The sequence below is a fragment of the Nicotiana tabacum genome, chromosome 11 (genome assembly GCF_000715075.1).
Source record: "Nicotiana tabacum cultivar K326 chromosome 11, ASM71507v2, whole genome shotgun sequence".
Taxonomy (NCBI): domain Eukaryota; kingdom Viridiplantae; phylum Streptophyta; class Magnoliopsida; order Solanales; family Solanaceae; genus Nicotiana; species Nicotiana tabacum.
In genome coordinates, this window is record NC_134090.1 from 24,443,603 (window position 1) to 24,515,691 (window position 72,089).

The following is a 72,089-nucleotide window of genomic DNA, read 5'->3' on the forward strand; positions in this document are numbered from 1 at the left end:
TGGTTGTATAGTTCCACTCCCATAAACATTCCTTCTGTTAATATTTGTGCTATATCTACTGGATTATGGATCACTACTATCACATCCTGATTGTCTATTTCCATTGTGAACGTCAGTGCATGGTCTTGAAGGCTCATCTTTATCCATGATTGAGGGTACGTTTATGTCAGCAGATACTGGGTTATTTAGATATGGTTGGTTGTTGAGGGTGTTCTTGTGGTGGTTGCATGGTTATTGTGTTGAAAAATAGAGGGTGTTGAAGGAGATTGGTATTGATGAATGATATTGTCCTTCGGTGATGGAAATTGTGGTTTGAGCGATTCATTTGTTGATAACTGGGCATGGTATTAGAAGGTTTATTAATTGTAGAGGTATTGGTATTTAATGATTGTGTTTCATGAGGGAGTGGTGTTTGAGAGGTTGTAACGATCCTGCTGGTGGTTTTGCGGGTTATATCCCCGAACCCCTATTTACTGCTTCCCTCGTATTTTTCTACTTATGTGACTTGCCGGGAGATTTCGTTTTGGTTTTGGAGTGTTTTGGGACACTTAGTCCCTACACGGAGGCTTAAGTCTTAGGATTTGGACCGTAGTCGGAACTGTATGAAGATGATTCAGGAATGGAGTTTCGTCGGTTCCGTTAGCTTCTTTGGGTGATTTTATACTTAGGAGTGTGTTTGGATTGTGTTTTGGAGGTCTGCAGCCGATTTAGATTTGAAATGGAGAAAGTCAAATTTTTGAAGATTTTGATCGGTAGTGAACTTTTTGACATCGGGGTCGGATTTCGATTCCAGAAGATGGAATAGGTCCAAAAAATTGAATATGATTTGTGTGTAAAATTTAGAGTCAATCGGATGTTGATAGGTTTAGGCATCGGTTGTGGAAAATTGAAGTTTCAAGTTTATTAAGTTTTGATTGGAGGGTGATTCATGATTTTAGCGTTGTTTGACATGATTTGAGGGCTCAACTAAGTTCATATGTTGTTTTAAGACTTGTTGGTATATTTGGTTGAGGTCCCAGGGGCCTCGGGTGTATTTTGGATGCTTAACAGATTGAAATTAGACTTATGCAAATGGCTGAAGTTTCTGGTTTCTAGTATTTTTGCTTCTGCGGTGGGGAGACCGCAGGTGCGGGATCATACGTGTGAGAGATAAAGCGCAGAAGTGGATTTGGGAGGAGTGCTCAGGGGTCGTAGGTGCAAGGAAAAGGCCAAATGCCCGCAGATGCGCTCAAGGACCCGTAGGAGCAGAGAATGATCGTAGGAGCGGACAGTGTTCCGTAGTTGCGTATGCGTAGGTGCGGCCACCTTACCGCAGAAGCGGTACCAGGCCTCTTAATTCATTTCCGCACCTGCGATGGAAATTCCATAGGTGCAGCATCGCAGGTGTGACTGAAAGTCCGTAGGTGCGTAATCGCTGTGCAGAAAAAGAGGATTTCAAGGGTTTATCCCATTTTCAATTTTGGAACTTTGAGAGATCGGATTAAGGCAATAATTCAAGGAATTTTCAGAGAGAACTTTGGGGTAATGATTCCTAACTTGTTTTTTGTTGTATTTCATTAATCTATAGTTGATTTCATCATTAAATTAAGGAATTTGGAAAGAAAGGTGGAAGTTCTTCAACTAGGTTTTTGAGATTTGATTGGGAATTTGATATCGGATTTGGATAATTTTTGTACGAGTGTACTCGTGAGTGAATGGGTGTTCATATTTTGTGACTTTTACATGATTCCGAGAAGAGGGTTCGGGGAGACATTTTAGGGCAATTTTCTAATTTCTTGGTTTAGCTTTGATTTTATTAGCTAGATTAGTTCCTTGTAGTTATATTTATGATATGTAATTGATTTTGGCTAAATTTGGGCCATTTGGAGTCGGATATTCGTGGAAAGAGCATTGTTACGTATTGATTTGAGCTTGGTTCGAGGTAAGTAGCTTGCCTAATCTTGTATGGGTGAACTCTCCTTAGGATTTGGTATTGTTTTGATATGTGAGCACTGTGTACGTGAAGTGACGAGTACGTACACGGGCTATTTGTTGTAAAACTCTATTTTTCACTATGTAATAACTTGTTTCACTTCAGTTGAGTTATACTAGCATATGCAATTATCCTGTTTAGTTTAGAATAGCATGTTTACGTGTCTTAATTGCTTATCTAAACTCTGTGCAGCATGCTTAGTGAATTCCCTGCTTTTCTCTTGACTTGCACTTAGTCTGAACTGTAGGACCTCTACTATAACTGTTATTTTCATTGTGTGAGCTACATATTTATTTTGGGACTACAAAACATATTCTGGGAGATCCTCTTGCATATTTACTTTAGGATTATGGGACGGTATTCTGGGAGATCCCCTATGCATATTTACTTTTGGACTACGGAACGGTATTCCAGGAGATCCTCTGCACATTTACGTTTGGGACTACGAGACGGTATCTCGGGAGATCCCATCTTGTTATTTTGTGTACTGTACTGCTATCCTTTCTGTGATTTCCTTCCGTTTAAATTCCAGTCTTTATTTTACTGCGATATTTTTCTTCCGCCTTACTTTATATATATATACCAGTAGGGCCTTAACCTGACCTCATCACTACTCGGTCGAGGTTAGGCTTGGCTCTTACTGGGTACTGTTATGTTATACTCATGCCTCTTCTGCACATACTTTTTGTGTGTAGATCCAGGTACCTCTTACCAGCCTCAAATTTAGTTGCATGGTTGCTGCTGTTCAGGAGACTTCAAGGTACACGTCGGAGTCCCCCTCTATCCCCTTATGTTAATTCTTCCCTTATTTTTTTAGACACTGATGTATAGAACAATTAAAAATTCTTAGAAGCTTGTGACTTACGGTATTCCAAGTCTTGGGAGAGTTGTGTATATTTCAGGAGTTGATTATCGCATATGCCAAGCGGCATCTCAAATGTTTTATTTAAATTATCTGTTACTGTTAGTTAATAATTCTTATGTTTTTCATTTTATTTCCGCAAATATTAGGCTTACCTAGCTGTAGAGACTAGGTACTATCACGACAAATTCACGGAGGGAGAATTTGGATCGTGACAAGTTGGTATCAGAGCTATAGGTTTATAGGTGTCGTGAGTCACAAGCCGATTTATTAGAGTCTCGCGGATTGGTACGGAGACGTCTGTACTTATCTTCGGGAGACTATGGAATTGTTAGGAAAAATTTCACTTCTTTTGATTCCTTGTCGTGCGAAATTGTTGACTTCGAATTTCTAAACTTCTGTCTTCTATTCTCTCACAGATGGTGACAACATGTGTAGCCGGATATGACCAGGCACCCGCTACTCCTGCTAGAGCTGCTAGAGGCCGGGGTGGGGTAGAGGCTGAGGATGCCCACGTGGTGCAGCCAGAGCACCCGAGGGAGCTGCTACAGAAGAGCCACTAGTAGCTCCAGTCGGAGCGCAGGCTCTTGAGATGCCTACTACTACTACACCAGCTCTTCAGGATACCCTTGCATAATTCCTGAGCATGTTTGGTACTCTAGCTCGGGCAGGGTTGATTCTCCTTGATCCAGCCAATATTTATGAATGTAACTTGTGATGAAATTTGCCAACTTTTGTTTCACAACTCGCTTCACTTCAAAACTCAACATATGACTATTGTACGACTATAATAACTCATAACATATTCTCTTTAGCATGTTAAGCACCATAGTCGCATCCCAAAAGTATATTGTCATGACCCGGAAATCTCCACCCTCAGGACCGTGATGGCGCCTAACATTTCACTTGCTAGGCAAACCAACGTTAGAAATAGTTTTTAGCTATTTTAACAAATCAACTTAAGTGATAACCAACAAACTGAATAAAACTGAAGTAGAGTTAATAAACCAAAACAACAGCGATGTCTACATATAATCTCAGATTTGGTGTCACAAGTACACGAGCGACTAGAGTACAACAAATAAAAGTTTGAATGAAAGCATAACTGTCTGAAATATAGTAAACATCTATAGTGATATGAAAGGGGACTTCAAGGCTGCGGACATCGTGCAGTTGTACCTCAAGTATCCGTCTAGCAATCAATCTGAGTAATCTACTGAACGCCGCTAAGACCGACTCCAAAACATCCACAAGAAGTAAAAAGTGTAGTATGAGTACAACCGACTCTATGTACTCTGCAAGTGTCGAGCCTAACCTCGACGAAGTAGTGACGAAGCGGCGGGTCACTTACAATAACCTGTACGCAGTATAATAATAACAACAATGGGAAAGAAAGACATAAAATTTTGACAAAGCAGTTAACTGATGAAAACAAACTCAATCCTCGAAATCAGTGAATCCAGAAATATTAGTCCTCGGAATCTCATATGAAAATACTGAAAGATAACACAATGCATCAATGAGTACAACTGATGGTAGGCTACAATCTCGTGTTTTAGTTGCTTATTGCACTTTAATTGAGTTTGAGTTTTAATCGCCAGTGTTTTGCACTAACCGTGTGTTTTATGCCCTATAGGAGTGATTCCGAGTTATGTAAATGTTATGGAATGAATTCGAGTGTTTTGGAGCTTTGAAGTCTAAGTAAAATCTCAAGGGATTAAGCTGGGAGCGTGTTCGGGAGTCAAGGACCAAGCTTGGATATCAGAAAGCGAGTGAAAAAGATTCACTCTGAGAAACCTTCACAGCCACGGCGTATGGGGCAGTGTGTGGCGCGTCGCAGCTGCCTAATTTCTGCCACCAGTCAAATTACAAGCTGGTGACCTTAGCCTACTGCTGCAACATAACTCCCTTCCCTCCCAAAGGAATTTTATTGATTATGAGTTCTAAAGCATCATAAAAGAATCATTTGTTTTTTCAGAGGAGGCTACTACGGCGGTTAAAAATGGAACCGTAACCGTTAACCGAACCATAAAATTAGCTTATCGGTATCAGATTATTGGAGTAATGGTTAGTGAATGGATTGGGATTTTATAATTAACAGCGTAACAATTTATGGGCGAATTACTCAATTTTCTTATCGGATGAACCGTTAACCCGTTAAGAATTTTTAGATTTATTCTTTTACCCCCAGGTATATAAAGTACTATTGAAACTAGATTATAAAATACTATTGAAACTAAATGTAAGCACTACTAGTTGATCAGTGATGGGTGTGAGTTGTGAACTTGTGATTACTTCTTGGACCTAGATTATATAAATGTAAGCATTACTCACAGTATCCGACATGATCTGATAAATTTAAGCACTACTCACAAAAAATAAATGTAAGCACTACTCACGAGCACCAAGCATATGTAATGCTTTACTCCAAATTTTCCCTTATCTCTAATTCTCTACTTATTTTTTATTGTCTATTTGATTTAGCCGATGAACTGCCGTATAATCGCTAACCCAATATCAATTCATCCGATATTTTAGTACATGGATAACGGATTACTATATTTATAAACCGATAACCAAAATGCCTAAGCGTTAAACGTAAATATCCGTCTGATCCGCTTGATAAGCACCCCTAGAGGCTACCCCTTTAATTTATCAGAAATCACTTGTCTAATATAAACAACTTTATAAAAAATTGTCGACAAGTTCTTTCTTTTCTTCCTTTAGGAAACTTTTTAATAAAAAAAAAAAGAGCCACAAGGTATTGATTATTGAATATCAAAATGAAATAGATTCAAATGGACCTAAATGTATAGTAAAATCTTAGTAGAAAAGAAAAGGGCATTTGGGATATCAAATCTTACACTTAAATCTTTTAGTTGAACTGCAACAATTAAATTATAAACTAATCATATAAGAATTAGTTTGAAGTTGCACTTAAAGACGTAATTTTGTCGTCAAGGAAGAGAATAAAAATCATAAAATAAAATGTTCGAATTTGAACTTATGATGAACAAAGTTATCCGAAAAGAATGAGTCTCGGAGCTGGAAATTATTCCCTTCGATCCTTTTAATTTGTCACTTTAGCAAATAAATTAGGTTCAAAATAACTATAAAATTATGCCTTCAAGAAAAAAGACGTTAATTATTTTTTCTACACTCTCTTATCCTAGACGTCAATATAGTAGTAATCATTAACCACTTCGTCAAAGATAAGATCTTAAACGACAAATAGAAAGGAACTCCATTCGAGAGAAACTCTCACCTCTCACTGCACACAACCTAATGGATAATACACCCAAAATACCTAATATACCACCGGACCACCAGATACAAATCACATGGAGGAAGACACCAATCAAGTACACTCATATTATCACGACCCTAAATTCGGACCCGGTCGTGATGACGCCTATCGTAAAACAAGGCCAGCCAACACAAACTCCCAATTCATTTAAACAGTTATAATAATTCAATTTAAGTCATTAATAAGTGATAAATCCCAAAATACAGTGAAATAGAACAAGTGCGGAAATAAACACAACCCGACATCAGGATGTCACCAGTCATGGGCATCTAGAACATCCGTCTAAGAGTATGAAAATTCTACACAATCTAGTACAAGGCTAGTACAAGAAAAATAAGTATAGGAAGGAGAAACACTGGGCTGCGAACACCGAGCAGCTACCTAGTGAACTCCGAACAACTTGCTGGAAGCAATCATCCCTCGCTAGCGGGACCCGAAGCTCCTGAATCTGCACACAGGGTGCAGGGAGTAATGTAAGTACGCCAACTCAGTGAGTAATAAAAGTAAAGGCAGCTGAGCGATAAGAAAATACGTAAAACACAGCAAAACGCAACAAAGGGCAGTGTAAAACCAATACAATGCAATAAAATAGTAAAACCTTATAAAAACACCTGAGTTCAGTATAAGCTTCTTTAAAACATCTTTTTACAGCTAAACGAATGAATGAAAAGCAGTGAGAAAAGATAAATACATAAAACCAGCCCATCGGGCAAAGTACCAATAGAATCAACCCTCGGCTATCTCATAATCAATCGTATCAGCCCCTCGGAAAATAGCATGGAACAACATCAGCCCCTTGGGCCATAACACATCTCACACTAGGTACTCGCGCTCATTGGGGGTGTACAAACTCCAGGAGGGACCCCTTACGGCCCAAGCGCAATAACAAGCCATCTCGTGGCATAATCAAACAGGCTCTCGGCCTCATATTAAGCCACCTTGTGGCGTACAACTCAGGTCATCGGCATCATAATCATGAATCATCACATTATCGTTGCGACGCACAGCCCGATCCCATTTTAACCTCACAATACAGGCTCTCGGCCCTACTCAGTCAGAAATCTAAAAGCCACTCGCGCACAGTAAAATATGATGCAGCTCAAAATATTATTTAAGATGTCAAAACAGAGTAAACATGGCTGAGTTATGAAAACAGTAGAATATGGAATGATTGAGTACAAGTATAAAGTCAAAACAGTAAGGAACAGTAGTAAAAATCCCCTAAGGGTCCAAAACAGTTGGCACGAGGCCCAAATATGGCATTCAGCCCAAAACATGATGATAGCAAACAGTTTTCAATCAAATACGCAGTAAAACAATTATTCGGGACGGACTAAGTCACAATCCCCAATAGTGCACGATCCCATGCTCATCATTTAGCATGTGCGTCACCTCGAAATAGCACAACGATGTGAAATATAGGGTTTCATACCCTCAGGACAATATTTACAATCATTACTCACCTCTATCCGGTCCAAACTCTAGCCCGCGATGCCTTTGCCCCTCGAATCGGCCTCCGAATGCTCCAAATCTAACCAAAACCAGTACATAACTATTAAAATATGCTAAGGGAACAAAGCCCACTCGAAAGTAATCAAATTACAACACAAATTCCAAAATTAACCAAAACCCGACCCCCCGGTCCATATCTCGGAATTCAATAAACATTATATCAATAAACTCCTTATCATCCCACGAGTTCATCCATATCAAAAGTACCATAATCCGACTACAAATGACCCCTCAAACCCTTACTCAAAAGTCTCTAATCTCAAGCCCTAATTCCCAATTTTTAGCCCTTAATTTCTATTAATTTCAAGCCAAATCAGTGAAATAATACCATAGAAACGAGTTTAGGGTCCAAAACCTTACCTCTTTGTAATTCCTCTTCAAATAGCTCCCTCAAGCTCAAACCCGCATTAAAATGGTGAAGAATAACTCAAAAATTGCGAAGGAAACCTTTTATACTTTCTGACCCAGACTTTTCGCATTTGCGGTCCATACACCACATCTGCAGCCAAAGCACCGCATCTGCGATAAGACACCCGTACCTACACTATCGCAGGTGCGCTCACCTAGCCATTTCTGCGGTTCCAGCTCCCCATGGCCCATTCCACTTCTGCGACCCTCTGGGTGCTTCTGCGAGCTCGCACCTGCGGTCCCCAAGCTGCAGGTGCGATTATGACAGAAAAATCAGCTTCAGGTGCAAATTCCCAACTCCAAATCTTCCGTCAACCATCTGAAATCACCCCAAGGCCCCAGGGACCTCAACCAAAAGTACCAAAAAGTCACACACCACTATCCAAACTTATACCAATTTTCAAAACACCTCAAACAACATCGAATCAACCAAATCACATCGAATTCAAGCCTAGGGTTCCAAAATCTTCCGAATTCCGCTTTTGATCAAAAAGTCTATCAAACCACGTCCGAATGACCTGAAATTTTGCACATACATCCCAAAAGGCACGACGGACCTACAGCAACTCCCGAAATTCTATTCTGGCCCCTATATCAAGATCTCACGTATCAACCGGAAAATGCCAAAATTCCAATTTTGCCAATTCAAGCCTAAATCTACTCCAGACCTCCAAAACACATTTCGATCACACTCCTAAGTCCCAAATCATCTCTAGAAGCTATCTGAACCATCGAAATTCACATCCGAGCCCTTTTTCACATAAATCAACATCCGGCTAACTTTTCCATCTTAATTTTACTCAAAAGAGACTAGGTGTCTCAAACCTTACCGAAACCTTTCCGAACCCGAGCCAACCAACCCGATAATACATAATGTAGCTGAACAATGCGATAAGAAACAGAAATGGGGGAAACAGAGTGGTAGCACATGAAACGACTGGCCGAATCGTTACATCCTCCCACTCTTAAACAAATGTTCATCCTCGAACGGGTCAAGAAACATACCTGAAGCCTCAAATCGGTAAGGATATCTTCTCCACATCTCTCGCTCGGTCTCCCAGGTAGCCTCCTCCATGGGCCAACCTCTTCATTGCACTTTCACTAAAGCTATATCCTTTGACCTCAACTTTCGAACCCGACGCTCCAAAATAGCTACTGGCTCCACATCATAAGTCAAATAATCATCTACCTAAACCGTGCTGAAATCCAAAACATGAGACAGAACGCCAATATACTTCCGGAGCATAGAAACATGAAATACTGGATGCACACTCGACAAGTTGGGTGACAAAGCAAGCTCATAAGCCACCTCTCAAATCCTCCGAAGCACCTCAAAAGGCCCAATGAACTGAGGACTCAATTTACCTTTGTTCCCAAATCTCATAACACCCTTCATGGGTAAAACCTTCAACAGAACCTTCTCGCCAACCATGTAGGACACATCCCGAACCTTCCTATTAGCATAACTCTTTTGTCTCGACTGTGTTGTACGAAGTCTCTCCTGAATCACCTTCGCCTTATCTAAAGCATCCTGCGCCAAGTCTGTACTTAATAGCCTAGCCTCACCCGGTTCAAACCAACCAACTGGAGATCTACACCGCCTCCCATATAAAGCCTCATATGGATCCATCTGAATACTCGACTGGTAACTTTTGTTATAAGCAAACTCTGCAAGCGGTAGAAACTGATCCCATGACCCTCCATAATTAATGACACAAGCGCGCAACATGTCCTCCTATATCTAAATAGTGCGCTCGGACTGCCCATCCGTCTGAGGGTGAAAAGTTGTACTCAACTCAACCTGAGTACCCAACTCTCGCTGCACAGCCCTCCAAAACTATGAAGTAAACTGAGTGCCCCTATCTGAAATGATGGAAACTAGGACACCATGCAAACGAACAATCTCCCGAATATATATCCCTGCCAACCGCTCTGAAGAATAGGTAGTACACATAGGAATGAAGTTGCGGACTTGGTTAGCCAATCCACAATCACCCAAATAGAATCGAACTTCTTCACAGTCCGTGGGAGTCCAACTACAAAGTCCATGGTGATCCACTCCCACTTCCATTCTAGAATATCCATCTGCTGAAGCAAGCCACCCGGTCTCTGATGCTCATATTTCACCTGCTGACAATTGAGACACCGAACTACAAATCTCACAATGTCCTTCTTCATTCTCCTTCACCAATAATGTTGTCTCAGATCCTGATACATCTTCACGACACCCGAATGAATGGAATACCGCGAGCTATGGGCCTTCTCTAGAATCAACTCCTGAAGCCCATCTACATTGGACACACATATCCGGCCCTGCATCCTCAACACCCTATCATCACCAATAGTCGCATCTCTAGCATCATCGTGCTGAACTTTGTCCTTAAGGATAAGTAAATGAGGATCATCATACTGGCGCTCTCTGATGTGATCAAATAAGGAAGACCGAGAAACCACACAAGCCAATACCCGACTGGGCTCCGAAATATTCAACCTCACAAACTGATTGGCCAAGGCCTGAACATCAACTTCAAGAGGTCTCTCCCCAACTAGAACATATGTCAAACGCCCCATACTCACCGCCTTCCTACTCAAGGCATCGGCCACCACATTGGCCTTTCCCGGATGGTACAAAATAGTAATATCATAATTCTTTAGCAACTCCAACCATCTTTGTTGCCTCAAATTGAGATCCTTCTATTTGAACAAGTGCTGGAGGCTATGATGATTTGTAGACACCTCACAAGACATACCATACAAATAATGCCTCCAAATCTTCAACGCATGAACTATGGAGGTGGACTGCGGTGGTGTAGTGGAATGGATGGAGGAATGAGTGGGTGATAAGGTGAGGCTTGTGCATGGAGAGGTATTGTTGGGGCTATCGATGCTCGGTTCTGGATCCAAGGAACAAATGTATGGGGTGGTTGTTGTAGAGGATAAAATGGTAGTTCCATGGTGTTCATTGGCGGTGAGTGGTAGTGTTGCATGGTGAAGTTCACTGGAAATGGTGTTATCATGTGTTGGAATTGGGTGAGAGCTGATGGAGGGTGCATGGCCCAAAGATATTGGTTGTATAGTTCCACTCCCATAAACATTCCTTCTGTTAATATTTGTGCTATATCTACTGGATTATGGATCACTACTATCACATCCTGATTGTCTATTTCCAATGTGAACGTCAGTGCATGGTCTTGAAGGCTCATCTTTATCCATGATTAAGGGTATGTTTATGTCGGCAGATACTGGGTTATTTAGATATGGTTGGTTGTTGAGGGTGTTCTTGTGGTGGTTTCATGGTTATTGTGTTGAAAAATAGAGGGTGTTGAAGGAGATTGGTATTGATGAATGATATTGTCCTTCGGTGATGGAAATTGTGGTTTGAGCGATTCATTTGTTGATAACTGGGCATGGTATTAGAAGGTTTATTAATTGTAGAGGTATTGGTATTTAATGATTGTGTTTCATGAGGGAGTGGTGTTTGAGAGGTTGTAACGATCCGGCCGGTGGTTTTGCGGGTTATATCCCCGAACCCCTATTTACTGCTTCCCTCGTATTTTTCTGCTTATGTGACTTGCCGGGAGATTTCGTTTTGGTTTTGGAGTGTTTTGGGACACTTAGTCCCTACACGGAGGCTTAAGTCTTAGGATTTGGACCGTAGTCGGAACTGTATGAAGATGATTCAGGAATGGAGTTTCGTCGGTTCCGTTAGCTTCGTTGGGTGATTTTATACTTAGGAGTGTGTTTGGATTGTGTTTTGGAGGTCTGCAGCCGATTTAGGTTTGAAATGGCGAAAGTCAAATTTTTGAAGATTTTGATCGGTAGTGAACTTTTTGACATCGGGGTTGGATTTCGATTCCTGAAGTTGGAGTAGGTCCAAAATATTGAATATGATTTGTGTGTAAAATTTAGAGTCAATCGGATGTTGATAGGTTTAGGCATCGGTTGTGGAAAATTGAAGTTTCAAGTTTATTAAGTTTGGATTGGAGGGTGATTCATGATTTTAGTGTAGCTTGATATGATTTGAGGGCTCAACTAAGTTCATATGTTGTTTTAAGACTTGTTGGTATATTTGGTTGAGGTCCCAGGGGCCTTGGGTGTATTTTGGATGCTTAACAGATTGAAATTAGACTTATGCAAATGGCTGAAGTTTCTGGTTTCTAGTATTTTTGCTTCTGCGGTGGGGAGACCGCAGGTGCGGGATCATACGTGCGAGAGATAAAGCGCAGAAGTGGATTTGGGAGGAGTGCTCAGGGGTCGTAGGTGCGAGGAAAAGGCCAAATGCCCGCAGATGCGCTCAAGGACCCGTAGGAGCAGAGAAAGATCGCAGGAGCGGACAGTGTTCCGTAGTTGCGTATGCGTAGGTGCGGCCACCTTACCGCAGAAGCGGTACCAGGCCTCTTAATTCATTTCCGCACCTGCGATGGAAATTCCATAGGTGCAGCATCGCAGGTGCGACTGAAAGTCCGTAGGTGCGTAATCGCTGTGCAGAAAAGGAGGATTTCAAGGGTTTATCCCATTTTCAATTTTGGAACTTTGAGAGATCGGATTAAGGCAATAATTCAAGGAATTTTCAGAGAGAACTTTGGGGTAATGATTCCTAACTTGTTTTTTGTTGTATTTCATTAATCTATAGTTGATTTCATCATTAAATTAAGGAATTTGGAAAGAAGGGTGGAAGTTCTTCAACTAGGTTTTTGAGATTTGATTGGAAATTTGATATCGGATTTGGATAATTTTTGTACGAGTGTACTCGTGAGTGAATGGGTGTTCATATTTTGTGACTTTTATATGATTCCGAGAAGAGGGCTCGGGGAGACTTTTTAGGGCGATTTTCTAATTTCTTGGTTTAGATTTGATTTTATTAGCAAGATTAGTTCCTTGTAGTTATATTTATGATATGTAATTGATTTTGACTAGATTTGGGCCATTTGGAGTCGGATATTCGTGGAAAGAGCATTGTTACGTATTGATTTGAGCTTGGTTCGAGGTAAGTAGCTTGCCTAATCTTGTATGGGTGAACTCTCCTTAGGATTTGGTATTGTTTTGATATGTGAGCACTGTGTACGTGAAGTGACGAGTACGTACACGGGCTATTTGTTGTAAAACTCTATTTTTCACTATGTAATAACTTGTTTCACTTCAGTTGAGTTATACTAGCATATGCAATTATCCTGTTTAGTTTAGAATAGCATGTTTACGTGTCTTAATTGCTTATCTAAACTCTGTGCAGCATGCTTAGTGAATTCCCTGCTTTTCTCTTGACTTGCACTTAGTCTGAACTGTAGGACCTCTACTATAACTGTTATTTTCATTGTGTGAGCTACATATTTATTTTGGGACTACAAAACATATTCTGGGAGATCCTCCTGCATATTTACTTTAGGATTATGGGACGGTATTCTGGGAGATCCCCTATGCATATTTACTTTTGGACTACGGAACGGTATTCCAGGAGATCCTCTGCACATTTACGTTTGGGACTACGAGACGGTATCTCGGGAGATCCCATCTTGTTATTTTGTGTACTGTACTGCTATCCTTTCTGTGATTTCCTTCCGTTTAAATTCCAGTCTTTATTTTACTGCGATATTTTTCTTCCGCCTTACTTTATATATATATATACCAGTAGGGCCTTAACCTGACCTCATCACTACTCGGCCGAGGTTAGGCTTGGCTCTTACTGGGTACCGTTATGGTATACTCATACCTCTTCTGCACATATTTTTTGTGTGCGGATCCAGGTACCTCTTACCAGCCTCAAATTTAGTTGCATGGTTGCTGCTGTTCAGGAGACTTCAAGGTACACATCGGAGTCCCCCTCTATCCCCTTATGTTAATTCTTCCCTAATTTTTTAGACACTGATGTATAGAACAATTAAAAATTCTTAGAAGCTTGTGACTTACGGTATTCCAAGTCTTGGGAGAGTTGTGTATATTTCAGGAGTTGATTATCGCATATGCCAAGCGGTATCTCAAATGTTTTATTTAAATTATCTGTTACTGTTAGTTAATAATTCTTATGTTTTTCATTTTATTTTCGCAAATATTAGGCTTACCTAGCTGTAGAGACTAGGTACTATCACGACAAATTCACTGAGGGAGAATTTGGATCGTGACAAGTTGGTATCAGAGCTATAGGTTCATAGGTGTCGTGAGTCACAAGCCGTTTTATTAGAGTCTCATGGATTGGTACGGAGACGTCTGTACTTATCTTCGGGAGACTATGGAATTGTTAGGAAAAAATTCACTTCTTTTGATTCCTTGTCGTGCGAAATTGTTGACTTCGAAATTCTAAACTTCTGTCTTCTATTCTCTCACAGATGGTGACGACATGTGCAGCCGGAGATGGCCAGTCACCCGCTCCTCCTGCTAGAGCTGCTAGAGGCCGGGGATGGGGTAGAGGCTGAGGATGCCCACGTGGTGCAGCCAGAGAACCCGAGGGAGCTGCTACAGAAGAGCCACTAGTAGCTCCAGTCGGAGCGCAGGCTCTTGAGATGCCTACTACTACTACACCAGCTCTTCAGGATACCCTTGCATAATTCCTGAGCATGTTTGGTACTCTAGCTCGGGCAGGGTTGATTCTCCTTGATCCAGCCAATATTTATGAATGTAACTTGTGATGAAATTTGCCAACTTTTGTTTCACAACTCGCTTCACTTCAAAACTCAACATATGACTATTGTACGACTATAATAACTCATAACATATTCTCTTTAGAATGTTAAGCACCATAGTTGCATCCCAAAAGTATATTGTCATGACCTGGAAATCTCCACCCTCAGGACCGTGATGGCGCCTAACATTTCACTTGCTAGGCAAACCAATGTTAGAAATAGTTTTTAGCTGTTTTAACTAATCAACTTAAGTGATAACCAACAAACTGAATAAAACTGAAGTAGAGTTAATAAACCAAAACAACAGCGATGTCTACATATAATCTCAGAACTGGTGTCACAAGTACACGAGCGACTAAAGTACTACAAATAAAAGTTTGAATGAAAGCATAACTGTCTGAAATATAGTAAACATCTATAGTGATATGAAAGGGGACTTCAAGGCTGCGGACATCGTGCAGCTGTACCTCAAGTCTCCGTCTAGCAATCAATCTGAGCAATCTACTGAACGCCGCTAAGACCAACTCCAAAATATCCACAAGAAGTAAAAAGTGTAGTATGAGTACAACCGACTCTATGTACTCTGCAAGTATCGAGCCTAACCTCGACGAAGTAGTGACGAAGCGGCGGGTCACTTACAATAACCTGTACGCAGTATAATAATAACAACAATGGGAAAGAAAGACATAAAATTATGACAAAGCAGCTAACTGATGAAAACAAACTCAATCCTCGAAATCAGTGAATCCAGAAATATTAGTCCTTGGAATCTCATATGAAAATACTGAAAGATAACACAATGCATCAATGAGTACAACTGATGGTAGGATACAATCTCGTGTTTTAGTTGCTTATTGCACTTTAATTAAGTATGAGTTTTAATCGCCAGTGTTTTGCACTAATCGTGTGTTTTATGCCCTATAGGAGTGATTCCGAGTTATGTAAATGTTATGGAATGAATTCGAGTGTTTTGGAGCTTTGAAGTCTAAGTAAAATCTCAAGGGATTAAGCTGGGAGCGTGTTCGGGAGTCAAGGACCAAGCTTGGATATCAGAAAGCAAGTGAAAAAGATTCACTCTGAGAAACCTTCACAGCCGCGGCGCATGGGGCAGTGTGTGGCATGCCGCAGCTGCCTAATTTCTGCCACCAGTCAAATTACAAGCTGGTGACCTTAGCCTGCTGCTGCAACATAACTCCCTTCCCTCCCAAAGGAATTTTATTGATTATGAGTTCTAAAGCATCATAAAAGAATCATTTGTTTTTTCAGAGGAGGCTACTACGGCGGTTAAAAATGGAACCGTAACCGTTAACCGAACCGTAAAATTAGCTTATCGGTATCAGGTTATTGGGGTAATAGTTGGTGAACAGATTGGGATTTTATAATTAACAGCATAACAATTTATGGGCGAATTACTCAATTTTCTTATCAGATGAACCGTTAACCCGTTAAGAATTTTTATATTTATTCTTTTACCCCCAGGTATATAAAGTACTATTGAAACTAGATTATAAAATACTATTGAAACTAAATGTAAGCATTACCAGTTGATCAGTGGTGGGTGTGAGTTGTGCACTTGTGATTACTTCTTGGACCTATATTATATAAATATAAGCATTACTCACAGTATCCGTCATGATCTGATAAATTTAAGCACTACTCACAAAAAATAAATGTAAGCACTACTCACGAGCACCAAGCATATGTGATGCTTTACTCCAAATTTTCACTTATCTCTAATTCTCTACTTATTTTTTATTGTCTATTTGATTTAGCCGATGAATTGCCGTATAATCGCTAACCCAATATCAATTCACCCGATATTTTAGTACATGGATAACGGATTACTATATTTATAAACCGATAACCAAAAAGCCTAAGCGTTAAACGTAAATATCCGTCTGATCCGCCTGATAAGAACCCCTAGAGGCTACCCCTTTAATTTATCAGAAATCACTTGTCTAATATAAACAACTTTATAAAAAATTGTCGACAAGTTCTTTCTTTTCTTCCTTTAGGGAACTTTTTAATAAAAAAAAAAAAAGAGCCACAAGGTATTGATTATTGAATATCAAAATGAAATAGATTCAAATGGACCTAAATATATAGTAAAATCTTAGTAGAAAAGAAAAGGGCATTTGGGATATCAAATATTACACTTAAATCTTTTAGTTGAACTGCAACAATTAAATTATAAACTAATCATATAAGAATTAGTTTGAAGTTGCACTTAAAGACGTAATTTTGTCGTCAAGGAAGAGAATAAAAATCATAAAATAAAATGTTCGAATTTGAACTTATGATGAACAAAGTTATCCGAAAAGAATGAGTCTCGGAGCTGGAAATTATTCCCTTCGATCCTTTTAATTTGTCACTTTAGCAAATAAATTAGGTTCAAAATAACTATAAAATTATGCCTTCAAGAAAAAAGACGTTAATTATTTTTTCTACACTCTCTTATCCTAGACGTCAATATAGTAGTAATCATTAACCACTTCGTCAAAGATAAGATCTTAAACGACAAATAGAAAGGAACTCCTTTCGAGAGAAACTCTCACCTCTCACTGCACATAACCTAATGGATAATACACCCAAAATACCTAATATAACACCGGAACCACCAGATACAAATCACATGGAGGAAGACACCAATCAAGTACACTCATATTATCACGACCCTAAATTCGGACCCGGTCGTGATGACGCCTATCGTGAAACAAGGCCAGCCAACACAAACTCCCAATTCATTTAAACAGTTATAATAATTCAATTTAAGTCATTAATAAGTGATAAATCCCAAAATACAGTGAAATAGAACAAGTACGGAAATAAACACAACCCGACATCAGGATGTCACCAGTCATGGGCATCTAGAACATCCGTCTAAGAGTATGAAAATTCTACACAATCTAGTACAAGGCTAGTACAAGAAAAATAAGTATAGGAAGGAGAAACACTGGGCTGCGAACACCGAGCAGCTACCTAGTGAACTCCGAACAGCTTGCTGGAAGCAATCATCCCTCGCTAGCGGGACCCGAAGCTCCTAAATCTGCACACAGGGTACAGGGAGTAATGTAAGTACGCCAACTCAGTGAGTAATAAAAGTAAAGGCAGCTGAGCGATAAGAAAATACGTAAAACACAGCAAAACGCTACAAAGGGGCAGTGTAAAACCAATACAATGCAATAAAACAGTAAAACCTTATAAAAACACCTGAGTTCAGTATAAGCTTCTTTAAAACATCTTTTTACAGCTAAACGAGTGAATGAAAAGCAGTGAGAAAAGATAAATACATAAAACCAGCCCATCGGGCAAAGTACCAATAGAATCAACCCTCGGCTATCTCATAATCAATCGTATCAACCCCTCGGAAAATAGCATGGAACAACATCAGCCCCTTGGGCCATAACATATCTCACACTAGGTACTCGCGCTCATTGGGGGTGTACAAACTCTAGGAGGGACCCCTTACGGCCCAAGCGCAATAACAAGCCATCTCATGGCATATTCAAACAGGCTCTCGGCCTCATATTAAGCCACATTGTGGCGTACAACTCAGGTCATCGGCATCATAATCATGAATCAGCACAATATCGTTGCAACGCACAGCCCGATCCCATTTTAACCTCACAATACAGGCTCTCGGCCCTACTCAGACAGAAATCTAAAAGCCACTCGCACACAGTAAATATGATGCAGCTCAAAATATTATTTTAGATGTCAAAACAGAGTAAACATGGCTGAGTTATGAAAACAGTAGAATATGGCATGATTGAGTACAAGTATAAAGTCAAAACAGTAAGGAACAGTAGTAAAAATCCCCTAAGGGTCCAAAACAGTTGGCACGAGGCCCAAATATGGCATTCAGCCCAAAACATGATGATAGCAAACAGTTTTCAATCAAATACGCAGTAAAACAGTTATTCGGGACGGACTAAGTCACAATCCCCAATAGTGCACGATCCCATGCTCATCATTTAGCATGTGCGTCACCTCGAAATAGCACAACGATGTGAAATCTGGGGTTTCATACCCTCAGAACAATATTACAATCATTACTCACCTCTATCCGGTCCAAACTCTAGCCCGCGATGCCTTTGCCCCTTGAATCGGCCTCCGGATGCTCCAAATCTAACCAAAATCAGTACATAACTATTAAAATATGCTAAGGGAACAAAGCCCACTCGAAAGTAATCAAATTACAACACAAATTCCGAAATTAACCAAAACCCGACCCCCCAGTCCATATCTCGGAATTCAATAAACATTATATCAATAAACTCCTTATCATCCCACGAGTTCATCCATATCAAAAGTACCATAATCCGACTATAAATGACCCCTCAAACCCTTACTCAAAAGTCTCCAATCTCAAGCCCTAATTCCCAATTTTTAGCCCTTCATTTCCATTAATTTCAAGCCAAATCAGTGAAATAATACCATAGAAACGAGTTTAGGGTCCAAAACCTTACCTCTATGAAATTCCTCTTCAAATAGCTCCCTCAAGCTCAAACCCTCATTAAAATGGTGAAGAATAACTCAAAAATCTCTAAGGAAACCTTTTATACTTTCTGACCCAGGCTTTTCGCATCTGCGGTCCATACACCACATCTGCGGCCAAAGCACCGCATCTGCGATAAGACACCCGTACCTACACTATCGCAGGTGCGCTCACCTAGCCATTTCTGCAGTTCCAGCTCCCCATGGCCCATTCCACTTCTGTAACCCTCTGGGTGCTTCTGCGAGCTCGCACCTGCGGTCCCCAAGCTGCAGGTGCGATTATGACAGAAAACTCAGCTTCAGGTGCAAATTCCCAACTCCAAATCTTCCGTCAACCATCCGAAATCACCCCAAGGCCCCAGGGACCTCAACCAAAAGTACCAAAAAGTCACACACCACTATCCAAACTTATACCAATTTTCAAAACACCTCAAACAACATCGAATCAACCAAATCACATCGAATTCAAGCCTAGGGTTCCAAAATCTTCCGAATTCCGCATTTGATCAAAAAGTCTATCAAACCACGTCCGAATGACCTGAAATTTTGCACACACATCCCAAAAGGCACGACGGACCTACAGCAACTCCCGAAATTCTATTCTGGCCCCTATATCAAGATCTCACGTATCAACCGGAAAATGCCAAAATTCCAATTTTGCCAATTCAAGCCTAAATCTACTCCAGACCTCCAAAATACATTTCGATCACACTCCTAAGTCCCAAATCATCTCTAGAAGCTATCCGAACTATCGAAATTCACATCCGAGCCCTTTTTCACATAAATCAACATCCGGCTGACTTTTCCATCTTAATCTTACTCAAAAGAGACTAGGTGTCTCAAACCTTACCGAAACCTTTCCGAACCCGAGCCAACCAACCCGATAATACATAATGTAGCTCAACAATGCGATAAGAAACAGAAATGGGGGAAACAGAGAGGTAGCACATAAAACGACTTGCCGAATCGTTACATCCTCCCACTCTTAAACAAATGTTCATCCTCGAACGGGTCAAGAAACATACCTGAAGCCTAAAATAGGTAAGGATATCTTCTCCACATCTCCCGCTCGGTCTCCCAGCTAGCCTCCTCCACGGGCCAACCTCTTCATTGCACTTTCACTAAAGCTATATCCTTTGACCTCAACTTTCGAACCCGACGCTCCAAAATAGCTACTGGCTCCACATCATAAGTCAAATAATCATCTACCTAAACCGTGCTGAAATCCAAAACATGAGACAGATCACCAATATACTTCCAAAGCATAGAAACATGAAATACTGGATGCACACTCGACAAGTTGGGTGACAAAGAAAGCTCATAAGCCACCTCTCAAATCCTCCGAAGCACCTCAAAAGGCCCAATGAACTGAGGACTCAATTTACCTTTGTTCCCAAATCTCATAACACCCTTCATGGGTAAAACCTTCAACAGAACCATCTCGCCAACCAAGTAGGACACATCCCGAACCTTCCTATTAGCATAACTCTTTTGTCTCGACTGTGCTGTACGAAGTCTCTCCTAAATCACCTTCGCCTTATCTAAAGCATCCTGCACCAAGTCTTTACCCAATAGCCTAGCCTCACCCGGTTCAAACCAACCAACTGGAGATCTACACCGCCTCCCATATAAAGCCTCATATGGATCCATCTGAATACTCGACTGGTAACTTTTGTTATAAGCAAACTCTGCAAGCGGTAGAAACTGATCCCATGACCCTCCAAAATTAATGACACAAGCGCGCAACATGTCCTCCAATATCTGAATAGTGCGCTCGGACTGCCCGTCCGTCTGAGGGTGAAAAGTTGTGCTCAACTCAACCTGAGTACCCAACTCTCGCTGCACAGCCCTCCAAAACTATGAAGTATACTGAGTGCCCCTATCTGAAATGATGGAAACTAGGACACCATGCAAACGAACAATCTCCCGAATATAGATCCCTGCCAACCGCTCTGAAGAATAGGTAGTACACATAGGAATGAAGTCGCGGACTTGGTTAGCCAATCCACAATCACCCAAATAGCATCGAACTTCTTCACAGTCCGTGGGAGCCCAACTACAAAGTCCATGGTGATCCACTCCCACTTCCATTCTAGAATATCCATCTGCTGAAGCAAGCCACCCGGTCTTTGATGCTCATATTTCACCTACTGACAATTGAGACACCGAACTACAAATCCCACAATGTCCTTCTTCATTCTCCTCCACCAATAATGTTGCTCAGATCCTGATACATCTTCACGACACCCGAATGAATGGAATATCGCGAGCTATGGGCCTTCTCTAGAATCAACTCCTGAAGCCCATCTACATTGGACACACATATCCGGCCCTACATCCTCAACACCCTATCATCACCAATAGTCGCATCTCTAGCATCATCGTGCTGAACTTTGTCCTTAAGGATAAGCAAATGAGGATCATCATACTGGCGCTCTCTGATGCGATCAAATAAGGAAGACCGAGAAACCACACAAGCCAATACCCGACTGGGCTCCGAAATATTCAACCTCACAAACTGATTGGCCAAGGCCTGAACATCAACTGCAAGAGGTCTCTCCCCAACTAGAACATATGTCAAACGCCCCATACTCACTACCTTCCTACTCAAGGCATCGGCCACCACATTGGCCTTTCCCGGATGGTACAAAATAGTAATATCATAATTCTTTAGCAACTCCAACCATCTTTACTGCCTCAAATTGAGATCCTTCTATTTGAACAAGTGCTGGAGGCTATGATGATTTGTAAACACCTCACAAGACATACCATACAAATAATGCCTCCAAATCTTCAACGCGTGAACTATGGCAGTCGAACTCCAAATCATGAAGAGAGTAGTTCTTCTCATGGGGCTTCAACTGACGAGAAGCATAAGCAATAACTCTACCCTCCTGCATCAATACACACCCAATACCAACTTTTGAAGCATCACAATACACGGTATATGAACCTGAAGCTGATGGCAAAACTAACATTGGAGCTGTGGTCAAGGCAGTTTTGAGCTTCTGAAAGCTCTCCTCACACTCATCCGACCACATGAATGGAGCACCCTTCTGAGTCAACTTGGTCAAGGGTGATGCGACAGATGAAAATCTCTGAATAAATCGATGGTAATAACCTGCCAAACCAAGGAAGCAGCGAATCTCTATGGCTGAGGATGGTTTGGGCCAATTCTGAACCGTATCTATCTTCTTCGGATCAACCTGAATACCCTCACTGGACACCACGTGCCCCAGGAAAGCCACTGAACTGAGCCAAAACTCACACTTGGAGAACTTTGCATAAAGCTTCTCCTCCCTCAATCTCTACAACACAACTCTCAAATGCTCCGCGTGCTCCTCCTAACTACGCGAATACACTAGAATATCATCAATGAAGACTATGACAAATGAGTCGAGATAAGGCCGAAACACGTTGTTCATCAAATGCATTAACGTTGTTGGGGCATTGGTCAGTCCCAAAAGATATCACCAAGAACTCATAATGACTGTATCGAGTCCTGAAAGTTGTCTTAAGAATATTCGAGTTCCTGATCTTCAACTGGTGATAACCTGAACAGAGATCAATCTTAGAGAACACTCTCGCTCCTTGAAGATGGTCAAACAAATCATCGATACGAGGCAAAGGATACTTGTTCTTGATTGTTACTTTGTTCAACTGCTTGTAATCAATGCACATCCTCATCGAGCCATCCTTCTTCTTCACAAATAGAACAGGCGCACCCCAAGGCGACACACTAGGCCGAATAAACCCCCTATCAAGGAGTTCCTGAAGCTGCTCCTTCAACTTCGCTGGTGCCATACGATACGGTGGAATAGAAATGGGTTGAGTTCCTGGCACCAGATCAATACCAAAATCAATATTCCTGTCCGGTAGCATGCCTGACAGGTGTGTAGGAAACACATCAGGAAAATCCCTTACAACAGGAACAGAATTAACACTAGGAGTCTTTACACCGACGTCCCTCACAAAGGCTAAATATGAAAGACAACCCTTCCCAACCAAACGTTGGGCCTTCAAGAATGAAATTACTCTACTGGGAACATAATCGGTCGAACCTCGCCACTCAATCCATGGCATACCCGGCATAGCCAATGTTATTGTCTTAGCATGACAGTCCAAAATAGCGCGACATAGAGATAGTCAATTCATGCCCAATATAACATCGAAGTCTACCATACATAACAACAAAAGATCCACTCGGATCTCCAGACCCCCAATAGTCAACACACATGACCAATACACACGGTCTACAACAACAGTATCGCCCACCGGAGTAGATACACGAATAGATGAAACAAGAGACTCACAGGGCGTATCCAAATAACGAGCAAAGTATGATGACACATAAGAATAAGTGGAACCGGGATCAAATAACACAGAGGCATCTCTGTGGCAGACTGAGATAATACCTGTAATCACAGCATCTGAAGCAATAGCATCGGGTCTAGCTGGGAGTGCATAGAAACGGGCCTGACCGCTACCTGATCGACCTCCCCCTCTAGGGCGACCCCTAACTGATTGACCTCCACCCCTAGCTGACTGGATGGGTGGTGGTGAAGTAACTGACGCTAAAGCCGATGGCTGACTCCTCTGCTGAGATGAACCCCCAAGATGACGAGGACACTGCCTCCACATATGACCCAACTCTCTACACTCATAGCAACTCCCGGGTGCTAGAGACGGGGATTGAAGGGAACCTCTAGCACTGGAATGACTAGCAGATGCACCTGGCATATAAGAGCCCTGAACTGACGGAGCACAGGATGAACTCTGGACTAGAAGGGCACTGAGTGATGACTGGCCATGATGAGAACTGTGAGAACCATGACCCCATGATGCCCCACGATAACCCGGGCGAGCTGACTGAGCATGCCTGAATGGACGGCCTCTGCCGTGCTGAAACTGGCCCCTTAAAGGAGCACCACCATAACTACCAGATCCCCGAGGCCTCTTGGCCTACCTCTCATCTCGCTCTTGGCGATGAACTGACACAATCTCGCGATCAATGCTACAACCTCCTCAAAAGTAGCACCAGACACCCTCTCTCTGGTCATGAGAATATGAAGTTGATATGTGAGGCCATCAACGAACCTCTTAATCCTCTCTCTCTCCGTAGGAACCAACCAAACAGCATGACGAGCTAACTCCGAGAATCTCATCTCACACTGTGTCACAGTCATCACTCCCTGACGCAACCACTCGAACTGCCTATGCAGCTCCTCTCTACGAGACTATGGCACATACTTCTCCAAAAAGAGAGCAGAGAACTTCTACCAGGTAAGGGGTGCCGCACCAACAGGCCTACGCCTCTCATAATCCTCCCACCAAGTGAAGGCAGCTCCAGAAAACTAAAAAGTAGTAAAAGCGACCCCACTAGTCTCTAGAATACCCGCTATACGAAGAATCCTCTGACACTTATCCAAGAAACCCTGGGCATCTTCGCCCTCTGCACCACTGAAAGTCAGAGGCTGAAGTCTACCAAACATCTCCAACCTGCGCTGCTCGTCCTCTGGCATAATAGGGGCTACATAGTCCTAAACAGATGCAACCGGCTGGGCTGGAGGTGCCCCTAGTGTCTGAAGTTCCTGCACGACCTGCTCAGGTGTGCAAGCGGCGGGAGTTTGAGTGCCTCCCCCGGCTTGAGAAGTAGTTGTGGCTGTAGTAACTGAGACTGCCTGAGCTAGGCCAGTACATACTGATAGAATCTGCGCCAGGACCTCCTGAAGACCCGAAATCACAATGGGCACAGTTGGTGCCTGAGGCAGTGGTGTGTGAACGTCCACAACTAGGACCTGATCATGAATTTGGGCGGCTAGTGGATTTGCATGTGCTTTCCTAACTGTTGTGCGGGCTATACCCCTACCCCTACCGCATCCTCAGGCCCCTAGTGGCCACAACTGGTGATACTGGTGGTCGCCTATCTTGACCGGTAGCACGTGTCCTCACCACCTGTGAGAGAATAGAATAACAGAAGTTTCGTACTCGGATCAACAGATTCGTACGACAAGAATTTCAAGAATATGAAGTTTTCCTAAAGGTTCTATAGCCTCCCGAGGATAAATACAGACGTCTCTGTACCGATCCGCGAGACTCTAGTAAACCTGTTCATGACTCGTGAGACCTATGTAACCTAGGCTCTAATACCAACTTGTCACGACCCTAAATTCGGACCCGGTCATGATGGCGTCTATCGTGAAACAAGGCCAGCCGACACAAACCCCCAATCCATTTAAACAGTTATAATAATTCAATTTAAGTCATTAATAAGTGATAAACCTTAAAATATAGTGAAATAGAACAAGTGCGGAAATAAACACAACCCGACATCGGGGTGTCACCAGTTATGAGCATCTAAAACATCCGTCTAATAGTACGAAAAGTCTACATAGTCTAGTACAAGGCTAGTACAAGGAAAATAAAGATAGGAAGGAGAAACATTGGGCTGCGAACGGCGAGCAGCTACCTAGTGAACTCCGAACAACTTGATGGAAGCAATCAGCCCTCATTAGCGGGACCCGAAGCTCCTAAATCTGCACACAGGGTGCAGGGAGTAATGTGAGTATGCCAACTCAGTGAGTAATAAAAGTAAAGGCAGCTGAGCGATAAGAAAACACGTAAAACACAACAAAATGCTACAAAGAGGCAGTGTAAAACCAATACAATGCAATAAAACAGTGAAAACTTATAAAAACACTTTAGTTCAGTATAAGCTTCCTTAAAACATCTTTTTACAGTTAAACGAGTGAATGAAAAGCAGTAAGAAAAGATAAACACATAAAACCAGCCCCTCGGGCTATCTCACAATCACTTGTATTGGCCCCTCGGGCAACAGCATGGAACAACATCAGCCCTTCGGGCCATAACACATCTCACACTGGGTACCCACGCTCATTGGGGGTGTACAGACTCAAGGAGGGGCCCCTTACGGCCCAAGCGCAATAACAAGCCATCTCGTGGCATAATCAAACAGGCTTTCGGCCTCATATCAAGCCACCTTATGGCGTACAACTCAGGCCCTCAGCCTCATAATCATGAATCAGCACAATATCGTTGTGGCATGCAGCCCAATCCCATATTAACCTCACAATACAGGCTCTCGGCCCTACTCAGTCAGAAATCTCTAAAAGCCACTCGAACACAGTAAAATAAGATGCTCAACTCAAAATATCATTTAAGATGTCAAAACAGAGTAAACATGGTTGAGTTATGAAAATAGTAGAATATAGCATGACTGAGTATAAGTATAAAGTCAAAACAGTGAGGAATAGTAGTAAAAATCTCCTAAGGGTCCAAAACAGTTGGCATGAGGCCCAAATATGGCATTCAGCCCAAAACATGATGATAACAAACAGTTTTCAATCAAATACGCAGTAAAACAGTTATTCGGGACGAACTAAGTCACAATCCCCAATAGTGCACGACCCCACGCTCGTCATCTAGCATGTGTGTCACCTCGAAATAGCACAATGATGTGAAATCCGAGGTTTCATACCCTCAGGACAATATTTACAATTATTATTCACCTCTATCCGGTCCAAACTCTAGCCCGCGATGCCTTCGCCCCTCGAATCGGCCTCCGGATGCTCCAAATCTAACCAAAATCAGTACATAACCATTAAAATATGCTAAGGGAACAAAGCCCATTCGAAAGTAATCAAATTACAACACAAATTCCGAAATTAACCGAAACCCGACCCCCGGGACCACATCTCGGAATTCGATAAAAATTACATCTATAAACTCCTTATCCTCCCATGACTTTATCCATATCAAAAGTACCAAAATCCGACTAAAAATGACCTCTCAAACCCTTACTCAAAGTTCTCCAATCTCAAGCCCTAATTCCCAATTTTTAGCCCTTAATTTCCATTAATTTCAAGCCAAATCAGTGAAATAACACCATAGAAACGAGTTTAGGGTCCAAAAACCTTACCTCTATTAAATTCCCTTGAAATCTCTCTTCAAATAGCTCCCTCAAGCTCAAACCTACATGAAAATGATGAAGAATAACTCAAAAATCGCGAAGAAAACATTTTATACTTTCTGACCCAAGCTTTTAGCACATGCGGTCCATACACTGCATCTGCGGCCAAAGCACCGCATCTGCGGTTTTTACTTAAAAATCCAGGTTCCACATCTGCGATAAGACACCCGCACCTGCGCTCTTCTGCGGTTCTAGCTCCCCATGGCCCATTCCGGGACCGTAGGTGCGGTTATGACAAAAAACTCAGCTTCAGCTGCAAATTCCCAACTCCAAATCTTCCGTCAACCATCCAAAATCACCCCCGAAGCTCCCGAGACCTCAACCAAAAGCACCAACAAGTCACACACCACTATCCAAACTTATACCAATCTTCAAAACACCTCAAACAACATCGAATCAACCAAATCACATCGAATTCAAGCCTAAGGTTCCAAAATCTTCTAAATTTCGCTTTTGATCAAAATGTCTATCAAACCACGTTTGAATGACCTCAAATTTTGCACACACATCCTAAAAGACACATCGAACCTACAGCAACTCCCGTAATTCCATTCTGACCCCTATATCAAGATCTCATCTATCAACCGGAAAACGCCAAAATTCCAATTCAGCTAATTCAAGCCTAAATCTATTCCGGACCTCCAAAGCACATTCTGAACACACTCCTAAGTCCTAAATCATCTCATGAAGCTATCCGAACCATCGGAATTCACATCCGAGCCCTTTTTCACATAAGTCAACATCTGGTTGACTTTTCCATGTTAAGCTTACTCAAAAGAGACTAAGTGTTTCAAACCTTACTGAAACCTTTTCAAACGCGAGCCAACCAATACGATAATACATAATACAGTTGAACAATGCGATAATAAGTAGAAATGGGGGAAATGGAGCGGTAACACATGAAATGACTGGTCGGGTCGTTACACCTATAAGAAAATTCTTCTTGACAAACAGGCACGTCACAAACGGACTATTATACATCGGACTTTGAAAAATCAAGATGTGAGTTAAAGGGAAAGGAAAACCTAGGCTCAGTCATCCTTTCTCAAGAAGATAAGAATAGACTATACGAGCCATGGTGCTTCTCAGTCATTATAAAACTTTTTGGCCGGCGTACGCCACATTATCTCCTCCGATCCAAACTAGTTGAACTATGGAACCCTTCCGATTAGTTAATCTTGATTGACCTAGGATGGAACTTCTTCAGAGTCAAGTTTGGAAAGGAGGAAAATTTGATCAAGGCAATACACCAAGGTCCATGGTTCTTATCCGGAAACATCCTCTCAGTTAGACGATGGGAACCAAAATTTGTCCCACAAGAAGCCACCCTATCCCTCACTGTTATATGGGTAAGACTTACTCAGCTGTCAACCGAATTCTATGACAAGGAGGTACTAGAAAAAGTGGGAAGAAAACTTGGGAAGCTACTCAAGCTGATACGTGCACATCAGCAACACTAAGGGGTAAATATGCGAGAATCTGCATCCAAGTCCCACTGGAATCACCAGTTGCAACATCTGTCACCATTAGAGACCACAAACAAATGGTTGTTTATGAAGGGGAAAACATCCTATGTACAGGATGTGGAAGACTGGGACACACTCTGAGAGGGTGCACACACAGGCAGAAGACACATCCACCCCTCGGCACAGGATCGCCTAGAATGTTTCAATGCTAAAGCCAATAACGACGAAGAAGAGAGATTCTCGCATAACCACTAAGCAACGCCAAAGAACAACAAATCATGGCAGGAAAGGTAAAAGCACCGACTCAATGGACAACATCCAAGTCCGAATGTTTGACGCTAATTCCGGTAAGTTTCTCGAAACACAAACTATCCGTTATAATTCAAAGACTAACCCTGTGCAGGACACCATCCCAACTCATAACACAAAGGAAAACACTTCCCTCCCAAAGAACCAGCCCACTAAGAGTCAGCCCACAAGGGATCGGCCCAATACAAGCACAAAAAAGAAAGCGGGTCTATAAAGGAAAGACCCAATACCCAGCAAGGATAAGGGGCCTACACCCCAAAAACATACTGCCCAGGCGGCCCCCAAAGGGACAAAATCAACAGGCCTAAAGGGCCCAAGTGAGAGCCTGAAAACGTTTCAGGGGGAGGCCCACATCAGCCCCAAACCCACAATCTCCATAGAGGACCCAGCCCATTCCACCGCCTGCATCACCAATGATGGCCCCTACCGAGCTACATCACCCCTACCAATACACTCTGTAAAAAATTCCATGGTTACTCAAGTGCCATCACTGATAAATCCCAAAATCTTAAGTGATTTGATAATCTCCATCAACTCAACCGGATCCTTATTTAATTTCAAAGCCAGTTATTAGACACAGGTTACGAAACACTAATAACATGTGTCGATTCAATCCCATCATCAGCCATGACCCTTGATTACCCAATAACACTCTAATTAATAGTAGCCCAAAAAAGGAACACAAAAAACCCAAAAATGGATCTGTCTACCAAACCCCCAATTGTTTTGACCATTATCCCACCGCCACAGGACCACACGCCGGCGTCCTAGTTAGAGATTGCTCTCTATGACCAGGGACTATGCTATAATTTTCAGTTGGAAAACTAGCCAATATCGCTTATCATCCAAAATTTGGCCCATCTGGCAAGAGTCACAACAGAAGCATTAACTAGAGGTTTGGCGACGTTTGGAGCCCAAGTATGGCAGTCAATGGTTCTACAGAGTAGCTTCAACCCTCTACAGTCAACCAACGATACACCTTCAGTTCATAACCTGATGCAACAGATATTCAACACCATCTCATTCTTCCCAGACCCAGTAATATCGGACCCATCTGCCACACCCCAGTTCACAGTCCTAGAATAATAGCCCCAACAGGAGCCTTCGTATTCAATGCAAGAGAAGCAACACTCCCCACCACTGGGGAACATTTCGAAAGAGATAACCAAAGCCCTAAAGATACTAAAAATTCAAAAAACATCCAAGGAGGAGGAGCCTCAGAACTCTTACTGCCTAATAAGAACGGAGTCCCTATGGCTAGATGCAGTAAGAGCAGTGGAATTTAGTGTGGATTACAGCGAGACGCTGATCCTACTATGTCCCAAAACTCTTGCAAGATGTGGATTGAACCTTTCCTCTCATCAGAGTCAGGAAGTGTTGAAACCACTATTGACCCTAACTCTAGTTATGAGAGCCCAGACACCATTAGCGAGGATGAAGGATATAAAGCTAGCCTAGGGAACGGACAAGGCACCGATAGGAACTCTCCAGACAAACCCACACCCCCTAATGAACTTCATCATATGGAATGTTATGGGGAAAATAGTGCGAATTTCAGAAGACACTGCTCATAAATGGTAAAGATTCACAAACCAGCAATGCTAGTCTTGTTGGAAACCAAGATGGAATATCACAAGAAGCTCACAGAGGAACTACAATATGATCTACATATTCAATTCCCAGCAATAGGCCACTTTGGAAGTATCGTCATCATGTGGAAAGAGTCCATTCTCTAAGTAGATGAAGTAGCATCTACATCACAGGGGTATCCATGCAATGGCCAAGGTACTGCCCTCCAACCCCTCATTGGTTCTTTTCTGCAATTTATGCTAGTAACTATATAGAGGATCGAAAAACCCTTTGGGATAACCTGATTGATATCTCTGAGCACTTAAATGGTTATTGATTTATGGGTGGGGATTTTAATGAAGTTTTGAAAGCAAGAGATAAATTTGGGGGAAACCACATTAACACAAAAAATAAGTAACTTATTTTGGAATTGCATTAACTATTGTAGACTAGTTGACCTATGCTATAAAGGTAGTAAGTACACTTGGTCCAACAAGCGTTATAAAAAAGGTCCAGCCTTATCCTTGAGAGAATTGATAGATGTTTTGCTAATGACTCCTGGGTAAATGATTTCCCAGATGCTTCTGTTACTAATCTAGCTAGGACCCACTCTGACCACTACCCTCTCCTTGTCAAGCTCAATAATAGCACCCAAGAGGCTACTACTAAGCCCTTTAGATTTGCATCCATGTGGTGTTGTCACCCAACCTTCCCAGCTCTCATTAGGGACTCCTTTCCAACCCACTCCTTCTTAATACCTTCATCTCTTAGGTTCAAAACCAACTCATTCAACCCTACTAGATGCATTAGGCAGGGTGACCCTATATCTTCTTACCTATTCATTATGTGTATGGAAAGACTCTCCAAGACTATTGAGAGGAATGTCCAAAATAAGGAGTGGTGCCCAATTAGCATAAGCAGGTCTGGTCCTAAAATCTCTCACTTGTTCTTTGCTAATGATCTAACCCTTTTTGCTACAGCTGACCAGAAAAATTGCACCACAATCATCAACACTAACTCTTTCAATCAGGCATCAGGCCAAAAAAATCAATCTTGCCAAATCAAGAGCCTTCTTCTCTGCCAACTGCCAACCCCACCAAATGGAGTCCAACTTCAGCAGTCTTTCTATTCAAACCACAGCCACCTTTGGCAAATATGTGGGATTCCCTATCTTCCACAAAAGGCCTGTAAATAGTGATTTTCAATTTACCATAGACAACATGCATACCAAAATGTCTGGTTAGAAAACAAACATAGTAAACATGACATGGATGACTACCCTAGCAAAAGCCTCTCCGAACAGCATCCCTAACCATGTCATGCAATACAACAAGCTCCCCTAAAAGACGTCTAGGGATATTGATAGAATTCAAAGGAACTTCATCTGGGGCACCACACCAAACAAAATGAAGATGCATATTGTGGCCTGGGACACTGTCACAAAGCCTAAGTCCCAGGGATACCTAGGAATCCAAAAGGCAGAATTAAAAAACAAAGCCATCCACTCTAGACTGGCCTGGAGGCTCTATCACAACACATCCTCCCTCTGGGCAAAAACCCTTATTGCAAAACATTGCAACTGGAGACACCCACCAAGAAAGCAAAATCTACCACTTGGCAATGCATTCTCAAAAGGTGGAAAACATGTTCACAAGCCAAGAGATGTGGTAGTCCACACAGGGAACAAAGTCAGCTTCATCAATGACCCCTGGATCCCAAACCACCCATCCATTAGGACCATGATTGAAGGTCCCCTTACCCAAGCTGATTTGTCAACCACAATTGCTACAATCTACAATAATGGGACCTGGAATACCTCATCCATCTCCCTAAACATCCCTACAAACATCAGAAACATGCTCCTAAACACTTTCATCCTACCCAACCCCATAAAAGAAGATAGGATGATCTGGGGAAACACTGCCATTGAACTCTTCAGCACCAGGTCAGCCTACTCTCTTCTTGCCAACTTTGCCTCATTGGAAGTAATAAACACAGGCAACAACTACTCATGGATATGGAAACTGAGAGCACCAAAAAGATCAAATCCTTCATATGGTTCTTCTATCATGAAAGGCTCCCATTGGATCCTTTCTCCACCATGTTGGGTTACACTTGAACCCAATGTGTTGTTTCTGCAACCAGGCCATTGAGACATCTGCCCACATATTCTTTGAGTTCCCCAACAAAATCCTTCTAGGAAACTTTGACCTCAAAGAGTACCTTTGAAGCTCAAACTCAGAACATTACCTTCAATAGGCGGGACTGGCCTAACACATGTGCCACACTCAAAAGAAAGCCTTTCAATAGCATCATCACTTGGGAAGATCTCTTCCCCTTTAGCTTTTGGCAGATCTGGATCACCAGAAATAATAACCTCTTCAACAAAAAGAAAGACATGGTCACTGCAAATGTTGATTTGGCAAAAGCGACTGAGTATATCACTTTCTCAATTGGCAAATCAGCCACAAAAGAGAAAACTATCACGGTCAAATGGATCCCCCCCCCCACACACACACACACACCAAGAGACCACTACAAACTTAACACTAATAGGTTGTTGTGGGGAATCCGGGCTAGGGAGGTGTGGGATGAGTTTTCAGAAATGCAAGTGAGAACTGGGTACTCGGCTTCATGGGTAGCATGCAACACTCTACTAATACACAAGCGGAGCTTTTTGCTGTGCTGAGAGGATGGCAGCTTGCTGATGAAAGAGGGTTAACACCTCTGGAAATCAACACTGATTCTACTGAGGTAACAAGAATGCTTAACAACGGAAATCATGTATTTGACTCAGTTTTTTTTGAATGCATGTCAATCATCCTAAGGCTAGGAGACGTAGCGGTGAAGCACAGCTACAAGAAGACGAACAAAGTAGCTGATTTATTAGCAAATGAGGGTGCAAAGAAGGATTTTTTGATAGACTTTATGTAATAACAGTTCCTCCGGTGTTTGCTAATCATGACTGTTTTCTCGGACAAATTTTGGATTGTAATATTGTTACTTTCGGTCCTAGCGAGGGGAACACTAATACCCCTGATAAACAATGCTACTATTATACCCTAACGGATAAGGTTTAAAATATTTTAGAATAGCCTAGTTAACCAAAAAAGACAAATAGAAAGTACAACAGGAGTATTACAATTGGGACCCATGGACCCAGCCCTAATTACACGTGATAAACACGTGCAATAGCTACGAACAAGATTTCCCCAAATTCTACACCTCAGATCATCATTGACAACGACTCAAACTGATTTTCTCTGAAACTTCGTCCCAGAAACTTCTTCAGCTAAGTCATCGAATCCCGCGTAAGTACAAATTCATCTTCCTCCTCCCAATTCTGCAATTTCTCTCTCCCGTTCTTACATACACGTTTCTCTACTCAATCTCCCATTTCGCAATTCAATCGAAAACCCTAAATCTCATCACAGCATAGCCGCCGACGAAGGAGAAGAAGTTTGTAGAAAGATGAGGAGAGTTTTCGGTGTTAAGAAACAAACAGAACCTCCTCCCTCCATTCAAGACGCTTCCGATCGGGTATCGTACCTAAACTCCTTAATTACTCCAATGCAGTCGTTAATTGTAGCTCGATTGTTATAATACAGTACTCCTATCTGTTTTACGATAAGGATATGGAAAATTTGTGTTGCAAATTTTGATATATAGGTTGGCCTAATTAGACCGATTCACTAACATATATATAGGTGATATAATACAAAAACTTTGCCAGGCATATACATATACACCAAGTTTAATTAATTCTAAACAAGCTTGGTATACTTTTGTTCAACATTATGTGCAAAACAAAATTTAATTTAACCCATGATTAAAGTGACAACAGCTGACCAAAAAAGAATAACCCGTATCATGCGTTTAATGGTTTGGTGTATACACTGATTTGCACAAAATTGGTTTATTCAATTTAATTTGCTTGTTGGTGCTTCAATGTAATGCGGTTGTTTTTAGTTTTGCAATTTTTTTGTCAGACACTTGCCCAAGTATTGCTCAAAGGTACATGTATATGTTCACAGAGGTATATGAATCCTATACTCCTTTAACTGGGTGCACAAGAAGGTTTCTTCACATTCATATGATCTAATCACGATACAGGCAGATAGCATGTTTGGTCAACCTTCAAGGAAGCTATAAGTGCTTATTTTGGAGAGTTAGGGTGTTTGACCAAGTTTTTAGGAAAAATATAAGTGCTTTTGACAAGTAGCTGAAGCTATTTTCCAGAAGGTAAAAAAGTAGTTTTTCCCTAGAAGCACTTTTGGAAACTTGGCCGAGCACAAATTGCTGCTTTAATAATTGAGAAACTGCTTTTCAAATTGATTAGTCAAAAAATAAACTTGTTCTCCAAAAGTACTTTTTCAAAAAACAATTATAGAAAAAAAGCTCTTTTCAAAGGAAGCAGATTTTGGATGCTAGGTCAAACAGGCTAAGAGTATTGTGCTGTTCAATGGTTAACTATTCGGTGTTGAGTAAGCATTGTGCTTGTTTCTTCTTCAACTTGTGGGGCGTTGTATTTCATGAGCTAGCATGCATGACGTTTCATACCAAAGTCATTTCTAAACTTGTTATACTGTCAAACTTATTGCTTTCATGCAGATATGGTTGTTTTTTCATTTTCGGTTAAAGTTAGACTAACATAGTTTTTCCATTTCCTTCGAACCAGCCCTCTAATCTCTCATGCGTGCGTATTTGTCCATCGAATTCGTTATGCGTTGGATGAGATGAATGATGTGTATCTTTCTGAGAGCTAGTGGCCTTCTCTGTTCTGTATTTTCTAATTTCCTTTTGAACGCATTTTACCAAAGGAACGCATAAGTGTATTCATTACCTGATAAAACAATCTTTTCCAGTAAAAAAAAAGTTGTGCTCGTGCTTTGCATCAGATTTCTAATTTATCAGTTCTTATATGTCCAGATCAATAAAAGAGGTGACACCGTAGAGGAGAAAATCAAGAAGCTTGATGCTGAACTTGCGAGATACAAGGAACAGCTGAAGAAGACCCGGCCAGGTCCAGCTCAGGAAGCTGTAAAAGCTCGAGCAATGAGGGTATTGAAGCAGAAAAGAATGTGAGTCTATCCTCTATTAGAGTACAGTGAGGTTTAAAGCGGCTGTTGAGCTTCAAATTGACTGCTTTGTGGGCAGGTGTATAGTTGCATTAGAGGTCAACATTTAGTTTCTGGTATAAGTGAGCTGTTTAAACACAGAGAATAAAGTGCTGAAAGAACTGAGAAAATACATTTGTGGGGTTACATTGATGTAACCATATTATGAGGAAGAAAAACATTTTGTTAGTCACTTTTGACAGCTTTTCTCACAAGGTCTAGTTCTTGAAAGGGTTTGTTGTTACTTCGTCCAATAAATAAATGAAACAAGAACTGATCCTTGTATCAGTTCCGACTTTGGAAACTCACCAACTTGCAACCCACTAAAAGAAATTTAAAATTTAAAAAAAGGAGAAGAAAAAAGGTCTGACTTCTTAAGCTATACGTGATTACTCTATTAACTCCACCTGGATTTCATATGAAGCAAAAGTAGATGGCCCGCTAATGATGGTGAATGTTCTGTTTACCTTAATACATTTCTCTACGTTTTGCTTTCTTGTTTAGGGTAGATATTATTTTTTCCAGGTTGGATAGTTCTTCCAATTTGGGAGGAAACATTTTTTGCTTGTTTGACAAGCTTATAGTTTTTATTTTTATCTATTGTTTAGAATGCATGATATATTTTGTTGAATATTCAACAGGTATGAAGGTCAACGTGACATGCTCTACAATCAGACATACAACCTAGATCAAGTTTCATTTGCTGCTGAAGGAATCAAAGATGCTCAGCAAACAGTATGTTAAATGGAGTTTATGCTCTTTCTTTACTATTACTTTTTTCAGATACCTAGTTTTCTCCCATTTTGTTTATGAATTGCGTAACTCAAAATGGGCAGCTACCTGTAATTATCTTTTAGGTGCCTTGATAAAGTAAAATTCTTTTTTACCGTCAGTGTATAAAGGTTAAACTCTTTAAAAAACTATTATACGATTACACCTGTAGGATACTTGTCTATTGTTAGGTCTGATAATCCAAGTCTCTGCAAGCCTCATTTAGCCTTTTTTTGTTTGAAGTTTGAGTACTTAATTGATATTCAAGTCTTAACATTCGTTTCAAAAGGAACATACATTTTGATGGGAGAATCATTTTCTTTACCCCAATCCATTTGATTGGAAATTCTTGGTTTCTTGAGTTAGCGTCACTGACAACTCTGATTCAGTGATGAGTACATCAAGTGAATGTTATTTGTGTAAATGAAGGAATACGATTTGTCTATTTAACTCATGGTCATCCTGGATCAATAATTATTAGGTTTTTCAAGTTACTAAGGTTAATAATGTCGAACTTTTGGGCTATATCAATTCATGGTAAAGTGTATTTTTTCTTGATGGCGGCCCACTGGTCATTGATTACAGCTCAAGGCTTATCAGGTGAACAATTGCCTACCTCCCTAGAGGTAGGGAGGTAGACTTATTTATCACGATGAACAGATTTCATTATGTGGCCTAGAGTTTCTATATCCTATGTGATCCCATGTTGGAGATTTGATGTTTGAAGGAACAATTGAACAATTGGATTAATTTATATACAGTAGAATTTGCAAGTACTAACTTGGTTATATTCCAACAGATGTCAGCTTTGAAGTCGGCAAACAAGGAATTGAAAGGAATGATGAAGACAGTGAAGATTAATGATATAGATGTATGTATTCTTCGTTGCGGTTATGTTTTAGTATCCTTGTGCATTTATCCTCAGTCCTTTCCGAATTTGTCATGGTTGTTAATTGTGATATTATTATGCGTAAATTTAGAACCTGCAAGATGAAATGATGGACCTGATGGATGTGAGCAATGAAATTCAAGAGACTCTTGGTAGAAGCTACAGCGTGCCAGATGACATTGATGAAGAAGAACTCATGGGTGGTAAGCTTAAGTAGCAACATATTTATGTAGAGAAGTAAAAAATATGTCGGATGAGCATTTAAGTTGTCAATTTTATGCAGAGCTTGATGCTCTGGAAGCCGACATGGACACAGAAGGCGAAGGTGTCCCTTCATATCTTCAACCTGAGCCCGATTTGGATGCAGAGCTTAGCCTACCATCAGCACCAACCGGGCATGCACCCATGCCAGCTGGGAGAGCTAACCCGCAGGTAAAGACAAATGTTGTATGGCATAGTAATTAGTCTACCTGTACGTAGATAGTCAGTTATATGCATGTATACATTTGTGTGCATATTAGAGCCTGCATCTTTTCGTATGAAAATGAAGTTATATTTATTTACTTGGAAAGCCTGCATTTTCGTATGAAAATGACATCTTCCCAGTCTGAGAAGGAAGGTTGTTATGCCTCCTCTCCCAGCCCTCTCCATTGCTTCACTTTTTCCTGTTTTCTTTTTGTTTTGGTTTCTGTTTTTGTTAGGTTTTCCCTTCTTTCATGTGAAATGGATGAGCGAATGCACGTTGATGATTTTTCTTTTACTTCTGATGCACAGGCTGATGATGAACTAGGATTACCTGCTGTCCCTCGCGCATCCATTCGTGGTTAAATAAAGGAGTGGTATACTGTTGATAACTTCTTTGGGATTACTCTTTGTTTGTTGGGAAAATCCCGGTGTAAACATAGTGTGCAGAATATATTTCATTGCCATTTCCAAATGACTAGTGGTGATTCATTGTAATAATGAACAAAATACTTGATTGTATTATGCAATTCAGTATCTTATCCTTGATCAACAAAGAAAAGAAATCACATGCAACATTTGGGACTTTGGATTACTTTCCGGGTCTGGTTTTTTCCTATAAAATAGGTTGTGGGCTGCAAAGATGCTCTATTTTGGTGCTGGTGCCATGTTCGGCTATCTTAAGGTAGGTATTTAACGTCCTTGCTGAAACCTGGTAAAATGGCGATCAGATTTTGTGCGTGTAAAAATTGCTGCCAGAGTAAAACTTTGTTCTTAGTGGAAACTACTACTACTGCAGTCCTGCTAATGAATTTTGACCAAATGTTTGTGCTGAAGTGCATGTAACTGGATTTATCTCCCACGCATTATATATCTTAATATGAGGCGATGTTTGGAAGCCATAATAGCCCCTGAGATGCAGCATGCCAATTGCCTAGCACGGAAGGTTGAGATGAAATTAAAATTTAAGCTTAATGAGTTTAACCTTTTAAGGTTCTTAGCATTGAATTAATCTATTAGATACGGTTCTAGTAGATTTCTATGTATAAATTTAAGGGTCGTGATGGAAGGCTCCAATCTAGTCGAATTGACAGATAATGCAGGTTGTCTAACGTTTGGTATAGTTGTATTTGCCTCTTTAGGTTAAACAGAATTTGATCCTCGACCCTCTTCTATCTACCTGAATTAACTATGTAGTTGTTTGCACATGCACAAAAATCACGACACAAATTGTTCTTTCCTTTTCTCAGTACTGACAATTCTGATGTTGTCATAATTTGCACCTTAAATAAGATTGTGGTACTGACAATTTAAAAAGGGATTTTTAATCCACCTAAAGATTTTCTCTTTTCTTTTTTTTTATATTTATAGATAAGGATGCGGGAGACATTGAGTTGATTAAAAACGAAGTCAATTAGGCAGTGCATTCACAGTTAACCCTAATAGTGTCATTCCCATTTGGAACATACTACTACATCCTAAAGAGGATTTACAGGCTTGAGTCTAAAGGAGTTCCATCAATAACATTTTGAAGGATGTTGTAATGAAGAAAAATATGCCCAAAGAGATCAACTTCCTTTAGTTGAGATCCAGCTTTCCAAAGTCCAGCATCTGCCAAGCAGCAGCAGAACTAAGCTTCTTGAAGTTGGGAGAATGTGCTAAATATCTCAATCTTTCCAATTCTTTTCTCAGTGACCTGTACTGGGCTGCATAGAGTTTTGATATAATGTCAGATCATTCGCATAGCGCTATGCTTCACCTCTTTTTCGAAATACCATGTAATCAAGGACTTCTGCTGCCAACCCTCAATGGGGGAGGCAGGAACCAAGAAAAAGTTGAGTGCACAAGTCACACCAAATAAAGGAATAGCAGTGGTACATCAACCGATATGAAGTGAAAGAAAGACAAAACACAATGATACTTGCTAAGAATTGCAATTGACTACAAACGGAAATTTTGAATCTCGGCAGCTATAATATATTCCATTTAGTCTTTCCATGGAAAATTTTCGCAATCCAATGATAGAGAGGGTAGATAAAGAGAGAACTTCTGAAACTTTTGGTGTTCTACTACCTCATGAATAATTGAGGCAAATAAGAAACAAAATAAGACGAACACGAAGCAGTTAATTGATTGACTTTAACAATTATAGAGTGCAACAAAATTCCAGCACTTAAGTCGTTCAGGAAAGACAAAAAAGAAAGCAAAAGAAAATCATTACGAGTTGAGTAACTAGTTCAATAAACTACACATGAAATAAGTATTATGGACGGATTAATTGATCCAAAGATGAATAACTCACCGTCAACAATGACTTTTTCCTGCTGAAGTCTGAGCATCTGTTGCTTTAGCTCTCTATTCTCCATTGATAAAGCAACACGCTGCTGAAGCAGAGAAGCAACCTTGGCGGCTAACTCTGACTCTAGAGCCTGCATTCAAAAAGTGATACTTTCACCACTCAGTTACACAACACAACAGTGTGTAAGATTAAGCACCATATTGCTATGTAACACTAGATATTCTGTTGCTTGCAAAACACGACTGATCATTAGAAACTAATGCAAACAGCATTAGGGCCACCAATGATTTTTTTATTTGGTTAAATTCAGGTCATAAAAGATTGTTGTTCTTGAAGGAGTGATTTAAAACATTTTCAATTATCACGAAACTACTTAATATAACATTGGGATCTCAACTATGATTTCGAATCATGGTCTTCCCTCAAGTCAATCTTATAGTGATTAATCAATTCCTTAATCTGTGCTGTTTTAACTTATATGTGAAGCCCAACTCATATCCACATTATGAATTTTTCATTAAAGGAAAGCTTCGGAAAAAGTCGGATTGTAGTAATGGTAACAGGGCAGTATTCCCTACATCATAGCAAGTACCTCATATGTGTTGACAGTTCTCTCTAGTTCAGCAATGTATTGAAGTTTACGGACTCTTGACCGCTGTCCAGGATGCCTGTATATGAATTGCCAAAATAATCGTCAACTGTTGTATATTTCTCTAGAAAATGTCTTAGAATGATATAAATCCTCCTGATTTTTGACAGACTTGAAAATAATATGAAACAAGAGCATACACTAAGCAAGTTAACAATTTTATTATAAAATTTTTTTAGTAATTAATATTAAGTAGGGGGATAGTTTAAAAAGGAAAATTGTTGGGACAACTACTGAGAAAGTTTGACAAAAATAGGTAATACGGAATGATCGCTAGAACAGAAATAATATAACACCGTAGCAATCTCATTTGTTATCTACCAATATTTCGGGATTCAGTTGGTCATGAATTTCGCATGGTGCTGCTTTTCACAAGTCCAGGCATACCCCGTAAAATTGGAGCGTTAACCCTATCCTTAGTAGCAGTATAGGCTTAAAGAATGACGAGTGACAGGGCAGTTCTCAATGGGGTTGGTACTTTATTTGTTGCATAGATGATTTAACTACTGACAGTTAAACTTTGCAATTGAAACTCCTTAACATAATCAGCCAATGAACAAGAATTGAACAAAGAGAGATTAGCCACGCGCTGAAAGGGATTGAGTGAGACATTGATGCAAAGTTTTTTGGCATTTTCATTCCATTTAGAAGAGTTTGTCAAGGTCGTTCTTCAAAAAATTCAATATCATATATAAACCTACTTTTTCAGCACCTAATACCTCCGGTAAAGAGAGATTAGCCGCGCGCTGAAAGGGATTGAGCAAAACATTGATGCAAAAGGTTTTTGGCATTTTCACTCCATTTAGAAGAGCTTGTCAAGTTCGTTCTTCAAAAAATTGAACATCATGATAAACCTACTTTTTCAGCACCTAATACCTCCAGATAAGATTTGGTAAAGACGACCCAACAGGCACATCAAATTTCCAATAATGCAAGAGATTTAACTAATAGACGGTCGTTAAAAAAGTAAAAGAAGCTTCTCTGGGCCATATGTCTACAATGAGTAAGAAGCATTTCAACAACTTGTGTAACAAAGTGGAAAGACGTCTTCATAGGATAGAAGGAACCAAAACGGCATTCTTTATTAACCAGACAGTATTTCATAAAAGAACTCTTTTGAGTTCTCTCGATTTCCCTTTTCAATTGGAAAAACTTGCTGATTTTGGAAGTTGGATGAGCTCTCTAAGTGTATCATTACAACTCATAGGTCCCTTAGGGAGAATGTCAATTGACCATGAAGATCAAGCTGCACAAGGGAAGATCACTAACACTAGATATATGTGTATCCTTTATCAGTTACCACAATTATTATGCGTTTTCAAGATATTGCAAACTGCTCCCTCTATGCAGCTAAGTCAATGAGATTATTAGTGCCTATGGTAGCCATTTAACCAAACTGAAATAATATAATTTAAGTTCCTAATTCATGCTAATAGCAGTTGCTTTTTCCTATAAAATAAGCAATCTTAAGTTTGTATTTATACAAGAGGATGCTGACCCTGTACAAAACACAAACTAGAAATATTAGCAATTTTATAAGGTGCATGCCTCATAATTTCAGGGAACATTTGGAGTGATGTTGCTCTACCAAAAATAATACGCATTTAACAACAGAAAAGTAGATATAGATAATACATCATCAACTAATAATGAAAAATCTTGGAATAAGCATAAGAATCTGGAATCTAACCGTTTCATTGCCTTTGCCTCAGCATTGACATCATCAGCTGCACCAGAGACATTGCCTGCTACTGCTAACTCCGATTGTGCAGCTCCAGACACAGAAATACACCTATCTAAATATTGTAAAGGGTTTGGAGACACATATTCCGATAATGCTGAAACTATAGCATTCTCAGCAAAGGTTACATTGCTCTTTCCACGGGGCGAATTAGGACCATAGACGCAATTAGTCTTCAAACTACTATCCGATTCACAAGATGCATTGGATTCAGTTTCGTCAAGCTTATCGAAACCTTCCAACGAAACAAGACCATCCAAAAGCGTAAAAGAATCACTAGCTGATCTCCTATGCATTATGCCATCGGAATTTGAGTTCGATTCATTCAGCAGCTCATCAAGCCATGCGGGCTGCTCCTCTAAGATATAGCTCTGTGAAATAGACTTATGATGTCGAGGAGGTAACGGGTTATGTTGGTGTGATGTTGGGTTAAAAGGGTCTTGAACTGGACTAGTTAATGGTTTCTTCTGAAACGGGCAGCGAGGCGGAAGATGAGCTTGTCTTGACATGGTGAACTTAACTACTAAGTGACCCTATCAAAGCTTTATGATTTTGTTTTTCACTCCTTCACAACAGAATCTAATACAAGAAGTCTTTCTCCCATGTTTCTTCCATCATCTTATAACCTAAATTCTACAAAAAGTTTTACAAAACATGAAAATTAGAAATTATATTTTGTTTTTTAAAAAAAGTATTAAAAATCAACCAAAAATTCCATGAGAACAGAAATCCAAGAATTTTATATTGGAGAGTAAAACAATTGGGAGTTAAGTCTAGGCAAGAAAATCAATAGCTAGAAGCACAAAAGAGCTTATGACATTTAAGTATCTGAATTTGTTCCCCTGTATTTCATAATATAAGAATAATTTCTCAGTAGGTTAAAGTTCATAGGAAAGATTATTTTATAATAAATTAGCCTATTTTACTTCCCAAATTTAAAACAATGAGCCTGGGGAGCAAAAGAGAACAATAAAACAAAAAGAATTTTGAGTTCACTTTGAAAATATCTATTAAACCCTCGATGAAACAGCAAACCAAGAAACCAAAAATACCCAAATGCAGAAAAGGAATAATGCAAAGTACAAAAAACAGAGAAGGAGGAAAAATAGGAAGCAAGATAAGGCAAATTACACAATCTACATTCCCCATTGATTAAGCACTAGAAAGAAATCCAAAACCCAAACTGAACACTAAACCCTCAAGTTTTTTAACAACAGAAAAACACATTGTCAAAGGAAGAACATCAAGAGAATTGTTACAAAAAACAAAAAAGAAAAGAACCCCACAAACAAAAAACTGTATCTTTTTTTTCTTCTAAATTCTTGAAAAAATATTCTGGGCATACCTTATTTCTTCTCTTTCTTGGTGGGATTTTTTTTTTTTTTGGGGGGGGGGGGGGGGTGGAAGGAGTGAGGAAAAGAGAAGCAGTAGCTTTGAGTGTTTATGTGCAAAATGCAAATGCCAATGTTGTTTAAGTAGTAGCAAGTTGATAGATTAGATAGGGAGGATTCAATAACACAGTCACTCTCTCACAGCCCCATTACTACTCACTTCATTTCTAATTTACCAATGGACAATGTTGTTAAAAGAGAGAATTTGGTATGTACTATTTGACAGCTTTGAGTTGTTCACAGCTCATCTTCACTTTTCTTATGTTGGGTATAAAATTTTAACTTTCCCTCTTTTTCCTTTTTCCTTTGAATCCTTCCAAATAAATTTCATTTTTCTTTGGAGATTAATTTAAATTAACACGTGTAAGATTTATTAAAGGGAAAAGTTTTTATTAGAATTTCTTTCATTCTCAAACTCGAATACTACAACAACAACCCAGTAGGATAGAATGTACATCGACCTTATCCGTATTCTGGAGGGATAGAGAGGTTGTTTCCGAGAGACCTTCAGCTCAGACAAAAATAAGCAAATAGAATTTGTGACAGCAAATAAAAATCAGAAAGATAATATAAGCATCTCAAATTCGGATACAAGACCTTTACTTAATTGAGAGATATTATGGATATTAAGAATCTCACTAGAATCTTTGGTGGTCATTTTCTTAGATATAGATCGGTAAGTTAATTGCAATTTTCACTTTCTTTAGGCTGGGTTTATTCAATGTCCGAACTCGTAGGGATGCTCTATTATATTTGGATTCACGATATATAAGGCTCATTTAAGGAGGAAGCGCTTCCTAATAGAATTTTTTCATACTTAGGGTTCGAACCCGAACCCGAAACTTTTAGTTAGTGGTGTAGAGATCATACACATCCACCACAGCTCATGTTGGTGCAATTTTTCACTTTATTTATGCATTGGTAATATAAAAAGCTTTTACAATAATAACAAATTCAGTGTAATCTCATATTGTGGGGTTTGGGGAGGGAAGTGCGGAAGCAGACCTTACCACTATCTCATGGAGATAGAGAGGTTGTTTCCAATAGACCCTCGGCTCAGTGAAGCATAAGCACAACAGTAATGAAAAGTAGAAACCCAGACACAACATTGAGGAGCCATAGAAAAGAATCATTAAAACAACAATATAATAAGATGACCAAAATGAAAACAACAACAAGCAATAATAGAAACCTAAGACTAAAAGCAATACTGAGAGTATGTATTAATGCAATTAGTAAGAACAAGAAAAATCACTCGGTCACCTAATGTTCTACCCTTATCCTCGACTTCCACACTTTCCTATCAAAGGTTATGTCCTTGGTAATCTGGAGTATCGCCATGTCTTGCCTAATCACCTTACCATAACACTTTTTTGGCCTACCTCTACCTCTCATCAGGCCCTCCAAGGTCCACCTCTCATCAGGCCCTCCAAGGTCCACCTCTCATACTTCCTCATTGGCGTGTCTATGTCTCTCCTCTTCACATGTCCGAACTATTTAAGTCTAGCTTCCTGCATCTTGTCTTCCACCGGGACTACGCCCACCTTATCTCGAATAACTTCATTCTTAATTCTATCAATCCTGGTATGTCCGCACATCCATCTCAATATCCTCATTTCAACTACCCTCATCTTCTGGATATGCGAGCTCTTAACTAGCCAATACTCAGCCCCATACAACATAGTTGGTCTAAATACTACTCTGTAGAACTTACGTTTAAGTTTTGGTGGCACTCTCTTGTCACGTAAAATACCATAAGCAAGCCTCTATTTTATCCACCCCGCCCTAATACGATTGACATCCTCATCAATCCCCCATCCTCTTGTATAACTGACCCAAAATATTTAAAACTTTTTCTCATAGGATGACTTGTGAATCCATCCGCTTCATGAGTCGTACCACTGAACTTTCACTTTAAGTATTTTGTCTTGGTCCTGCTCAACTTGAAACCTTTAGATTCCAATATCTACCTCTAACCTCGCGTTAACACAGCCTTACGTCTCGTCAATAAATACAATGTCATCTACAAATAACATGTACCATAATATATCCCCTTGGATGTGGCGCGTCAGTGCATCTATTATTAGGGCAAATAAGAAAGAGTTGAAGCTGACCCTGGTGCAACCCCATCACAATTGGAATGTGATCTGAGTCCCCTCTCATTGTCCCATAGGTACCCCCTCGCCTCCAAACACCTCCACAGGACCTCTCGTTATACTTTATTGTAAGCCTTTTCTAGGCCGATGAATACCATATGTAAGTCCCTCTTCTCTCCTTATACTGCTCTATCAGTCTCCTAACAAGGTGGATGGTTTCCGTAGTGGAACGTCCCAGTATAAATTCAAACTAGTTCTCAGAGATAGACATATTTCTTCTCACCCTCAACTCCATCATCATCTCCTATACTTTCATAGTATGACTTAGCAATTTAATACCCCGATATTTATTACAAATTTTGAGTATCATCCTTGTTCTTGTACAATGGGATCATCATACTCCACCTCCACTCCCCGGGCATTTTCTTCATTTTAAAATAGCATCAAATAACTCAATAAGCCGCTCCAAGCCCACCCTGCCCACGCTTTTCCAAAATTTTATCTGGATTTCGTCTGGCCCGATCGCTCTATCCCTGCTCCTCTTATGCATAACCCCCTTAATCTCATCAACTCTAATACATCTACAATATCCAAAGTTTCGTTGACTCTCAGAGTATTTCATATCCCCCAGCACAATGTTATTACCCCCTCTTCGTTCTAGAGTCTATGAAAGTAAATCTGCCATCTCCGACGAATATGTGCCTCATACAACAAAACTTTGTCGTCCTCGTCCTTGATGCACTTCACTTGGTTCAGGTCATGTGCCTTCTTTTCTCTCACCTTAGCTAGCCTGAATAGCTTCTTCTCCCCTTCTTTGCCTTTAAGTTTTTCGTATAAACAACCAAATGTTGCAGTCTTTGCCGCAGTAATCGCTAACTTTGCTTCCTTCTTAGTCATCTTATACTACTCCCTATTCGTCCTCTTATCTTCCTCGCCACGCTCTTCAGTAGCTTCAAATACGTTGCTTTCTTGGTTTTCACTTTTCCTTGGACCTCTCCATTCTACCACCAGTCCCCTTTGTGACCACCAGAGTATCCTTTCGAGACCCCTAATATCTCTCTCGCAGCTGCTCTAATGCAACTCGTGGGCGTGGTTCACATGCCACTCGCATTCCCACTACTCTTCCAAGCCCCCATATCTAGCAGCTTCTAATATTAAAAAAATTTAAAAGCCAAAAATTGGCAAAATAATCTTTTTAGTTTATAGGCATTTTTTGGTGGTGATAACTAGTTTTGTTATTTTATTCGTGATATCTTTTGTAAATGAATTTTCTATTCATTCCGTTTTTGTGTTAATTTTTATCCTGAAACTTTTTAATTTATATTTTCTATAATAAAGTCTAAGTCATTCCAGTTACTTTAGTTTAACTTCTATTCAAATTAGTTTCAATTATTAAAAGTATTTTAAAGCACTTAATGCTTATCAAGTTATTCTTAAATACTTTCTTCATCTCAATTTATGTAGCATTATTTGATTTGATACGAAATTCAATAAAGAAATAAAAAAATTTGAAACTTATAATCTAAAATAAGCTTTAGATATTTGCATATAATTATCTCATTAAAGGTATAATGAGAATTTTTGAGTTAAATTATTTTTAAATATACAAAAGTAATATTTTCTTAGGACGAACTAAAAAGTAAAAAGTGTTACATAGACGGATGGGTAATTAAGTCAAAGGAGCATCGGCAGTATCGGTATGGGTTCAACTTTCATTGACTATTAAAAGGGCAAATTGGTTATGTTGCAGATTGTTTGTACTGATTATAAATAGATCAAATGAAACTTAATACTAAGAAATATTTTAAAATATTTTGTGTTATTATTGTATAAAAACGAACTTCTAATATGCGAATTTAATAGTCAAATTACACTATCAGATGTACTATTTCAAATGGAAATTATTTAAAAGATAGATAATGAAATATAATTAAAGCTTCTCGCAAGAACATCTAAAGAGTACGACTTTGTCGACTGAAATTGTACATCTAAAAATTAAAATGAAGACGTGAGGCTTGGATCACATGTCATCCCCAAGAGAGGCAAGTCAAGTACTTAGGATCGGTTAGTTAGGAGGATGGGGAAATTGACGAGGATGTTGCATAATGTATAGGGTAGGGTGGATGAAATGGAGGTTAGTATATGGAGTCCTGTGTGATAAGAAAGTGTCACCGATGCTCAAAGGTAAATTTTATAGAGCGGTGGTTAGACCAGTTATGTTGTATGGGGCAGAGTATTGGCCAGTTAAGAACTCGCATATCCAGAAGATGAAAGTAGCAGAAATGAGAATGTTGAGGTGGATGTGCGGGTATACTAGGATGGATAAGATTAGAAATGAAGATATTCAGGAGAAGGTGAGCGTGACTCCTATACATGACAAGATACGAGAAGCGAGGCTAAGATGGTTCGGGCACATGCGGATGAGAAGCTTAGAAGACCCGGTAAGGAGGTCTGTGTGGTTAGCTTTGGCTGGTACGAGAAAAGGTAGAGGGCGGTCTAAGAAGTATTGGGGAGAGGTGATCAGGCAAGACATGGTGTTGCTTCAGATTCGAGAACATGACCCTTGATAGGAAGGTGTGGAGGTCGAACATCAGGGTTGTAGGTTAAAAGGTAGTTGAGCATTTTTCTACATCGTTCCGGATGAGAGACTAGTTTGATAGGATTTTATCTTAGATTACTAGTGGTTAATATTGTGTTCGCACTATTCTAGTAACGGGCTTTATTTACTTGTTATTGTTATTGTTTTTCATCTATTTTCTGGTCCTTATGTTGCTGTTATTATTTCTGTGATTTCTATTGATGGTACTAATTTATTGTCTCTGTTCGTCTTTTTGAACCGACGGTTTTTCGGAAACAGCCTCTCAACTCCCTCGGGGTAGGGGGAAGGTCTGCGTACTCACTACCCTCTTCAGACCCCACTTGTGAAATTGCATTGGGTTGTTGTAGTTATTGTTGTTTGATTTGTTGAAATGTAACATCAATAAACTCAGTGTAATTCTACAGGTGGGGTTTGGAAAGGGTAGTGTGTCCATATCTTGAATGTAGAGACTAGAAAGGTTATTTCCGATAGACCGTCGACTCACAAAAGACGAGAAAAAAGCAATATCACCAAGCAATAACAACAAGATAGTAAGAAAATAAAATGAAAGGAATAACAAGTAATAAATCTTACAATAACGAGATGCATGTCTAACACTAATACTTTCGACTACCTACTAGTCGTCTACCTAGATTCTCGACCTCCACACCTTCCTATCAAGGGTTATGTCCTCGGTGAGCTGAAGTAATGTTATATCATGCCTAATCACCTCTCCCAAATACTTCTTCGGCCTACATCTACCTCTTTTCAGCCCCACCAACACCAACCTCTCACACCTCCTTACTAAGGCATTTGTGTTTCTCCTTTTCGCATGCTCAAACCATCTAAGTCTAGCTTTCCGCATCTTGTCCTCCACCGGAGACACTCCCACTCTGGCCCGAATATCTTCATTCCTAATCCTATCCATCCTGGTATGCTCACACATCCATCTCAACATCCTCATCTCTGCTACATTCATATTTGGACATGCGAGTTTTTGACTAACCAGTATTCAGCCCCATACAACATAGTTGATCTAACCACCACTCTGTAAAATTTGTCATTAAAGAGGCATATTCTTGTCACATAAAAACACCGGATGGGAGCCTCCAATTTATCCACCCCGCTCCAATACAATGTGTATCATCTTCGTCTATCTCTCTATTTCCTTAGATAATAGACCCTAGGTACTTGAAACTCTCTCTCTTAGGGATAACTTGTGTATCAAATTTCACATCTCAGTCCATTTCACTAGACCCGTCACTCATTGTTGAAATGTAGGACTAAAATATTATAATTCTACCATATATTATAAGTTAACGTAGAAGGACTGTTCCAAATCCATTTAATTTTTTTTATCATTTGGGGCGTTCATTGGTGACCTCTTTCAAATAAGAGTTTATCATAGTTCGTAATTAACTTAATAGCCGTCTTGTCTGTTGAACAAAAATAAAAAGAACAAGGAAAATAGGGAATACAACGTTGTAAGGACCTTCGTAAATCATACCATTCAATTTAGCAAGGAAAAAAAGAATGCTTATGAGAATCTACTTGTGTTGCAATTGTGATCGATTGTCTAATTTTAAGATGTAAATTTTAAAAAATATTGCAATAACCAAATGTAAAGCCAAAAAAGCTTCCTACTTGTGATTGATTACTCAGAGGTATAGCCGTCAATATGGGTTTGGCCCATTAGGTCAGCCCAATCCGTGGTTTAGTATGATTGGATTAGAATTTTCGGAGCCCATTTAAAAAGAGGCTTTTAAGCTCGGCCTGAGTAAGCCCGTGACCCGTGAGGCTAGGCTGGGTCGGCCCGTGGGCCTAATAAAAATACGTATTTAAAATATAAAAAGTATATGGCACAAAAAATAACAAGAAAAATATCTCAAGCTTAAAGTTTATTAAGCTCATCATATTAAAAGATCAAAGTCTTAAAATGTTAATTAGTTTTAAAATTTTAATTTTTCTTAATATTTAACTAATTAATATTATATACGAATTGTAGATGTAGATGAAAGTGAAGATGTTAAGACAACATTCTCACAAGCGGATTCAAATGTGTTTGATGAAGATAATATATTGGATATCTCATAAGCGTCGTGGACGTTCTATTGAATAATTTATTTTGAGTTTTGACTTTTAGTGAATGAAATATAGTCCTTTCTTTTACTTTTTTAGTATTTATTGTGATATTAGAACAATATAAAAAATTATTAAGTTTTGTGAAATTTTTCCAATAAGATTTTTGTAACTTTTAAATAGTTATCTTTTTTTAGTTTAGAACTTAAAGAAAAAAATATAAAATTATATTTTAAAAAATGATGGGCCAGCCTGTGGGAGCCCCCAACTCACATAGGGTTGGGATGGGCTGACTATTATAAGGCCCATCAAAATGGTGGACTAGCCCAGCCCAGCTCGTCAATTGCTAAAGCCCACGTGGAATAGGCTAGCCCGCCCCCGCCCATATTGACAACTCTACTTAGAAGCAATTAACTAAGTGGGGGCTTTTATAAAAAGATATAAAAGTGGTAATAAGCATTCAGCAAATCATATAAAAGCAAATTAAAAGATTGATGAGATAAAATCCACAATATATCCCACTTACCATATTGATAAACTTGAAGTCATTATCATATAAATTGTGATAAACATCGTTGAAGTTCAATACTTTCTCGTCTGGAAAAATGATACTGTTTGGCAAGGTAAATGAATTTTATTTATTAATATTTTTTTCGAATATTTTGAAAAAGATATGGTACTTTTGCTGTAATTTTTGAATCGTAATTTCTTGAAAACGTTTTATGTGATGTTTGGCTATAATTATATATTTTTAATGCATTACTTACCTTACATTTAGGTGCTTTAATGCTAAACTATACTATATTTATGCTTAATTGAATTTATTTTATGTGTAGGTACGTTAAATACAAAAATAAAGCAAAGTAGAGATTTTATGTGTATTTTACCCACTATAAAAATGAAGTTGTAATTATTTAATAGGGGACAAGAAAAAATCAAAAGAAAATAAAAAGAAATTAAAAGAAGACAAAAGAGGACAAAAGAAAAATTGAAACAAGGAAGACAAAAAAAACGTGAAAGAATTGAAATGAGGCAGCGAATCAAATTAACGAGAAACGAAGCAGTAAAGCACCAGGCGACGCGAGCTTCACTGCTCGCGTTAGAGCAGGCGTCGCATAGCATATCGCGAGGTGTTCGCTTCGGATTTAGGCCTATTTTGTCTCTTTTTTGTTTTAGACTTGCTTATTTCGTTTAGGTTTTTTCTCTATATATATAAATAGTTAAAAAGCACCAATTTGGACAGGGAGATCGAGTTTGGATATACTTTAGACTTAGGAAGAACACGGAGTAGTCGTTGAGACTGGAGATTCGACCTAAGGAGGCAAGAACACACTAGGAGCAAGACGGAGAATTCTTCTACGAGTTTTTCACTTCCTTATTCCTATTTCCGTTGTTGGTTATGAATTCTAGTATTGTAGTTATGCATACTATTATAAATAGCTAATTTGTTATCTAGGGTTTTGATGGAACCTATTGGAGGATGATTTTCCTGTTACATTAACATAGATTTGTTGTAGCTTTTTCTCTATTTGTTCAACTACGTTATTATTGTGGTTGGTTGAAGAGCTCTCAATAGACTATGCCTATTTAGTGTGTATTACTCGGGGGAGAGTGCATATTTAGGTAGTTGTTGAACAACATCACTCCTAACGTATATGAGGGATCAATACAGATGGTTTAAAGGTGGGATTAGGGATAACAAAACATTGGTACGATCCAAATGAGCCGTACTTAATGCCAGCTAGCGTAATTCGGGAGAATATGTCTAGTAAATTGTGGTAATTACTCGGGAAAGAGTTACGACAGTCGAAGTGCTCATGATCGGTAGAGAAGACTTAGGCAAATTTATAGAAAACGTAGCGGAAAGGATTCTGACAATAGGGGAAATCATAACTCTAAACCTCCTTAACCTTGTCTCCAACCTTAGTATCCCTAGTTGTTAATTTACTAATTTAATTTGTTAGTTAATTAGATACAAGAATCTTAATATTTATAACATAGGAATTAGTCGAGCTTGTCTTCTTAGCAATATTGCAGTTATAGCTAAGCATTAGTTCTCTGTGGGATTCGACTCCGGACTTGTAAACCGAATTATATTTGCAATAACCGCTTAATTCTTTTTACAAGGCATAGTTGGACGTGATAAGTATTTCTATAAAATTAAGAATTAATCTTCAAATTTGGTATAGTATGATCAATTAAATGGTTTCACATTTATACTTTGAATTACGATATCTTTTGGGGATGCAATGAGTATTTGTTAATTATGGATATATAACACAAAAGTGATCGTAGAAAAGAGTATTTCAAGAACTTTCTCCTCAATAATTGCCACATCGTAAGAATTGGGAATATATTCTCAAGACACACAGAATCAAATTACCAATTCTAAGTTCTTTTGGAAAGAAAAAAAAACTATTTCTAAGACTTTTTATTCACCAACTAATTCTTAGACATTATCATCAATATCATTGCAATTACCATAATCATCATCAATGAACCAAAGCCAAACTTAGACAATTCTAAAATCGTTATTTTCAACATTATTGCTATTAACAATAACTATCATGAGCAGAGGCGGTCGCAATATGAGTTCTATAAATTTAACCGAACTCAACATTCTTTATACGAAACATAAATATGTATTTGGAAAAATTACTAAATTTTAATATATATATTAAATTCTAATATAATATTTTATTAATGCAATAGATTTAGTGAAAAAAACATAAAAATTAAATCAAAGAATTTTAAATTCTGAATTCAGTTATGATCATATAATGAACCAAAAACCATCATCACAAAAGTGAAACTTTCTCCAAGAATTGAGTTATTTTCTCTTCCGCATGTGATTCATGCCTCAAAAAAGAGTTTTTTCTTTTGCAAAGATAGACAAAAACATTGTCTATGAGATATTATTTATATGTTTCAGGGAGGAACCAAATACATAAATATCAATTTGTTCTCTTTTTATCCTTTGTAGAATCCTCTTGATATGCTTAGATATTTTCCAAAGAAAAGATTGAACTTTGGCTAAAATATTGCATTTATTAGTAGTGTGAGACTCGAGATGATGAAAGGGACCACAACTCCAATAATAATATATTCAAAGCCTGCCCACTAATTTCCAAGTGCAGTAATTTTCAGTTTAGTTAACCAATTAGTTGATTTTAATTAGTATAAAGCATTAGTACGTTAATCATATCTTCATTTTTTTTTTCCAGACAGCGATGTCAACACTTATTAGTTATTAAATCTCTTCATTAGTCCTTGTCTGTCGAATGAGAAAAATAAAGCACATCAAGTTGAAGCCAAAGAAAGCATATCAACAAGTGAATAATGTTAGAAAAATAATAAATAAAATTGGCTTTCAGGCGTGAAAATCGACTGTCCTTAAATAGTTATCGCCTGTATACTAATTTAGGGAAAATACAAAACGATTCTCTTCAGGATACAACAAAGCCTGCAGTAACACTTGTGATTTTCTATATTCACTTCGTTGGAATTTTTGTGTATTTATAGGCAACCAATAGACCCTTTCAGAAAAGATGTCTTGTTTCACAAACAGATACGACTATTTATTCGAATTTTGAATTTAAAATTCAAATAAATAATTAACTCTAGGATCCCGTGCCTGTTGAGTTAATCTCGTGCCTGTTGAGTCAGTCCCGTGCCTGTTGAGACAATCTCGTGCCTGTTGAGTCAGTCTCGTGCCTGTTGAGTCAGTCTCGTGCCCGTTGAGACAATCTCGTACCTGTTGAGTCAGTCTCGTGCCTGTTGAGACAAACTCGTACCTGTTGAGTGTTATTTCATAATGATCAGTTCCGAGGCTAACATGCACGGTACGATTAAGGTCGGTCTCGAATGTGTTTCACATAACAGGCACGGAACTTCTTTCTTCCGATGTGGGAAGAATCCCACTTCCAACTTGCCAATAACAAACTATCTTACAATCCCCCACTAGTTTGTTATTTCGCTTCATAACACTTGTGAATAATTGAAAGTATCTTTTACAGATTTGAACTTTCCTTTAGTGTAAGTATATTAAAGTTTTGACGAAGTTAATGGTATCTTAAGATTTGAACCACAACTCCTTGTGCCAAAACCGAAAATACCACACACACAGTGTTATCTAGTAGCTTAGAAAATCCAGTATTCGCTTTAGCACGTTTACGGCCATGTGCTCATCCTGAATTCATGAATATTTACAAGATCAACCCTTTAAATCTTGCTAGAAGCGACACCACTTCAATATTCATATAGGTGGAATTAGTTAATATGTCCCTGTTACTCCAGACATTAATAATTCCATTATGATTAATCAACCTCTTCATGTAACAGTATGCACTTTGGAGTTTGTCTTTATGCCCATGTTATAACAAGCATTTAACAATTCCTTAACTCCTCATATAACAGTAAGTAGTAAAATAGAATTAGGGCTCCTAAAGAGGAGATCAGTGCTTAAACAATACAAGTAACTTGTTATTACCCATTGAATTTATATTGTTAGAGTGTATACTAACTCAAAGTGGGGTTCCCATTCCTTGTATTTAATTTAAGGGTCTCAGCCCCATCCCTCCACAAGTTTATTGTACTACATCTCTACCTAATGGCTTCGTAAGTGGATCAGCCAAATTCTTATTTGATCTCACATATATTATAGCTATAGCTCCATTTGTAATTAATTCTCTTATATAAGTATGTCTCAAGCTTATATGTCTCGATTTCCCATTATAAATTTTATTGTGAGCAACACACATTGTAGTCTCACTATCACAGAATATGGAAATGGCTGGCATAGGTTGTGGCCACAACTTTATATCAAGTAACATATTCCTCAGCCATTCTGCTTCTTTTCCAGCAGCTGCTAATGCAATAAATTCAGATTCCATAGTAGAATGGGAAATACATGTTTGTTTCTTGGATGCCCAACTAATGGCTCCACCGCCTAGAGTAAATATTCATCCTGATGTGGATTTATTATCATTAACACTTGTAATCCAACTTGCATCAGAATATCCCTCTAATACATTAGGAAAACCATTATAGCAAATGCCTAAGTGCTTTGTATATTTTAAATATCCAAGTACTCTACTTATTGCTTTCCAATGATCATTACCTGGATTACTGGTAAACCTTGAAAGTTTACAAACAGCAAATGCAATGTCGGGTCTAGTGCAATGCATTGCATACATCATACTACCTATCGCACTTGCATACTCCAACTGTGCTACTGCTCTTCCAGTATTTGCAGTTAGCTTAACACTAGAATCATAAGGAGTATTATACCCCTTTATTCCTAAATGACTGAATTTAGTAAGGATTTTATCTATATAATGTGCTTGTGACAAAGTCACTTGCTTGTTATCTCTTTTGACCTTGATTCCCAAAATAGTATCAACTTCATTTAAATCCTTCATTTTAAAAACTGAGGTTAGATACTTCTTGGTCTCGGTAATTCCTTGTAGATTCGTACCAAAAATCAGCATGTCATCGACATATAAACAAATTATTACTCCATATTCTTTTGTAAATTTAGAGTAAATGCACTTGTCTGCATTATTATGTACGAATCCGGTTGATAGTATTACACTATCAAATCTTTCATGCCACTGTTTAGGCGCTTGTTTAAGACCATAAAGAGACTTTATCAATTTACAAACTTTCTTCTCGTTTCCCGGAAGAACAAAACCTTCAGGTTGTTGCATATATATTTCTTCACTAAGGTTCCCATTTAAAAAGGTTGTTTTAACATCCATTTGATGTACGTAAAGATCATAGATAGAGGCCAAGGATAAAAGGACTCTAATGGATGTTATTCTTGCAACAAGAGCATATGTATCAAAATAGTCTATGCCTTCCTTTTGAGTGAAACCTTTTGCAACTAATCTTGCTTTGAAGGTTTGGACAGAACCATCTGTATTGTACTTTCTCCTAAAGACCCACTTACAACCTATAGGTTTTGATCCAAGAGGAAGATCAACCAAAACCCAAGTGTTGTTGGATATAATTGAGTACATTTCATCATTAATGGCCTCTTTCCAAAAAGCAGCGTCTCTAGAAGATATTGCTTCTTGAAACGTCTTTGGGTCTTCTTCAACATTTAATACAATAGGAATTTGATTACAAACGTTGGTCCTATCTCCTTCAACAAGAAATACTATAGATTGTGAAGAAATAAAATCAGAACCAAGATGTTTTTCTTTTCTTATTCTTTGACTTTTCCTTGGTTCTATTTGCACATCATCACTTCTTTCCTTAGTTTTAATAATTTCAGAAAGCGACAATTTATTAGCATCGATACGTTTTCCATTTATTTCAGTCATTTCATCAACATTGTCATTTATAAATCTATTTTCAATAAATTCAACATGTATAGATTCTATAATGACATTAGATTCTAGATCTAGCAGTCTATAAGCTTTGGAGTGTTGTGCATATCCTACAAAAACACTTTTAATTCCTCTAGGACCCAATTTTGTTCTTTGATGGGCAGGTACTCTATAATAGGATATACACCCCCACACTTTAAAATAATTTAAATTTGGTTTTCTACCATTCCAAATCTCATAAGGCGAAATATGCATACTCTTTGAAGGCACTCTATTTAAAATATAACATGCAGTTAGTAGTGCTTCACCCCAAAAATTATGTGGCAAATGTGCATTAAGTAACATAGCATTAACCATATCCACCAAAGTTCTATTTTTCCTTTCCGCTAATCCATTTTGTTGAGGAGTATAAGGGGCACTCATTTGATGTATTAGGTCATGCTCTTCACAGAACTTATTAAATTCGTTAGGAAAATATTCTTCGCCTCTATCACTTCGAATAATTTTAATTTTCCTACTCCTTTGATTTTCCACAACAGACTTGTATTCTTTAAACTTTTGAAAAGCTTCGTCCTTAGTTCTAAGTAGGTAAACATATGTAAATCTAGAGAAGCCGTCTATAAAAGTAATAAAATATCTTTTGCCTCCTCTAGTTAATTCTCCATTTAATTCACACAAGTCTGAATGTATTAAATCTAATAGTTCTGTGGATCTTTCAACTTTACGAAATGGTTTTTTTTGTCATCTTTGCTTGTATGCAAATTTCACATTTTATATGTTGAGTTTTACATGAGATATAACCATTTTTGGACATATAATTCAAGGAGCCAAAATTTAAATGTCCTAGTCTAGCATGCCATAAACAAGAATCAGACTCAACGATGTAAGCAGAAACATAATTTATTTCATTAATACTCAATTTGAACATGCCGTTACAGTTATAGCCTTTTCCAACAAAAACACCATTCTTAGACACTATTACATGATCAGACTCAATAACTATCTTGAAGCCTTTCTTTGATAGTAAAGCAGCGGACATTAAGTTTTTCTTCATATCAGGAACATGATACACATTCAGTAATGTCAACTTCTGGCCAGATGTGAAGTTAATCTCAATACTTCCTTTTCCAGCAACATCTGCCGCAACATGGTTTCCCAATCAAGACTTGTTCAGAGTCCTGCACTTCTGCATATGTCTTGAACATCTTCTTGTCATAACAGACATGAATAGTAGCACCCGAATCTAGCCACCAGTCTTGAGTATTTGTATCAGTGGTAGCCACATTCAACTCTGTGACCATACCAATTTGCATTGCGGAAACCATGGCAACCAATCCTTGGGCAGAATTTTCCACTAAGTTTGCCTTTTCAGAATTTCCAGATTTTTTAATCTTTCCAGACTTTTCGGTTTTGCCTGCATTGAAATTTATTCCTGCCTTTCTATATCTGCAGTCCCGAATCATATGGCCTTTCTTTCCACAATGATGACAACTAAAGTTCTTTCTCTTTTTAAAAGAAGACTTTTTGGAAACTTTCAGATGTTTGTTCCCACTTCCTGAATCATTCTGACTGACAAAATTGACTGCGGAACTCGAAGGCTGACTAATAGCATCACGAGCACGAGTCTCACTTTCAATTTGAATGTGAGTACGAAATTGTTCCACAGTCATTTTATCCATAGAATGTAGGATTTTCTTTCTATAGTCATTCCAAGAGGAAGGCAATTTCGAAAGAATAGCACCTATTTGAAGTGCATCAGGAATTTTAACTTCAAGATCACTTAGTTTTGATACTAAGATTTGCATTTCATGAATCTGATCCATTATAGGCCTAGTATCAAATATTTTAAATTCAAAGTACTGTAGAGCCAGGAATTTGTCAATACCTCGTTTTTCATTCTGGTATGCAGTTTGTAGAGCAGTCCAAATCTCTCTTGGTGACTTCAGATTGCAGTAAAGATCATAGAGTCGATCTGTCAAAGTATTCAGAATATGGCCGCGACACAACAGTTCATCATGTTCTCGTTTCTTCCTTTCTTCCTTGACTACGTCAGAATCTTCTGCTGTGGGCTCAGGCATCAGAGGCAAGGCAGAATCAAGAACATAGTAGATATTGAAAGCGGACAACAAGAATATCATCTTGTCTCTCCAACGGGTAAAGTTCGTTCCATCAAAGCGATCAAGTTTGATGATCTCCTTCGGATTCTCAACAACAGACATCAATTTCTCCATAGCAGAATAACTCTTTAAGATTGTTAGAAAAATAATAAATAAAATTGGCTTTGAGGCATGAAAATCGATTGTCCTTAAAGAGTTATCGCCTGTATACTAATTTAGGAAAAATACAAAACGATTCTCTTCAGGATACAACAAAGCCTGCAGTAACACTTGTGATTTTCTATATTCACTTCGTTGGAATTCTTGTGTATTTATAGGCAACCAATAGACCCTTTCAGAAAAGATGTCTTGTTTCACAAACAGACACGACTATTTATTCGAATTTTGAATTTAAAATTCAAATAAATAATTAACTCTAGGATCTCGTGCCTGTTGAGTTAATCTCGTGCCTGTTGAGTCAGTCTCGTGCCTGTTGAGACAATCTCGTGCCTGTTGAGTCAGTCTCGTGCCTGTTGAGACAATCTCGTGCCTGTTGAGTCAGTCTCGTGCCTGTTGAGACAATCTCGTGCCTGTTGAGTCAGTCTCGTGCCTGTTGAGACAAACTCGTACCTGTTGAGTGTTATTTCATAATGATCAGTTCCGAGGCTAACAGGCACGGTACGATTAAGATCGGTCTCGAATGTGTTTCACATAACAGGCACGGAACTTCTTTCTTCCGATGTGGGAAGAATCCCACTTCCAACTTGCCAATAACAAACTATCTTACAAATAAAAGTATACTAGTGTCTCTATATATACTTTTTAAACATAGTTTAATGTAGAGATTGAGTAGGAAGACTTCCTTTCTTATTAGCAAATTATAAGAGGGGGATTAATCTCGAACACTCTTTTGCTTAGTTACATGTTAGTCAACCAACTAAAATTAGTGTTTTAAACTCAAAACTATCTTCATATATCTTAAATTTAAGGTTTGGGAATATCTGCAAGTCAAACTATATCCCTTCATATCACATATCCTTTGGCTTATTTTTATTATATGCATTTCTTATAAGCTAGTGAAATTTAATTTTTTTTTTCTTACCGCAGGATAGATAATTCAGAAATAGAGCTATTTTGGCATTTCTCAAGAAGGAAATAAAGACCCCTCTAAAGATTAATTATTATGTTTTTTTACATATTTCTAGGGAATCCTGTGTAATTATTTGACAAGTATTTTGCAACAAATTTGTAAACTCAATTAAAGCACAAGGTGTAAGTCCAGTATTTGGTTACGCTACTATTACCTACCTACCATGGAAATCAAGACAAATTAAGTAATACATTCTATCTTTGTCCAGCTGAAAATTAAATAAACATAGTACTAGCTAGATTTATAGTTTTGTTACACTCCACTCTTGTGGAGCTTCCACATGCTACATATTAATGCCTCTTTAATACAGATAGCAAAAAAAATATTTTTTCCACTTTATCATAAAACACAACTTGAAGTAAAAAGTGTGGGGCTTTGAGAGGTGTTTCTTTTTTTATGTGTATTCCCATTTGGTGTCTGGTATTTGTATTGAACCTGATTAAATCAGGATTCGCATTAAAAAGTCTTATATTGGGGTAAAACGCTTTCTAACAAGGTGACTCCATACTCACGGCTCGAACTAGAGATCATTTGTTAACACTGAAGGAATTCTTATCAGCCCATCACAAAGATGTGAGGGTGAGGTTATTTATTTATTATATTGTTTGGAGATAATGATATAATATGCTGCACATTTTGAAAATAGCTTGATGTACTTCATTGATTATTTTAGTGCAATGGTGAGTTATTTACACCAAATACTTTGTCTTGCTCCAATGTTCCTTATAAGGCTGCTCAAAGTTTGTCACATTCATTTAAATATATTTGTGATTTTGTTGGTTGGTGAGTGTGCTAACTCAAGTTGCTTCATTTTCTATTGCAACTTGCCAACTACTTTTACTATATCTTAATCCAAATTGTTAACTCTTCAAGTTGTTTATTACTTAAGCAGATTGTTTGGACATTTTATTGAAATGGATTTTCTTTTTGTAATAACAAAGCATGACACTTTTCTCTAATCTGAATTTAGACACTGCTTGTTAGTTGTTATGCTTCATGATTATCACGTATATGAATCACCTTTTGTAGTTAATGTCTAAATTTTCTCTAATAAAAATGATTAATCAAAATTAATTTTTCAGCATAATCATTTATTTGAAGATCTAAAATAATGATTTAAACCAAAAAGGCAAGTAGAAAAGCACATTGTCGAAACTAGAAAACGAAAGGAAAACATCGTCCCCGTTGTAACGTTTTTCCTTCTCTTCAATTACGAAGCTTTGGAAAAATACAAATTAATTCGGGATAAAATAGATGGTTCAACAATATAATTTTTCTTCATTACTTCAATCGTTGTTCCATGTGGCATGTGGGACAACAACGTAACACTTGTAATATTGACATGATTCGTCAGTTGAGATATTTCGTTATAGTATTACCAATCAAGATAATGAATTAAACAGTGTTATTAAGTAAAGAAAATGTTAGAAAAATAGAGAAGATAAAGATTAATTACTGGCATGATCTTAAACATTAAGAGAATATCTTTCAGTGTTATATTATTCTTATTTATGTTTACAAATGTTATAACTTCACTATGTTTTTATGCTATTGGATACCTAAGATATGCTATACGAGCTATGTCAGCAAAAAGTAATTGTTGCACAAAATGCGGTGGACGATGTAATTATATTTCCAAGTCTCTTTCTGCATTCTTCTTAACTTTGCCCAGTGAACTGCATAGTTGTTTTCTGGTCTCAAAGTATGAATTAGAGTAATCCCAAGTTTAGATATGAGACTCTTGTATTCATCCATCACAGCATGATCAAAGTGGCTTTCGATGATGTTATCCCTCACAGTTATCACCATTAGAGTCGGTTCCAATGACAACCTTCTTCAAGTTGTAGTTCTTTGTCAGAGTCAAACTACTATGTATAGCCCACAATTTCGGTGTAAGATTTGATGTCGCTTTCATGCTAAGCTGCCCATAAAATCCGTCTATCCACCTTCCCTTATCATCTCGTGCAACACTTCCGAACACCGATAATCTTGATTTAGCCATAAAACTATCATGTTCACTTGAGTTTGTGTTAGAACATGACAAGTTACACTTCATCGGATCGGAAAATGTGCATTTTTCCAGGAACCCGAATGCACTAACAGAGCCGCCATAATATATGTAATTACCAAAAGTCAATTCTAATAAGTAACTCTATCAATTGATTTATTATTACAAGAGAAATATGACCAGTACGTATATAGAATAAAAACAATGTTGCAAGAGACCTTAAGCTTTTTTTTCAATAAAATTTATATATTTTAATATATAGAGTCACACACATGTAAAAAAAAAAGAAGTAGTATTGCCTTTCCTTTTTTTTTTTTTTCCTTACTTGTATATAGATTAATATTCTTACAAGACATAGAGCCTTCAATTTCACATAATAAATAGTTTATATTAGTAAATGTTAATTTATGTTAATAAGATGTCATTCACATTTGCAATATATTATCTTGAATCTTATTGTAAAAAATTTTATTTATTAATATAAAGATCTAATTAGTTTAAGTTGTTAAAGGAGTCATTTGGTACAATGGAGGGATATCCCACAATATTTTATAGGGTGAGATATCTCATGGGATTAATTATCTCACATTCTATATGGGATAGCTAATCCCACCATTTTAATGTAAAAGTTATTCTGACATTTTATGTGTTTGACCCGGACAACGACGATAAAGCCTTTGAAGGTTGTGACGTGTCAACCTGAACCCAAAAGGTCGAGGTCAGGTGAAGAAGATAAATTGTTGTTGAGGTCGAGATAGTTTAACAAAAGACAAGGACGAAGACGAGCATCCACCTTAGGTACAAAGTGATGACCAGTTTTAGGATTTAGATTCCCTAGAGAATATTTTTATGGGTATTATTTTCTATTGTATTATCCGGGATTTTGTGGCCCATGTACCCTTATAAATAGGAAAAGATGTAATTCAAAAAGGGGATCAAACCTTTTGTAAATAATATCATCAACATTCTCTTTGCAAGATTCTCGCTTTATTAAATAGAAATAAAACTTGACTTTACACTTCTTTTCTATTACCCATCTCTTCCGATCCAAGAAGAATTGGAATATACAACTATTCGTTATCATCCATCATTGTCAGAAAGCATATATGAAGATTTCATCTTTGTCGGGTGATTTTTGTCTCATTTACTGTTTAGAACCCATTTATTATTATCTATTGTTACCTTTTTATGTTTAAAAGCCTTTATTGCTCCACCATTGCTCCAAGATAGTCTTATTTAATATTTGACATTAAATATTCATCCTAAAAGTGTTAGATCCGTTGTTGAATATTAATATTGACTTATTTTCTAACAAATCTAATTGTATAAAATCAAGATTTATTTTTTGGGTCATACAAGATTAGCTAATACCCCAAACCAAACATGAGATAAAGTTAAAGTTACGAAAAATTGGCATCCTATAACAAAATGTAACAGGAATTAGCAATTTTTTAGCCTTATATTAGGTTTGGCAAAGATAGCCCCAAACAATTGACATTATATAGCTAAAACTTAAAAAAACTACTCTCTTTTATATTCTCTCTCAAAAAAAAAATTACACGCTTATTTTGGCTTCCCTTCCCCTTTCTCTCCTTGTATTTCTTCTTCTATCTCTTCTTTTTTGCTCTCATAGTTTAGTAAAAATTGTTGCAAATTATGCAAAAAAAATCAGTGGGATGAAAAGGTAAAGTTGATCTCACATCAGAGAAAATCAAAAGCAAAAACTAAGAGAGAAAAAATATATTTCAACTTTGTTTTTCTTCTTCTTTTTTTTGGTTGGATTGAATGAGTGGGCGTGATTGAAATTGGTTGAAATACCTAAACGAGGCTATATACAAAATTTGAGGAAGATTAGCAAAAACTAAGAGAGAAAAAATATATTTCAACTTTATTTTTCTTCTCTCTTCTTTTTTTTGTTGGATTAAATGAGTGGGTGTGATTGAAATTGGTTAAAAATACCTAAACAAGGCTATATACAAAATTTGAGCAAGATTAGAAGTGATTTAGACTGGTTGCAGGTAAAAATTCAGACCTAAAAATCCAATTGCGACATGTGTATATCACGTTGTATATCATGTACAACAGTGTATATCACACATAAGTTTTTAGGGACGTCTGTGTATATCACTTTGTATATCGTATATACAACACAATTTTTTTATGGACGCCCGTGTATATCGTACATATAACACAAATTTTCATGGATATACACAGATACACATAATATACATGAGATATCACTGATGTACATAGAGATATACACGGGTTACAATAGGGGATACACATGTAGAGTCGTCTTGAACTTGAGTTTTCAATCTGAAATGTGTTATACAAAGAAGGAAAATAAAATTTTAATAGTTTTTTTTGATATACAAATTATTATTATGTTATACACTGTAATATACAAATAATATAATTATTAATTATTGATCAAAAAAGGTTGATATAGCATGTTTAAGAAAGTTCTAAAATATAAAAATAGTAAATATAATTGGGGAGTAAATAATATTTTGGTATACAAAGAAAATTAATTTTTGATATACACAAAGAAGAAAAATAAACTTATGATATCTATTTTGGTATACACATGTCCAATGTGCTATACAAATAACACAATAATACAATATTTTTATTATGATATACATTGATATAAAAGCAGCTATAACTATATATATAATTTTATATATTGATATACAAAGAATAATATTATTTATATACAAAGAATGAAAATAAAATTTTAATATACATGTTGATATAGACAAAGAAGAAGAAAAAAGTTGTGATATATATATTATTATTATGATATACATTTATTGGCTATTTGATGTCAATATGTATAACTAGGGCTATTTTCTACCAATTATATGTGTATGTTGTTATACCATGCCAAAATCCCAGAAAAAATGGCATCCTGTAACAAAAAAAGTTATAGGGTATACATATAACAAAGAAGAAGAAAAAAGTTGTGATATACATATTATTATTGTGATATACATTTATTGGCTATTTGATGTCAATGTCTATAACTAGGGGTATTTTCTGTCAATTACATGTGTATGTTGCTATACCATGCCAAAACCCCTAAAGTTAATCTCAAAATTTATCCCGAGATTATAACGACTCTTTACGATCTTAATTCAGATAAAAGGTCTGGAAACTTGTTAAGTGGGCTAAGTTCGTTTTGCTGGATCAGTTGCTTTCTTGCTTACAAAAATTGGGAGAAATTCAAAAATAATCAGATTTACAAGTGGTCATTCAAAAATAGCCACACTTTCAAAAGTAATCGAAATTTAGCCATTTTTTATGTAAAGATAAATCTGAATAAAAATATTATTCAAAATCCGGAAAATACTCCAGTATATTATACTGGAATTCCAGCATAAGTATACCAGAACTCCAGCATAATATAATGGAGTTCCAGCATAAATATACTAGAAATCCAGCATAATATACTGGAGTTCCAGCAAAGTATACAGGTCCAGTATAATATGCTGGAAGTTCATACGCATGTGCTCGAATCTCCAGTATATTATGCTAGAACTTTTCGCGTCAGGGGCGGATCTATTAAGGCCCGAGAGGGTGGTACGCCACCCGCAAGCTTCAATAGAAATCATATATATATGCAATAAAGATGATAAATTAAAGAGTTTCCACCCGGAATAACAAATGGTAGAAGGTGCCAATGGCAGAGGCATATTGTTTTTTATAAATCAAAAACTATGAATCAAAGTTCGTTTTTTATAATTTGACTACAACTATGAAAGTATCTTAAAATTATAAAAAAAAAATTAATTTTATTTGGGTTAATCAAGGACACCTTCATAATTATTAGTAGGAGTATCATTGTATCCGGTAGTTCATGAATTGTCAATTCATTATATTCTCTTAAAATTATAACATGAATATTAAAAAAATTAGCATGCAAAATATTATAGCTATGTTACATAGCTTAAATAAGAAAATAATTTATGTAAGCTTATTAGAATTTAAAGTCCTAATATACCTCAAATAAATACATAAAGAGTTAATAACCATACTTTTAGTTAAATTAAAAGTTCTAACTATTAAAAAGAAATTGACGACAATTTTATTTAGTATAAAATTTATTTTTTACAGATAAAAAAAGTTGCGACAAGTTGTCATAATTAGTTTTTTCGCTTAATTGATTTGTTTGTAATTAATCAAAAGACAAATAATTCGAGCAAAAGTCCAAAACTGATCAAACCGACTAAATACTTACTTTATTTGGACCGTATAAATAACAATACGTCTACGTTTAAAGTAATATGGCACCCGCAACCTCTAAATCCTAGTTCCGCCTTTGTTTTGCGTGTTGGAGTTCCAACATAATATGCTGGAAGTTCATACACATGTGCACCAAACTCCAGTATATTATGCTGGACCAATCTTTGTTGCAGCAAAATAGTAGCTATTTTTTAATGACTTCGCAAATACTGGCTATTTTTAAATGACCAGTCCGAAAACTGGCTAGCCCGTCCTATTTTTACCAAAAATTTAGAAAAATGATCTCTATCAGTTATGAGCCCATTTTAGAAACACCTGCACAGAAACCCAAACGTAGGGCCTGTTTGGTTTGGACTTTGGAGTATAGGGTAGTACAATCAGAAATTTTCCGGAAGAAATTCAAAAATAGCTAGATTTACAAATGGTAATTGAAAAATAGCTACAGTTTCAAAAGTAATCGAAATTTAGCCACTTTTTATGTAAAGATAAATCTGAATAAAAATATTGTTCAAAATTCGAAAAATATTCCAGCATAAGCTTATCACTTCGGTACCCAATTATGGATAAACATTATCCCCGGTAGAAAATTATCCATACCGGGTATAATGAGCTTATCTTTTCAGTACCCGGTTATGGATAAACATTACCCCCAGTAGAAGATTATCCATACCGGATATAATAAGCTTATCCATTCAGTACTCCGTTATGGATAAATATTGCTCTCAGTAGAAGATTATCCATATCTGGTACAGCAGCAGCTTACACAGCAGCTTGTAGCAGCTTACACAGCAGCTTGTAGTAGCAGCTTACACAGCAGCTTATAGTAGCTTACACTGCAGCTTGTAGTAGCAGCTTACACAGCAGCTTGTAGTAGCATCTTACAGAGCAACTTCCTTTCTTCTATAAATAGAAGAGATTTCAGTTCATTATGTACATCAGTTTGAATTCGAATAATATATCAGTTTCTCTCTATACTTGTCTTTACTTTATAGTCTTTATTTCATAACACGTTATCAACACGAAGCTCTACCATCTCGAGCAAATATTTTGAAAGTATCTGAGGTAAGAACTTTCTTTTCCTAAATAATGTCAAATCTTTCTAAACTTGAATTTGTAGCTCTGGATATATCGGGCAAAAGCTACATGTCTTGGGTGCTTGATGCTGAAATTCATCTTGATGCGATGGGTCTGGCAGACACCATCAAGGATAAAAATCAGGCATCAAACCAAGACCGTGCCAAAGCAATGATATTCCTACGTCATCACCTTGATGAGGGCCTGAAAATGGAATATCTCACTATTAAAGATCCAGTCATACTGTGGAATAATTTGAAAGATAGATATGACCACCTGAAGATGGTCGTTCTTCCACAGGCACGTTATGATTGGACTCATCTAAGGCTACAAGATTTTAAATCTATCAGTGAGTATAATTCTGCTATGTTCAGAATTACTTCCCAATTAAAATTATGTGGTGATAATATTACTGATCATGATATGTTAGAGAAAACTTTCACCACTTTTCATGCCTCGAATATGCTCCCGCAGCAGCAATATCGAGAGATGGGATTTAAAAAGTATTCTGAACTTATCTCACATTTTCTTATAGCAGAGCAACATAATGGGCTATTAATGAAAAATCATGAAAGCCGACCTATTGGTTCTTGTCCATTCCCTGAAGTGAATGAGACGAACTTCCACCAAGCTAAACGTGGAAGAGGTCGTGACCCCAGTCGTGGTCATGGCCGTGGTCGGGGAAGAAACCTCAATCATGGTAATAATAATGCACCAAAGAAGCCTTCTCACCACCAGCAGTGGAAAAGGAAGGAACAAAAGCATGAAACGGTGCAAGCGCCAAATGTAGAAAATGCATGCTATAGATGTGGAGGAAAAGGGCACTGGTCACGTACTTGTCGTACGCCAAAGCACCTGGTTGAGCTTTATCAAGCCTCCCTGAAGAAGACAGAGAAAAATGCTGAAGCAAATTTTATTTCTGAAGATAATTTAGACTTCATGCATTTGGATGTAGCTGATTACTTTGCACTCCAAGAAGGAGAAACAAGTCATGTGATCGGTAGTGAATCTGTAGAGATGTAAATATTTTAATTTTTGTTATTTGTAATAGATAGTATGGTTATGTAATTGTTGTACATAAAGAAAAATTATGATTTGATAATGATGTTTACTATAATATATCTTATTTATGTCATTTTAAAGAATATGGATAATATTATTAGATCAACTTAAACTCTAGCAGAGTTTGCAAGAAATATACAACCACCAGAAGTAGTTATATTTCATATATCTCATTGTAATTATATTTTGTTAACCACCAGAAGTGGTATATGTCTATGATCACCAGAAGTGATAATTTAGGCTTTCTATAGTTACAATTGAAAATAAGCTACATAAATATTCTCTATATTAAATGCACGCCTCGATTTGCTCATGAAGTAGTAAATATTTTAAAAGAGGTTGAGGCATCACAATTTGATGTGATTAATGCGCATTCAGATAATTATGTTCGATTTCCTGAAGGATGAGAACTTTTGATAACATTAATCCATTCCCTGAAGTGAATGTGACAATACTAATAAGTCGGGTAAATATGAACGCGCTCTTGATGTGAATACATTACAATTCACCTCCAGAAGAGTTAATATAATCGAGAGAATATATACTCAATATTTCGTATTTTAAATTTGCTCCTGAAGAAGTAACATAGTTGAAATTGCCTCCTGAAGTGGAAAAATATTATGAAGAAGAGTTTTCGTGTGCTTAAACAATTGTTTTACATTGTTTATTTGATTGTGATTTTCTCTCATGACACCAGCAGTGTCTGAGAAATATTTGATAGTACAAAATGTATCAATAACTCCTGAAGAGCTAAATATTTGCCTAAAGAATACATGACACCAGTAGTGCCAGATAAATATTAGATTGTGGATAATAAATTAAGGCTCTCGAAGAGCTTATATACAAATATGTCATTCATATTATATGATTATGGTCAAAACATATGTTGTAGTAAACCTGAAGTTTACTAATACAAATGGCTATCATATTGAGACTACAAATGATTGGAAGATTGATAATCTTCATGTTTCCACAATCATAGGGGGTAAAATAATATGTATGTGAGAAGTTACCTGCCTTATTCTTTAATTTGTACTATATCATGTATCACAGTAAACCAGAAGTTTACTAAAGCAAAAGTTTATGCCATAGTAAACCAGAAGTTTACTAAGAGATAGCACATGACATGATACACTTGAAGTTTTCATTTGCCATTTTTAAATGAGCTATTTGAGAATTCAGATAAGCATATACTAAAGAACTAGAAGATTCTTCAGGAATTCTCATGTGTTGCTTGTTCTCATAATGAATTGATTATACCATCTAAAGTTGGGACTAAGACCCCTGATTCTGAAATATATAAAAGGTGAATATGGGCCCGTTCGCCTATTATGTGAACCACTTATAGGTGCATATATGAGATGGTTACATGTGTAATTATTGTCAACCTGCAGTTTGGCATTTGGAATTGCTTTTCTCGATTAAGAGCATAATTTTCAGATTATGAAATCAAGACAGTTCATCTTGATAATGCTGGTTTATATCTAAGCTGGTTTAGCATTGAATACCTCCTATTAATGTCTAAACCATTGTTTATGAGAACAAAGCTTCATGTGTTGGTCTAAGATTTTCTAAATTGCATATAGCAGCACCTGTATGCATCAGATCAACAATATATGATAAGTCCTCCCTTCACAATTGGTTTAGGATCAGAAACCAAATATTTTTACTATCTTTTGTTGCGTGGTATATGATTAATTTCTCTACCATAATACACAAAGATATGTTTCCCAAAGATGATTGGGGATATATGTTAGTTTTTCTAACATTTGGGGGATGGAATAAGCAGTTGAAAAATATGCTATATGAATCGAATTATCATGATCCTCACTTAGAAGATAATTCAAGTCGAATGTCAGAAGCATTTGCTGATCTAAAATTAAATATCATATTTCAGCTGCAAATGCTCCTATTAAAATTAAAGTCCCTGAAGGATAGAGTTTACTGTACGCATGAAGCGTGGTAGACCAATCGGTTCCAAAGGTAACAATCCTTGAAAAATAGTAGGAGCTAATGATCAAAATGATCATAATGAGGAGGAAATATGCTCTAGAAGAGCTCACGACATAACATTTCATGAAACTCCCGGAAAAGTTCAGGTACCTGAAAATAAAGAAAGTGATGAGATCTCCAAGTTATGTCGCTTCGGAACTGACACAAAATGATCGTCGACGATACATTTAATACAATATAGTGCACAATATTGTAAACGATTGTGAGGATCGGACTAGCAGTCCAGACACTTGAAGATGTCGTACCATTTAGATACAAGTCTTAACCTATATGACTTATTTGGCTAAATCTATATGAAGATCCTTGAAGGATTGAAAATGCCCGAAGCATATAATTCAAAGTCTTGAGAAATGTACTCGATCAAATTATAAAGATCTTTGTACGGTTTAAAGCAATCTGGGTGCATGTGGTATAATCGCCTTAGTAAATATTTGCTGAAAGAAGGTTACATAAATTATGTTATTTGTCCATGTATTTTTATAAAGAAAATGTCATCAGACTTTGTTACACTTGCTGTTTATGTTGGTGACATAAATTGGAACTCCAGAAGAGCTCCAAGAGGGTCTTAAAAATGCTTTTACATGGACAAAGTGTACCCATTAAGTACACCATTGGATATTCAATCACTTGAAGTGAATAAGGATCTGTTCCAACCTCTAGAAGAGGATGAGGAGCTCCTTGGTCCTGAAATACTCTATCTCGGTGTAGATGTTGCACTTATTTATCTTGCTAATGCTAACAAAAGTGGTGCAGATCATATTGATAATGCAGATGCAGGTTATTTATCCGATACCCATAAAGCTCGATCTCAAACCGGCAAGCAGGGAGTGAATATGATTGAGATCAGTGATTAATTCGAGAAATATGTGGGTTGGAATGTGAGAAAAGACCTGTCACACCTCCTTTTTCCGCACCCGCGAGGGCGCAAGGGAGTTTTTTCCAATTAAAGGACAATCGAAACGGGATTGGTTTATTTATTTCAGAGTCTCCACTTGGGAGATTTAGGGTGTCCCAAGTCACCAATTTTAATCCCGAATCGAGGAAAAGAATGACTCCATATTACAGTCTGCGTACCAGAAATCTGGATAAGGAATTCTGTTAACCCGGGAGAAGGTGTAAGGCATTCCCGAGTTCCGTGGTTCTAGCACGGTCGCTCAACTGTTATATTCGGCTTGATTATATGATTTTATACAAATGTAAACTTATGTGCCAATTTTATCTTTACCGCTTTATTATTATTATTTCAAAAGAATGTGAACATCGCTTAAAACATGTCTTTGGTCTGCGTCACATGAAATGCACCCACAATCCGGAACATATTTTATTTGATGTTTTGGGATTTGGATCTGGGTCGCATGAAATGCACACCCAAGTTTTAAGAAAGTAAATTATTAAACACGCGCCTAAAGAGACTATCGTGTTATTATTTTGGGGAGACCGTGAAATTCGCTAAACGACCCTCCTGAATTCTAAGTAATTTAAAACAAATATTTACTGAGGGCCCCGCAATTTGTATTTTTATTCGGCGAGG

At 38.0% G+C, this 72,089-nt stretch overlaps 2 protein-coding genes across 2 annotated transcripts; one reads left to right on the plus strand and one right to left on the minus strand.

The window, feature by feature from the left end:
- Nucleotides 1-33,742: 33,742 nt before the first annotated feature.
- Nucleotides 33,743-38,369, plus strand: LOC107792857 (vacuolar protein sorting-associated protein 60.1). The gene is made up of 7 exons (XM_016615108.2): nucleotides 33,743-34,046; nucleotides 35,436-35,587; nucleotides 36,265-36,358; nucleotides 37,194-37,265; nucleotides 37,375-37,486; nucleotides 37,567-37,715; nucleotides 38,058-38,369. The coding sequence occupies exons 1-7, from the start codon at nucleotides 33,978-33,980 to the stop codon at nucleotides 38,109-38,111; spliced, it is 702 nt and encodes a 233-aa protein (XP_016470594.1). The 5' UTR covers nucleotides 33,743-33,977; the 3' UTR covers nucleotides 38,112-38,369.
- A 652-nt stretch (nucleotides 38,370-39,021) lies between these two features.
- Nucleotides 39,022-43,988, minus strand: LOC107792859 (uncharacterized protein At4g06598). The gene is made up of 5 exons (XM_016615109.2): nucleotides 43,780-43,988; nucleotides 42,384-43,067; nucleotides 40,637-40,712; nucleotides 40,048-40,174; nucleotides 39,022-39,451 (listed from the first exon to the last, which is right to left on the minus strand). The coding sequence occupies exons 2-5, from the start codon at nucleotides 42,941-42,943 to the stop codon at nucleotides 39,324-39,326; spliced, it is 891 nt and encodes a 296-aa protein (XP_016470595.1). The 5' UTR covers nucleotides 42,944-43,067; nucleotides 43,780-43,988; the 3' UTR covers nucleotides 39,022-39,323.
- Between the last annotated feature and the right edge of the window lie 28,101 nt (nucleotides 43,989-72,089).

Coding starts and splice junctions, on each gene's coding strand:
- LOC107792859 (XM_016615109.2), bottom strand. CDS start 42,943: ATGTCAAGACAAGCTCATCTTCCGCCTCGCTGCCCGTTTCAGAAGAAA. Junction 40,713..42,383: donor GAGGCAAAGGCAATGAAACG/GTTAGATTCCAG, acceptor ATTCATATACAG/GCATCCTGGACAGCGGTCAA. Junction 39,452..40,047: donor GGAAAAAGTCATTGTTGACG/GTGAGTTATTCA, acceptor AACTCTATGCAG/CCCAGTACAGGTCACTGAGA.
- LOC107792857 (XM_016615108.2), top strand. CDS start 33,978: ATGAGGAGAGTTTTCGGTGTTAAGAAACAAACAGAACCTCCTCCCTCC. Junction 37,266..37,374: donor TGAAGATTAATGATATAGAT/GTATGTATTCTT, acceptor GCGTAAATTTAG/AACCTGCAAGATGAAATGAT. Junction 37,487..37,566: donor TGAAGAAGAACTCATGGGTG/GTAAGCTTAAGT, acceptor AATTTTATGCAG/AGCTTGATGCTCTGGAAGCC.